This window comes from Megalobrama amblycephala, linkage group LG1, assembly GCF_018812025.1.
Source record: "Megalobrama amblycephala isolate DHTTF-2021 linkage group LG1, ASM1881202v1, whole genome shotgun sequence".
Lineage (NCBI taxonomy): Eukaryota > Metazoa > Chordata > Actinopteri > Cypriniformes > Xenocyprididae > Megalobrama > Megalobrama amblycephala.
Window position 1 is genome coordinate 26078863 of NC_063044.1, and position 63038 is coordinate 26141900.

The 63038-nt window shown below is 38.1% G+C and overlaps 3 protein-coding genes across 4 annotated transcripts in view; 1 reads left to right on the forward strand and 2 right to left on the reverse strand.

The window, feature by feature from the left end:
- LOC125249645 (SEC14-like protein 1) overlaps nt 1-330 on the reverse strand; it is a 1131-nt gene extending 801 nt beyond the window's left edge. Inside the window, exon 1 of the mRNA XM_048161977.1 lies at nt 1-330. This exon is cut by the window's left edge and continues 60 nt beyond it. Coding sequence (XP_048017934.1) covers nt 1-315 — 315 coding nt within the window. The 5' untranslated portion in view covers nt 316-330.
- A 5617-nt stretch (nt 331-5947) lies between these two features.
- Nucleotides 5948-23740, reverse strand: si:ch73-364h19.1. The gene is made up of 5 exons (XM_048186529.1): nt 22770-23740; nt 21100-21209; nt 12454-12552; nt 12029-12199; nt 5948-7075 (listed from the first exon to the last, which is right to left on the reverse strand). Exons 1-5 carry the CDS (start codon nt 22843-22845, stop codon nt 6896-6898), a joined length of 636 nt encoding a protein of 211 aa, XP_048042486.1. The 5' UTR covers nt 22846-23740; the 3' UTR covers nt 5948-6895.
- Nucleotides 23741-23820: 80 nt separating this feature from the next.
- On the forward strand, nt 23821-52252 carry xylt2 (xylosyltransferase II). Of its 2 annotated transcripts, none has more exons than XM_048186508.1 (11): nt 23821-24015; nt 35344-35866; nt 35964-36139; nt 39733-39935; nt 42838-42918; nt 44989-45205; nt 45603-45779; nt 46074-46330; nt 47082-47277; nt 47680-48013; nt 48334-52252. In XM_048186508.1, the coding sequence occupies exons 1-11, from the start codon at nt 23884-23886 to the stop codon at nt 48654-48656; spliced, it is 2619 nt and encodes an 872-aa protein (XP_048042465.1). In that variant the 5' UTR covers nt 23821-23883; the 3' UTR covers nt 48657-52252. The 2 variants fall into 2 exon arrangements, with proteins under 2 accessions (XP_048042465.1, XP_048042466.1); XM_048186509.1 differs by having other exon boundaries at nt 48337-52252.
- The last annotated feature ends 10786 nt before the right edge of the window (nt 52253-63038 follow it).

Here is a 63038-nt window from a genome sequence, read left to right on the forward strand (position 1 = left end):
CAGCATCCACGATCGCTCAATGAGCTGGACGTTGTTGCCGGCGGGGCAGGCGAGGTTGTGTGCGCTCAGACCGTCTCTTTTAGCTGGCTGAGGAGCTCTTCTGGAGTGGTAGATGTTGAAGATCACGTCGCCTATACACACGTCAAAGTCCCACGTGATGACGGACGATACGTCTGTAATCTCTATCAGCACCTGAAAATAAACAAAGGGATTTATCTTCAGTTCATAATGTGTAACATACAGCGCTGACCACCATTTTGAACTGAACTGAGAATCTGGGATCTGAATAGGTGCAGCAAACAGGATACAGAACATTTACATAAGGAGGCTATGTCATGTCGTGTTGCATGCTGGGGCGGCGCCACCATTCTGGGAGGATTGCCCTCTCCTAGTGTAAATATCGATTCCTGCCTGTTTATTGGCCCTACCTGGACAAACTAAATCTCAATGTCAAGTAACAGTATTTCGACAAATTAAAGACTAATGACATAGATTCATATGAGTTCTTGGAGATCCATATGAGTTCTCTGAAGGCTTGGGTTATCATCAGCTCCACTGGTGAAGTTTCCTCAGCTGATTGTACATGCATAGCAGGTGTTGCAGAGACATGCACTCATGCTGGACCCCTGCTATTTAAAGTAACTGTCCGGTGTAGGGAAATGAGGACTGTTACAGACAATACTGCATACTGGATCTTAGTGAGTAATGTGAACTAAGTACCTTCTGAGGTAGGCCACAAGATTATTATATTATACTTCTGCTGCTGTGACATGAAAATCACTAAGTTGTCTTCTGAATGCTGAGACAGGCCTGGTTTGAGGACTTGTGCCAGGAAGCTCACTACACCATCACTAACACATTCACATTTAACACAACTCTGCGTGGATCTTTATGAAACAGGTAGCAATTCTGCTATACTGAGTGTGCTGCCACACTATTGTGAGGAGTTCAAAAGATCTGTCACACATTTGAAATCCTTTCGCTGACTACATTACACCAGGTTTGATGGATGTGATTTTTCAACTTTGGATAAAAAAATAAATAAAAACGCTGATTTTTGTAGAACAACAGGCTAAACATATTGGAAAGACTACACGCACATGGCAGAAATCTTCATTTTGGTTTGCTGCTTGAGCAGAATCACTGCCTCTACTGCATGATGTTTATGCTACTGATGCCAGGTCACCAGCTCTAATAACTATCAAAAAGATTTGCTATCCAAAGGACAGTAAATTTATCACAGCTGATCCTACTTGGGGTACAACATAAGGTAATAAGGGCAGGTGGAGTGATGAAGTGTTGGAGGGTCTCATCCATGGCTCTACACCATTTTCAGGATGCTGCCGTGGGCTCCCCATCCTCAGTGCTCACATCAGTCTGTGGACATTTCATATCCTACAAATATGCACAAACTACAGTTGTGGTCAGAATCTTTAATTCATAAAATTAGCAAAAATCTAACCTTTCATTAAAGGAAAATAATTGAAAATGGGGGGAAAATCACATTATGAAATAAATGTTTTTCTTCAAAACACGTTGGCCACAATTATTGGCACCCCTTGAATTTTGTATTCGTAAAATATCTCTGAAGTATATTCCCATTCATATTTACATTTTTTTAGCACACCAGGGTGATAATGAACATGAAATTGTCTAGCCATGACTTCCTGTTCCACAGGAGTATAAACATGAGGAAACACAAAGGCCAAATTCCCATAATCATTCATCACAATGAGAAAAACCAAAGAATAAAGTTCTGATGTGCAGCAAAAGATTGTTGAGCTTCACAAAATAGAAAGTGGCTGTAAGAAAATTGTAGGAGCCCTTTTAATGCAATTCATGTTTTGTCCATTGGGTGTCACTCTAATGTGGCTGTATATTTAGAGCACGGGGTTACCGAGACAACAGGTGTGTTTGGTGGCTGGTAGGCAAACAGTTTTTGACCGTGCTAACCCATACATTGTTTTACTGCACAGATGATTGCTTACGTGTTGACATGGATTATGGATAAAGGGTTCTGTTTGCAAGGTATGAACTTTATGCTTATGAACGGTATAAGAACGAGAGTTCACAAGAAGCTGATTGCAAGCATTGTTTATTGACTGGAACAAAATAAAGACACAGTTTGCATTTTAACATCTGCGTGTTTGGACTTCATGTGAATGGAAGGCCATAATAAAAATAGCTAAAGCATTGAAAATCCCCATTTCCATTATCAAGGCAATAATTAAGAAGCTCCAATTAACTAAACATGTTACAAATCTGCCTGGAAGAGGACGTGTGTCTAAATCGTCATAATGTGTGGTAAGGAGGAACGTTTGAGTGGCCAAAGACTCTTCAAGGATCACAGCAGAGATTAGTTGAGACTTGAGTCTCAGAAAGCCTAAAAAAAATATCAAACAGCACCTACATCCCCACAAGTTGTTCGGGAGGGTTTCAAGAAAAATCCTCTGCTCTCATCCAGAAACAATCTCCAGCACATTCAGTTGTCAGACTCGACTGGAACTTCAAACGGGACCGGCTTCTATGGTCAGATGAAACTAAAAAACTTTTTGGCAGCAAACCCACCAGATGGGTTTGGTGCACACGTTGATAAAAAGTATCCCATGCACACGGTTAAATATACTGCTGGATCTTTAATTTTGTGGGCCTATTTTTCTGCTGGAGGTCCTGGACATCTTGTTCAGATACATGGCATCATGGATTCTATCAAATACTAACAGATAAAAAATAAAAGCCTGACTGCTTCTGCTAGAAATCCAATAATGGGCCGTGGTTGGATCTTCCATCAGGACAATGATCCAAAACAAACATCGAAACCAGCACAAAAATGTGTCACTGAGCACAAAATGAAGCTTCTGACATGGCCATCTCAGTCCTCTGACCTGAACCCTAAAGAAAATGAGTGGAGTGAACTGAAGAGAAGAAGCACCAACATGGATCTGGAATCTGAAGGATCTGGAGAGATTCTGCATGAAGGAACTTTATAGGTGAAGACCAGAGCTGTTATCTTGGCAAAAGGAGGTTGCAAAAAATATTTAATAAAAGGGTGCCAATAATTGTGACAAACATGTTTAGGAGAAAAAACATTTATTTCATAATGTGATTTTCCCCCCCACTTTCAATTCTTTTCCTTCAATGAAAGGTTAGATTTTTGCTAATTTTATGAATTAAAGATCAAAAGGATAAACAATGCAAAATTATTTTATAGTCATCTTGATCATATTTACCAAAGGTACCAATAATTCTGACCACAACTGTATACAAAAGTAGTATTTTTGTTTCAGGTATTTCAAGTATTTTTATTTTCTTTCCACAAATGCCATTGTCACCTTGCTGTGCAGTAAATGCAGAGAAATCAAGTATCAGAAAAGTGCTTTATTGCTTGAAATTACAATAATTAAAATAAACTACAACTTAAGATTTAAATAGATTTCTTATTCATTTCTATAGTATACTCACTCAAAGCCTTTGATGGCAGCATTCCTTCATCAGCCTCTCTCCACCGGATAAACGCACACGCACATGCTCAAGTTTCCTCTGAGATTAATGTGCTCAACAATACATTTACATGTTGAGGTAGTTGTTGATGTGTTAACTAGCGTTAACAGAAAAAATTTAACTGGTGCCACGTTTGTTCCGTAAGTAGAATAGGGAAGGCGTAGGACATACGGCGTAAGCTTTTTGAAGAATACGAAAGTGCGGTTTTGGTGGAAGCATGTGCAAGGCGATCATTTGTGTTTATAAAGCATATACATTTACATTTTTTTTTTTTTTAAAATGACCAATCGTTTCTCTAGATAAGACCCTTATTCCTCGTCTGGTATCGTTTAAAGCCCTTTGAAGCTGCACTGAAACTGTAATTTTGACCTTCAACCGTTTGGAGGCCATTGAAGTCCACTATAAGGAGAATAATCCTGGAATGTTTTCATCAAAAACCTTAATTTCTTTTCGACTGAAGAAAGAAAGTCATGGACATCTTGGATGACATGGAGGTGAGTAAATTCTCAGGAAAATTTTATTTGAAAGTGAACTAATCCTTTAATTAAAAAACATACAATTTTTTGGTCAAAAATGACCGATTTTGGACACAGCCAAGGACTAATTCACCCAAACCAAGCATATTTAATGTCAAGAAAACTAATTTCTTGCTAGAAATGAAATGACAGTTGGAAAAAATTGGGCAACATTTTTTAAACTGACTCTGAACTTCATCTTTCAGATGTCATTTTATCTTTTAATAAAATATTTTTGTGTTCAAAGAAAGCAATACAGGCCTACTTAAGTTTTAACATTTGAATTTCACTACAAGTACACATTAAATACAACTAAGTGCACTTCTTTTTCACATGAGGTTGCATGTCAATGTACAGTGAGTTACTTGTGTAATTTAAAGATAAATCATTAGTTCATCACTGAAATAAAGGACAACAAATTCACATTTGTTCTTGTGTTCAGTGTGCAATGACAGTGTCAAAATCAAGAAAGGTGAGGATATAATCAAGCACTTTCCACTTCTATTCCACTCTTTTTTTTAATGCAAAGAAAGCACACGTTGTGTTCAAATCCCCATAAAGAGCTCGTTCTGTGTGATTAACGTCACTCATTTGAAGGGCTGTTTTACAGGATCGGTGACCTGAGATCTAATAAAGCGTCTGAGAGTGTCTTCATCTGATTGACATGTGTCAGTCACTCTGTATTGTGTTTCTGCAGATGCAGGCCCCAGCTGTGCTGCCTAATGGACTGAAGACAGGCCTCTGTTGTGTCCCTCATTAGGACATCAGTGAAGACAATAGAGACACTATAGGAGCTGAAGAGTTACGCTTTAAACCGCTTTCAGGCATTCAGAGCTCATTTGGTCACAGGTAACTAAAGGAATAAGGGATCTTCTGTTGTTAGGCTTGGTAAAGTCGCTACTTCCTAAAATGACCACTAGAAGACACAATTTCACTAAAATGCTTCAGTGTGCAGCAGAAGACTATTGGTCTATAGGCAATACGCAAAATCATGATGTAAATACTTTACTGAAACACTTTTGATCAATTTAATGCATCCTTGTTAAAATAAAATATTTATTTCTTTCAAATGAAATCTTACTGCCACTAAACTTTTAAATTGTAGGCTACATTCAGTTTTATGGATATCTTTATCTCATGTGGGTTAATTATTATTAAGTGAATGTTGAAGCTTGGGCTGTTTAACACTCATAATGCATCATATTTTTGTTGTGTCAAGCTGCAAATTGTGCCTTTTAGCCATGACTATATTGTGTAGCATGAGCTCTCCAACCTCGTTTCTCAAATCTCGTGCTCTAAAGACAATATTTGCCACTTAGCTTTTGAAAGATGCAAATGTGTGTCGAGAGGAAAATGAGGTTGCTTGTGACCTAAACTTGTTACACGTGAAACAACTTGAGTTGAAGTCATCTGAAATTTGTTTGTGAATGCAAATGTGTGAACTCGTATGCTCTGAGTCTCCGTACTGTATTTATACAGTAAAGGGGGGAAAAAGATGATTTAGGGGTAGTTTACACGACACCATTTTCAACTAAAAGCGGAAAACTTTTTATGCGTTTTAGCCAATTACTTACATGCGTTTTGGGGTCCTGAAAACACAAACATTTGAAAACGGATTTCAAAGTGCAAGTTTTTAAAAGTTATACCATTATCGTCTCCATTTAAACTACAAAAACGTGAATCAGTCTAATAGGTGTGTAGTGTTTCTTTACAAAGTGACATTGCCACCTATGGGCCTGGTATGAATAATACAGCATTTTTAGTCATTTTCATGGATCCGTGTGAACGGTGATCTTTTTGACAACATTGTCTGTATGGAAAAAAAAACTTTATAGTACATCGTTGTCGTGTAAATGTACCCTAAGTTTGACCCAATCCTGAACATACAAAGAAACAGTTCTAAGTCTTTTAATACTTTTACAAACTATGCATTTCTCTGTATTTGCCATCTTTATTCACAGTGAAACAAAGAACATATTTATAAATGGTAAATCAAGAAGAGAGATTCTACAAACAGAATTTCAGCAAAGTGTCATTTAGTTGGGAACATATATTTACAAAGGAAAAAAAATGACACCAGTGTGGTTAAAAACTGAATTAAAACTAATTTCCATTCTCTCTGCCTAAAATAATGATACAATCTGTTCTACCTAAATAAGCTAATTTTTCAAAAAGAATATAACTCTCATACAAAAGCACATATGATGATGAAACAGTAATAAAAGAATAGCAAAAACAAGAAATCTTCCCTGTAATGTCCAAAACATGGCTTCAGATGTCCCTTTTTAAGCATTCATAAACGTTCAGTACAGTACAACAATTGCTACTTTGGTTTGAGATGAACCGGCCATCTCTGAGAAAAATTAAACAATGTGAAAATATGAAAATAGACTTTATTTACTTTCTATATAAATGTCCCTATAGTGTTATTGTGAACAATTCATTAAAGGATGTTATTCCAAAAGAAGCTTTTGTTTTTATAATAAAAATGAAATAACATTTTCATATATATATATCATGGAATTTGTGGGTTTGGAAAAGTCATGGAAATATCTACCGTCAATATAATTCTATATAGAAGGAATTTGATGCCGTTTTTAACAGAGCCAGAACTTAAATTCTTGCATATTCTTGTTCTCCTCTCCCTTTTTTCCCAGTAGTGATGCATTATCTTTCTCCTCCTGTAGCGTGCTAGTGCAAGTTATTGCATAGGTCAAGTCATATGGTATTTTGGTGTCTTTTGCAAGCACAGCGGATTCACGCACACGTCTGTTACAGTGCCGGGTGAGCGATCAGCTGTCAGGGCCTCGATGGCTCAACAGCTGTTCATTTCCCGGCGAGGATGATGGACTGCATTCTTCCCTTTGCGTGAGTGTGCTTTAATGGACAGTGTCATTGGGATCTTGTGAGTCTGTGATGTGAGGTAGAGCTTCATAAGCAGGTAAATCTGTGTCAGGCTCAGAGACCGTAACCGGACGCTCCTCGGGTGCCAGGATGTCAAAGGGGACGTCAATGGACTGGACGGACTGACGAATGCTTTCCTCATATGTGGGAGGAGGCTGTGGTAAAAACAGAGATAAAGCTTGACGTAAACCACATGTGTGACACACAAGATAAATGCCTGTGAAGCACTTCTTCAAAAGAGATTCTGCTTATCTCACACATTTTGTAGTGAGTAAAAAAGTACAAAACTTGGAAGGTGCTTCATGAATTACATTTAGGATTAAGAAATCAAAAAAACAAAAAACAGAAAAATTTCATAGACTTCAGGCACATTCACACTGAAGGATAACTATAATGATAAAGCTTTAATAATCATTCTAATTCTGCGAGAATAGGGAAGTACAAACAACAGCGATAACGATAATGGCAGAGTAACAAAATTGTTGGAATTTCTTTCAGAATTATTTTTACAGTTGATGAATGATAAAAACATTGACTGCCAATCAGAAACAATCCTGCTTTAAAGAGTCACACCAATGGATGATAACATTGGCCATGTCCCAAATGGCAGACTTCATGAGCACTTGCCTGCAGACATATCACCTTGTAGCCCAAGACTGGTTGCCCACTGAAGCTAAGCAGGCCTGAGCCTGGTTAGTACCTGGATGGGAGACCTCCTGGGAAAACTAGGTTGCTGCTGGAAGAGGTGTTAGTGAGGCCAGCAGGGGATGCTCACCCTGTGGTCTGTGTGGGTCCTAACACCCCAGTATAGGGATGGGGACACTATACTGTCAAAAAGCACCATACTTTGGATGAGACGTTAAACTGATGTCCTGACTCTCTGTGGTCATTAAAAATCTCAGGATGTCCTTCGAAAAGAGTAGGGGTGTAACCCCAACATCCTGGCAACATTTGCCCATTGGCCTCTATCCATCATGTCTCCTCTCCACCAATCAGCTGGTGTGTGGTGGGCGTTCTGGCGCAATATGGCTGCCGTTGCATCATCCAGGTGGATGGTTGAGGAGATTCCCCCTTCCATATGTAAAGCGCTTTGAGTGTCCAGAAAAGCGCTATATAAATGTAAGGAATTATTATTATTATTATTGCAGTCTTGTGGACTTACAATGACCGCCACGTGCGGGTGTCCTTAGGGTGCACCATCGATGCACACTTTTGCCAAGACCGCAAGCTTCACAGATTTCTACCTGACAATCAAAGGCCCTGTCCCAAATGACACCCCAAACATGAGTCCACACTAACGTGATGTAATGCCGCTTCGGCTCTCAGGAAGAAGTCTGCTGCAGAGCTCGCACCAGTGAAAGTGAAATGGGAAGGCTAAGTATGGTAACACATACTCTGAATTTGTCCTCTGCATTTAACCCATCCAAGTTAGTGCACACACATTAGGAGCAGTGAACACACACACACACTGCAAACCGTGGACACACACAGACCCGGAGTGGCGCCTGAGGAGTGATTGGGGGTTTGGTGCCTTGCTCAAGGGCACCTCAATCGTTATTGAGACTCAGGCGTTATTGCCCGTATTGAGACTTGAGTCCGCAATCTTCGGCCACTCTCTAACCATTAGGCCATGACGTGGTCTCCCCATCGGGAAAATCAAACCCCAGTCTTCCACGTGACAGGTGGAGATACTGTCCTCTATACTAACAAGGAGGGCTCAGCAAAAGTGAGCATCAAGTGTTCATATCTAGAAACCTAGAATGACAAATGGGACACCCTGTTTTCGTTGACTTCACAATCACAGACACACAGCGGCCACTGTAAGTCCACAAGACTGTAAGTGCATATGAAGTGTGCCATTTGGGACAGGGCATTACATCAAGAAAGTGTAGACTCGGAGGAAGATCACGAGGGCTTAGGGTTCCATTTGGGACAGAGCCATTCTGTTTATTCTAAGCTTGCACTTCAGTTACGTTCTGTGAACTCTATCTGTGTCTGAAAAATGAAAAACGCTGCCTCCGCAGGTGGCATAGAGAGGTACAAAGGCAACAAGTTTTTACTTCCAGAACCCGACTGTTGCACTCATATTGCTGCTGCTTAGCAGGTCAGTACATTCCCAAAAGATAAAGACCTTTGCACTATGCTAATTCATAATACTGTGCTCAAAATGTATTTAAACAAATTCAGCTGGCGATATTACTGCCATTTTATCTGTCTCTCCTTCACTATCTCTTTATTATGTTTAAGCTCCAAGCCTTCCCTTTAGCCTCCTAAAAACCGACAAAACTGTGGCCTTTAGATGGAGAACAAGCTCACTTAGCTCAGTAATATGGTTAATAGGTGAGAGACGCCCCTCATGAGTGAACGATCCACCCACTGAGTGAAGGATAGGACAGACGGACAATGAGCCGCTCTCTCTGCCAATGTTTACCTTTCAAGACAGGCCGCTTTATTACGTTTGATGTGCATTAATTCCCATTAGTGTGTGTACTCATGTGTTTCCTGGCACAAAGTCAACATCAAAGGGCCTTGAAATGCTGACAGCATGCATGCGTCATGGCAATAGTGCAGGTGAGGGTTACTGGGCCTGCCTGTGTGGCAGTGAATGGCCATTTCTCAGATATATGATCATGTTACGGAGAAAAAAAGTGAGGGTCATTCATATTGTAAACCTATTGTTTGTTTTCATTCAGTTAGACTGCACCTGCCATAGATAACCAGCTTATACTGCAAATAATACTGCCCAATTTTTAAAAGCCCAAATTTTCCATTTAGTCTAATTAATTAATTAATTTTCACAAGGGATCCACAAGGCTCAATAGTACAAGTAAAATATAAATTTGTGATTTTGTTGTCATGGCAACTCATTGTTTGATTGATTTGAACCACTGCTCCTTGTTTAGCTCTTTAGTTACTCGGTGTATATAAGCCCTCAGTTCGAGTCATTCTTGGTTTGTTCTCATTTATTTGTAGATGGTTGTGTTTCTCATCCATGTTTATTGTTTTGGTCTATTGTTAAATAAAGTAACTGATGCATATAGATCCTGCCTCAGCCACTCATTACTGCAACAGACTGTGACCATTTGAAAATATGCAGGATTTTTAAATTAATATATGATTATGGGCAAAAATCTGTTTGTTTCTATCCAGCCAAATTATAAAAATGTAACTTTTGCTTTTATTATCTTTAAATAGAAATGCTTTGCCTTTTACTTTGAGGACAGTAAAATAGCATGTCATGCCAACGGGTCATTTGTAGATGAATTTGATCAGTGTTGAGGAAAGTTACTTTTAAAAGTAATGCATTACAATATTGGGTTACTCCCTAAAAAGTAACTAATTGCATTACTTTTTTCACGGAAAGTAATGTGTTACGTTACTTTTGTGTTACTTTTTCTCAACTGGGCTGGGCTTGCTTGTTTGTTTGTTTTTAAATAACAAAAAATGTTCTTTTTTGCACTGTAAATGATTATTTATCATTATTTACAACTTTATTTTTCTTTTGATTTCCTGAAATTGACAATTTTTAAGTCATCTGAATTCTTTCATTGTTTTGAGTTTTATGAACTTGCTTCTTTTAATTTAGACAAACTTAAATTTAACTGAAACTGGGATTTCTATTTCCCAGCATGCTTGCATGGCACTTGAAAAGGAGAGTAAATGCTAAAGTTAACTGTTACTTAATGTTTTTTGTGTGTGTGTGTGTGTGTGTGCGCAAGATTAATGCTAAGTGGGAGATTTAGTATAGTGTTTAATGCTTTGCCATCCCAATTTTTGGAAGAGTTTCTGTTGTGTTTTTTTTTTTTTTTGGGTGACAAGTGGAGCATGAGCTTAGTTTGAGAACAGGTATATGTTAAATGTTTTATATTGCCATGCTAATTCAGCAATTGCTGTGCTATGCTAATGTTATCAAAGCATTCGCTAAATTAGATAGTTATAACAAGATACATTTCCTAAAATTAAAAAATATTAAATATACTAAATTACTAAAAATATTTAAGTTGAGATTACATGATAATTTTAAGTTAAATGTATGAATTAAAGGGGCACTCAGTGATATTTCAAATCCACTGTTGCTGAGTCCAACAACAAACGTGTAACCAATCAGCATTAGGGGGCATATGATGGTCGAGGAGAGAGAACGGGCAAGAGGGAGATTTGAAAATAAGAAGAAAAAAAAAAACTGCAGAATGAGAAATTGGACACAATACAAAAGAGCTCAAAAGAAAATCACTGACGACTGATTACTTAGTAAGGTTTATGACAGGGCAAGTGCTTTAGGACACACATTTATGTTAGAAAAGCTGTCCAGCGCTGGAGAGAGCTAAGAGGGAAGGCCTGAAAACTGCTTTGATCCCACTTCTCATGTGAGTAACACTGGGTTTTGATTGTCTGGAGCTGCTGTTCTGTTGGCGACTAACAACAAACACTTTGTATTTACTCTTGTGTACTGTATGTTAATTTTTTGTGCTTCCTTGTCGTAAGTTCATCAACTGCGCTTTTTTAGGAAGCATTTTGTTGCACATCAGCTGTGATAAACAGACATCCACTCGCATTGTGTGTGTAACAGTGGCCAGATAGTGGGAGTTCTGCGCATTGACAGCCATTAGAGAATGTAGTGTTTAGCGTCATTGATAGTGCATTCGCCTTGTTTGAAACTGACTCTGAACAGGGTGGTTAAGATTGGAGTGTGAGTTTTGGAGTCGGAGCAATGAAGAGAGGGGTGGGTTTGTTTGGGTTGATTTCAAATATCAACAATGTCCAACAGCGTAGTTCAAATACTACTTACTGCACCTTTAACTTACCTGAAATTTTTTTTAGTTTTGCCAACTTATTTGGGTTTACAATGTGTCGAATGTAAAGACCCTTTCACATTAAGAGTGAAATGAATAAGGCTTATTAAGTCATGCCTGTACAGTAGTTACAAATGGGAAGCAAAGTAACTTGCGCTACTTATTTGAAAAAGTAACAAGTATTTTGTTGTAAATTTAAAAAACGATACGCTACTTTACTAGTTACTTGAAAAAAGTAATCTGATTACTTAGCCCAGGTTACTTGTAATGCGTTACCCCAACACTGAGTATGATTACTATGGCTAAATGAGTCACCTCCGTCACAATAGATCCGCCAATGCCGAAGCGGTCGGCTATCATCATGTGGATCTGCCGTTGTCTGTCTTTCTTGCGCACACTCTCGTACGAGGGCAGACGAGGAAGAGGAGGCTCCAGTGAGGACAGGTAGTAGCTGCTGGGCACACCGATGAGGAACAAAGAGCCTGACTGACAGCCACAAGCAGAAACAAATATAAACAGATGATATGTGACCTATCAAATGAAGAACTAAAAGTAATGACGACAAACCTTCACCCTAATGTTGTTCCAAACCTGTATTCATTTCTGTCGTCTGTACAAGAGATTATATGCAAGAATAAATTAATATCTTTCCATTCAGGAAAAGTATTTTGGTGCTATTGGTCATACAGGTTTATAACAACATGAAGGTGAGATTGCTGAGTTGTCATTCTGTGTCTTACCTGTGCATTGACGTTATCATGACCCGTGTCGTGTGTTTGCTCAACATCAGATGAAGCAACTAGAGTCTGTCTGCTGTTGTAGTACTGAGGAGGAGCTTCCTGTTCAACCAAGAAATGAAAAACCTCTGTTAATATGACATTTCAGACATCATCAATGCTTATTCAGTCACCACCGTTCAAACGTTTGAATGAAAATAAGATCATTTACTTAATATAAAATACATTTTCTTGTAAATTTGGGTCAAAACATGATACAGACAATGTTCATGAGATTCACCCTTATGTATAAGAGGTATAAAATGGTCTTTATTTTGCAATAATAAATGGCTGACTGAACCAAAAAGTGCACTTTATAATAATGTCAAAATAAAAGTTTTTGCTTTAAAGTACATTTTAAATCATTTTTTAGTTATGTACTACATACTAAAGCAGGGTAACATACTAAAGTACTTGATTATAATTTGAACTGTAGAGTGTTATTCAACATGACATTTAAAGTTATATTTTAGTATATTTGTATTTTAAAGGCAAAATCACCACCATTCAAAAGTTATAATGTTTATGAAAGAAGTCTCTTCTGCTCAACAAAGCTGCATTTATTTGATCAAAAATACAGTAAAAACAGTAATATTGTGAAATATTATTAAAATAACTATTTTGTATGTAAATATATGGTAAAATGTCATTTATGAATTTTCAGCATAAGTCTTCAGTGTCACATGATCCTTCAGAAATCACTCTAATATGATGATTTGAAGCTCAAGAAACATTTCTGATTATTATCAATGTTGAAAACAGTTCATATTTTTAGCTTCATTATCTTTTCCAGAGCTCAACCACCAGGATAATTACAATGTTTTCATATTGATTGCAAGTCAAACCATCACCAATCTTGATTTAAAGTCTCACACCCCCGTCTTTGTCTTCCTCAATGTCTCTTCTCCTCCTCTTCCTACTTCTGCAATGTTCGAGCCAGACCTCTGGATGGTCGTAAATTACACCGCTAAAGAGAGGACCACCAAGCAACTTCCTCCACGGCTCCCTCCCCTCCCATCCATTGCTAGATTAGGCAGGCGGGCCCCGCGTGAGGCCGAGGAATTCCTCCAGCCCAGCCGGACACTCTGTGATTACCCCACACCTAAATAGAAGCCTTTGTGTCCCGGGACAATACAGTGTCTTACTGCGTCATCAGGGTGCTGAGTAACAAACCCCACACTGGTGTTTTAAAGGTCTGCCTTGTTTTGCGCCCTTGTTTCTGTGGCAGGTACTAAACGAGCGCACTCCGTTTTACAGGCCCATATGTCACCCGGACAAGTCAGTCATTAGGGCACTAGTTGGTCAAAACGTGCAGAGAAGAGTCTGAAATTAACCAGAGATTGAAGCTAAATACAATGGCAAGAGACAAAATGCCCCTTTTTAAAATTATATCTGTTATTTACATATGTGGGTGAATTCCACGTCAAAAATTTAAAGAAAAAAAATAAGAAATTATATTTTGGACAAAGAGAATGAAACCTATTTTAAGATATTGTTTTCTTTACAGTTACATGGGGTGATAAATTCGTACCATTAATGTGTATGGAAACTATAATTTGAATTATTCCATTACTGAGTTATTGCAGTTATTACATTATTGTTATTTCCTTAAATAACTGTAATACATTTTACAATACATTTTTAAAGGCAGAACAAGAAATTCTACCATAAATATTTTACCAATCAAATAATGTCAAAAATATGCTGGTTTCAATAGGCATCATGTAAAATATCATTTAAAATTATTAATTTTGGGTCAAAACATGATACAGATATGCTCTTGATGCGGTTCATGAGATTCACCCTTAAATAAGAAGTTTTTTTTTTTTTTTGACTGTACCAAAAAGTGCAATTTATAATAATGTCAAAAAAAAAAGGATTGCTTTAAAGTAAATTTTAAATCATGTTTTAATAATTATTTTGACATGTTGACTAAAGCAAGGTAACATACTAAAGTACTTGATTATAATTTGAATTGTAGTGTATTATTAAAGATTACATTCAAAATTAATATATTGGGTCAAAAAACACTCAAAAAATACTCAAAAAACACTCAAAAGTTCAGCTAATTGCATTTAATATAAATTTAAACTATAATACATAATAATATATTGTACATTAATATATAAATTTTATATTAATTTAATTGGAATTAACATACAATTACGTGTCTGAAAACATTACATTCAGTCCACAATCAAAAATATAATAATTATGTTTTTAAAAGTATGCTAAAGTGTACTTTCTTTTTCACAAAGGATGGTATTTTTAAAACTCAGTCTTGTATCTGATACAGATTTAATTTTAGGATAAACAGACATAATGTATGTGCTGAAGAATAAATGCTTTGTGTTTTTATATTGTTAGAAAAAAATTGCCATCTTTAAGGTAAAAAAATGCCCCTGTCAATCAATTCCAGTAGGCAAATAGCATCCCCTAATAGAAACCAAGGCCTAATCTGAGACACAGCTGATGTCTTGGACTCAAGGCAGGGCTCCTGACAGCTCTGACATCACTCACAGTGACGTATTTTGACCTTTCCCATCACCCCTCTCATTCGGGACTCCGAGAGACACGTTTAGTAAATGTGAGGTCAGAGGTCACCTTCCCTCGCTGGTTTTCACTCTCAACAGTCTCAGAGTCCCCCCAATAAGAGAGACGTTCTTTTGTTTGCTCCTCTGATTCAGGCAGTGTGAAAAAGCAAAAGCGTGTAAAATCAGTCCTGAAGTCGGGGGAGGACCTCTTCAGCGGTGTGCCTTTTTCAGTGCCTGACCTAAAGTAAAAGCTTTGTCTCCTGTGATCCCCCAACCAAAACACCGAACCTAACGATCAAATGGTGAAGTCACCTCAGTAAGAGGACATATATATGTCTCAAAATGAGTCAAGTTTCTATTGGAAAGATGATAAAAGGGTTTTACTTGCATTGGCCTGTTGTTTTGTAGAACTTCCAGCTGACAAATCCAGCATAAACCACAATGTAATAAGAAATGTTGACTTAAAAAAGTAATTTACCTGGTTGCCTTAAAATTTTGAGTTCATTGAAATTAAAAATTTGGGTTAAAACAATGAAGGCAAAACTCAAAATATTATGTTTTCCAAACCACATTAATTATTGAAGCTGATTTGACATAAGAAAAAATGTTTGATAGCAAATCTTGAAAATAATTTTTTTACAGTGCAGCATAAAACTTGAACCATCCAAGTCGAAAAGTTTAAGAAACGTGAAACAACACGCATTAGAGATTTACCATGTTAAATCAGATTTCTTCTTCTTCAGTGCAAGTATAGTTTTATTTCATCCATTTAATTATCCACAAGGTTAAAATCAAAACTGACTTGTCCAATCATTTCATCCGCTTAAACTCCGCCCCTTTCTTACAATCGAATGCAAACTTGCATTCAGCTGATCTGCCTTCATCCAATCAACATCCGGTGGACTAAATCAAGTCCTGTCCTTTTTTCTTTTTCAATTATCCATTTCACTCTGATGTACGTCACACTACAGAAGAAAAGAGCTGACGCTACTGTTTCATTGACTTTAAAGTGCACAAACAAAGCAAGGAGCATCTATAGACAGCAATTTATTAAAACTGACAACTCATAATATTCTCAATTTTCTTTAAAGAGGCCATATTATTCACATTTTCAGTCTTGATTTTGATTCCGGGCTCTACTAGAATACGTTTTCATGCTTGATTGTTCAAAAAACACATTATTTTTCACATATTTGACATTTTTGCAGTTCCTCTCTTCCCAGTCTGTCAGTAAAGGCCCATTCACACTAAGGACGATAACTATAAGATAATGATAATGATATAGTTCTAAAAATCATCTCGATATCAAAGAGTCCACACTAACAATAACCGCACAGAGAAACAATATCATTGGAATCACTTTCAGAATGATTTTATCCAGCTGATGAATGATAAAAACATTGACAGCCAATCAGAATCCATCCTGCTGTAACAACAGACAAGCATGCACGTGTTTGGGAAATGTCACGGCCCTTACCATAACTGCAAGTTATACTATTATACAGTTATACAACAAACTATTAACAAACTCAACCAGTTCCCACCCATTTATTTTGCATATGCCTTGGGTGGTAATTATTTAAAGGTGCCGTAGAACGTCTTTTTAAAAGATGTAATATAAGTCTAAGGTGTCCCCTGAATGTGTCTGTGAAGTTTCAGCTCAAAATACCCCATAGATTTTTTTTTATTAATTTTTTTAACTACCTATTTTGGGGCATCATTAACTATGAGCCGATTTAGGCTGCGGACCCTTTAAATGCTCACGCTCCCCACCCCCGGAGCTCGCCCTTGCCTTAAACAGTGCACAAAGTTCACACAGCTAACATAACCCTCAAAATGGATCTTTACAAAGTGTTCGTCATGCAGCATGTCTAATCGCGTAAGTATGGTATTTATTTGGATGTTTACATTTGATTCTGAATGAGTTTGATAGTGCTCCGTGGCTAAAGCTAACATTACACACTGTTGGAGAGATTTATAAATAATGAAGTTGTGTTTATGAATTATACAGACTGCAAGTGTTTAAAAATGAAAATAGCGACGGCTCTTGTCTCCGTGAATACAGTAAGAAACGATGGTAACTTTAACCACATTTAACAGTGCATTAGCAACATGCTAACAAAACATTTAGAAAGACAATTTACAAATATCACTAAAAATAACATGATATCATGGATCATGTCAGTTATTATCGCTCCATCTGCCATTTTTCGCTATTGTTCTTGCTTGCTTACCTAGTCTGATGATTCAGCTGTGCAGATCCAGACATTAATATTGGCTGCCCTTGTCTAATGCCTTGAACATGGGCTGGCATATGCAAATATTGGGGGCGTACATATTAATGATCCCGACTGTTACGTCACAGTCTGTGTTATGTTGAGATTCGCCTGTTTTTCTGAGGTCTTTTAAACAAATGAGATTTATATAAGAAGGAGGAAACAACGGTGTTTGAGACTCACTGTATGTCATTTCCATGTACTGAACTCTTGTTATTCAACTATGCCAAGGTAAATTCAATTTTCAATTCGATGGCACCTTTAAATGAGGAATATTGTGACATGTTTGTTACCAGAAGAAAACTCAAGACTACAATGGAGGCGTTTCAGGGAGTTCAGAAACAGTGTTACTGATATAGAGAATAACTTCCTTTGGAGCGACTTTGTAACTTTGAAGACCTTTTTCGTGCTCAAACAGCAACATTATACACTAAAGATAGCTGAACATGTAAAAAAGCAGAATAGGTCCTCTTTAAGCAAAACTGTTGACAGCTTTTTCTTGTTCACAGCCTTGAGAAGTTAAAACAATGCTGTGGTAAACCATTTGAGAAGTGACTGCTGTATATTGTGCAAACATGCAATGATACTTTAGGGCAGGGGTGAACAGAAGCCTTACACAGAAGCCCATTAAGCCTTCTCTGAGGTCATGTAAACACATTACGCCGTTCTCTTTTATCAATGTGGGGTCATAAATGACTGACAAAGATACATTTTTAGCCATTACCTCAATTTCACCTGCATATAAACACCAGCGTTCTTTCGGCTTATTGACATGCACATGTCTGTCATGCATGCATGACAGGAGAATGTGAGTCTCTACAAGTTTCCCGCTGACATTTTGGAAAACTATGGTTTTTAATGCTTTGTTAACACCACACCTCATATGATTGAAGTTGAGTGCTGCAGGGATGATGTATTTCTGTAGGCCAAAACCCAGTTTTTGCACTTCGGTTCTCGACCTGAAGTCAATGGGTTTTTGAATAGGTTTTTGGTGAAATGCCTGAAATAAGCTTAAGATATTTTCATGTCTTATTCTACGATATAAAATACTTCAGTAACATCCCTTTGAGGTTATTAAAGTGGTATATATAAAGTGTCATTAAAGGGTTAGTTCACCCAAAAATGAAAATTCTGTCATTTATTACTCACCCTCATGTTGATCTACACCCGCAAGACCTTTGTTCATCTTCAGAACACAAATTAAGATATTTTTGATGAAATCCGATGGCTCAGTGAGGCCTCCATAGATAGCAATGGTACTTCCTCTCTCAAGATCCATAAAGGTGCTAAAAACATATTTGGTTCAGTGGTTCTATCTTAATATTATAAAGCGGCAAGAAAATTTTTTATGCGCCCAAAAAAACAACAACAATATAATGACTTTTTAACAATATCTGTGATGGCCGATTTCAAAACACTGCTTCATGAAGCTTCGGAGCGTTATGAATTTTTTGAGTCAAATCAGTGATTCGGATCACATATCAAACCGCCAAACTGCTGAAATCACATAACTTTGGCGCTCTGAATCACTGATTTGATTCGTAAAGCTCCGAAGCTTCATGAAGCAGTGTTTTGAAATCGGCCATCACGGATATTGTTAAAAATCTTTTTTTTTTTTTTTTTTGGCGCACAAAAAATATTCGTCACTTTATAATATTAATATTGAACCACATATTTAAATATGTTTTTAGTACATTAATGGATCTTGAGAGAGGAAGTACCATTGCTGTCCATGCAGGCTTCACTGAGCCATCAGATTTTATCAAAAATATCTTAATTTGTGTTCTGAAGATGAACGAAAGTCTTACGGGTGTGGAAGGACATGAGGGTGAGTAATTAATGACAGAATTTGCATTTTTAACCCTTTAAGCGTCAAACTCATCTACTCACTAGTCGCTTTCACAGCCTCATTGTGTTTATAATCGCGTTCTTGCAAACTATTTTAACTTAAATATTCAAGCTTTACGATGGCATTGAAGTCATGTGACCATGGTGTAGTTCGTTTATAGCCTATGTTTACCTTCTTCCAATTATATTTAGGCTTCAAAGTTGTGTTTATTTGTGAGGATTATCATGATGGATAGAAGGTGCAAGAATCATAAACCTTTGTTGGTCACAGAGCTTATGTTCTGCATTAATCCAAAATCAGGGTGATGCTTAACTTACTGGTTGGCCTACAAAAATACATCATCACTTCATCAGGTGTGTTTGATCAGGATTGGATCCTAAATCCAGTACTGGGCACTGCTGATTTAATAGGTTTAAATATAGTGGTCGTGGTCAATATGTGTGTTCAAGTTGTGCCTCTTCCTCATTTAACCTGCACCTCACATCTATCTTCACCACAGTTGAACTTAGCAAGCATGTTTTTGCATTTCCTCTTTGTGTGGGGAAGAATGCGGAGGCAGTTTCCCTGTGTTACTAAGATAAGGTTAAAGTTCTCTCAGGGGGAACGATTAGGGCTGAAAGTGAACAGGAAAAGGAAATGCTGAGGATGAGGTGCATGACTTCAGGCTAAGTGACCAGAACACAGCAGATAAAGGTTGCACTCTCTCTGTCTAATCTAACATCTGCTCTCACGACCCACATCCTGAGGACTGGACATGTTAAAGGAGGAAAGCTCTGACATGACCTGAGGTCTCACAGGTAGTCTTCCTGCACTTGTAGAGCTCCGTCGAATTTTCAACACGTGTGTTTATTACATATTTTGCCTAAATCAATACAGTTTTGAACTTTCAAAGGCAGTTTGACACACTTTAACATGTTTTTTTAATCCTAGTAATCTCACATGTCTCCACTAGACAAGATCTCAAACTGAGCTCAAATTTGTCAGAGATTTCAATACAAATGAATCAAATTCTTCCAAGAGCAATTTAATGGAGCTCTACCAGCATTTATTGATGATTAACTTCTATTTTAATTAAAGTGTAGGAGGGCAGACATCTTCACCCTGAAGCTTTACTCCTCCACTCAGTCTAATATCTGATTACTGTGTAACTTTTCTAGGGCACTTGTAACCGTGATAGTCAAGGGAACGGTCACGCTGTGTTGTGCTCCTCACTAACAGAACGGCTTGTTTCGATGCTCCAGTGATCTGACTCACGTCAGCCTGAACAGTTTGTGCTCTTTGACTTGAGTTTTTGAGGCTTTCTTGCTTACGTTGCTTAGGTTTGTTTTGTTTAATATCGTAGCTGGTGCTAACAATACAAGCTCCCCGTGAGCTGAGTGTTTGCCAAAGCACATGCTGAAGCTCTTGAAAGTGTAGCACAGTTAGGAAAAAGATAATATGTAATCTCTGATTGTGTGTCAGTGTACTGAACGGTGGAGATGTTCTTCATTCCCAAAAATATCAAACTAGGTCAACTGTAGCTCTTTAATTACATTTGATACTTTCATTCACCTAAAATGTCCAGTATTATTTGGTAAATGGCAGGAAATCTGATTTCATGTCCCATTGGAAAGGTAAATGACATCTCATTAATATCTAATTTGTCCCTTATTGGAAGCAATGAGATGGAGATTTGGATGACTTGTGCTGAAGTCTTCTCCTTCTTATAGTCTTCTAATCTCACATGTCTCCTCAAATGTTTCAGAAGAAATCTCAACAATGTCTCAAACTGTGCTCGGAGAAAGTCAAGGATATAAATATGAACATTTCCCATTACATTGTTCCCAAACCTTATGAGCTACATTCATTTTGAAGCCTTGGTTTTTTAGGAGAAACACCTAAGTCACAGCTGATACTTAATGACTGAGAAGGTATAAAAAGTGTAACCTTTGATAAATGAGATCTTCCTCACCATGTCAGTATGAGATTCCTGATAAACCCTCATTTTGCAGCAGAGAGGAACCTTCCGGTACAGGATCAACAGCAGCACCACGATCATGAAGAAAAACACCAGACAACAGACTGAAAAAGACAACAGACACCATACACATCAGTCAGTCTGTCACCTGTACCTTTTCTGGTTCAACTCAGCCACTAAAATGGACACTTTTAGATCTGTAAAGATTAAAGACAGGCTCAATTTATGTGACTTAAAACATTTAAGCATAAAGCATGAGCATTTAGATCTGGACTTTACAATCTTGGCAAACATAATTTCTGCATAATCAAGTGTCTTTTTCATGGACTCATGTTAGAGTTATTATACGCTATTTACAAACTTTTATGTTTATATATATATATATATATATATATATATATATATATATATATATATATATATATATATACAGTCAAACCAAAAATTATTCAGACACCAGATATAATTTTTGATAAATGTTTACTAGTGGGTGCAGGACACTATAGTTCATGTATGTAAGTGAGGATAGCAAAATAAAGTAAACTGTGACATATTATACCCAAAAATTCTTCATACAATGGACTACCAGTAAAACTGATACAAATTTGGAACCAAAAATTATTCAGACACTTTGACCTGACCATGTTTCGCTTAAATGTTTTTCTTTAATTGCTAATGCGACCTTTTTACACCACAGACTGAACAAAATTAATCATTGCTTGGTAATTGGTTGACCTAAACTAGAGCAAATAAACTGTGATAATGTGTGAAATGTTGACGGTGTCAGAATAAATTTTGGTTTGACTGTATATATATATATATATATATATATATATATGCTAGATGCGATTCATCGTAATTAATCGATTTGACAGCACTAATATATACTCACTCTCTCTCTCTCTGTACATGTGCCAAATAAAGATGTTGTGAAGACCCTAGTAAAAAGTAGGCCTATTTGAAATTATTTTATGCTAAGTATATCACAAATACATTTTACATATTTATGTACTTAATAAAAATACCCTGCAATAGTACTTTTGGTATACTGAACTGGTATACTTAAAGTCTGCTAAAGTGGATCAACTTATTTTGTACTTAATGCACTCTAGTTATCCAACTAAAGATTTTTTTTATGATTGTGCTAAAGTGGAACTTTTACAGTATATTTTAGGTACACTTCAAATATCTTGCATTTTAAGACTGATGTTATACAAAGATCATACAATCCTCATTAATAGTGACATTAAAACACATTTTAGGCCTAATATTAAGAAATGTGCACTGTGCATTAAAGAAGTACTCCAAATAAAGTTTAATTATAATATTTATATTAGTAAGTCTCATACGATATGTCAGTAAATATGATGATAATGGATTTGTAGTATACTTAGCATCAAAAAAAAAAAAAAGTATTTTAAATAGATTTTGGTACAGGTTTTTCACTTGGAGAACAACATTTAAGATCTTGTACTGTCATTTATAGGGCTCAACCACTTTTACAATAGATAATACTACATTTAAACAAATAATTTAAACAACTAATAATAATAATAATAATAATAATGTAAGAAAAATGTTGCTACATTATCAGGCCAATTAATACATTTAACATTGAAGTCCTTGAAAAATATTTGAAGCGATGAAATGATGTTGTCACTTACATGCACCCACGACGATAGTCCTCTGGTCCGCTGAGAAGCTCATGGAGGGGACAGTTGGGGACACAGTGGTGGACATCTCTGAGAAATACACCTCTTCTAACCAGCGACCCGAGCAGTCTCATAGTAAGTCTGAAGAGTCCTCTTTCTTTCTCCCCTGCTTAATTTCAGAGAGTCTCCAGAACTTAAGCTGAGTGAACTGAACGTCAGTCACGACTCACATCCTGATCCTCACGGAGCAGCGGATACATTGTTGCCATCAATGAATGGACACAGAATCCTACTATGGCGAGGGACTGGCTCATGAATACTAACGAAGCTCGTGACTGGACGCTGCAGGAAGGTTGCTAAGCAACGGTTGCAATGACTAATTAATATTCATTAGCTTAGCCTTCTCCGTAGTAGGATTCGTTCATTTCAGGGTAAAAGGAGTATGTGAAATAGACAAAAATAAAGTTGTGAATTTGTTTATGTCCTATAAATACAGAAATGAACGTTCTCTTAAAAATACAACAAATAATAATATTAATAATTCACTCTATGCCATACTCTCTAACCGTATCGCTCAAATAAACAAGCTAAAACATTCCTTGAACATTGTTGGTTGTCTTGGAGATAAGCAGGACTTTGCGCTTTAATAGAGCGCCGCCTAACGTTAGCATGATGCTTCTGCATGTTTTTAAACTCTTAGTACTATTTGTGCGTTCATTAATTCATCTTTTTCATACGAATGTATTCATTATTCATTTTTATTTTTATTTTATTTAATATAACTACATGTTGATATCTGATTAGAAGAATGTTAGGAATAAGATTAGGCCTGCATTAAAATGTTTATTAAAAACTGTAAATATTTTTTATAAACAATCGTCGTGAATTTGTAAATCGTACACTTTGTTATTATATTTTCACACGAGTAGACAGCCACATAGTCATCTCCTCTCTGAACATGGATTCAGACTCAGTCTGATTCAGTTGAATCAGAATCATTTTGTTAAAAGACTCTGAGCCGCAACGCTTTCTCAACGGGCATTCACCGATTCACTGAGTCGACTCCCTCCAGCGCGTGACTCGCGGCTAACATGACTCGCTGCCATGTACGATTCACGGGGGAAAGATGGTTGCGAGCACCCGTGTGCAGAAGCTCCTTAGACGGTATAAACTCGCAATCGCGGCCGGTTTAACGATCCTGCTGATCCAGGGGCTGGTTGTATGGAGCCTGCGGAGTCTGGAGGAGGGAGAGGCTGAGGTAGGTGCTGTTTCATGCGGGTAAATCTGTCCTCCGTGCCTCAGTTACGCCGTTTGATCTGAAGGTTTATGATAGCATGCTAAGCTAGGCTAAAGCCGTCAGACCAGTCTCATTAGCTGAACTGTAACTCCAGTAATAGCGACGTCTACTGTAAACTAACACGTTTGTTGCGCTAACAGAAAAAACAGTAGTATATGAAACATATTTGCAGTTGTTATGATCAAGTGTTGTGTGTGCGGTCATTTAGAGCGGCTTGTTTTGACCGGCGTCGGGTTTTAAATGACTGGACTGGACTGACTTCACCCATAACAACTCTCTATGGCTGTGTAAAAACTTAGTGAGCTGTCTACGCAGGCAGCATTTTTGTCATCATAGTCGTAAAACCTAGAGGGCTACATACATAGACCGCATTTTTAGGGTTTATATTCCAGTAAGCTGCCTTCATACACACATGACTTTGGGGCATCACTGTATGAGAATCTAGCGACCCTCCTATATATTGAACTGCAATCTTTTTGGCCATCGCAGTTTGTAGGACTAGCAGAAATTGTCAGCATTTTTGAGCACCATAAGTCACTCACTAGACTTTGATTATGATGCCTAAAAATGCTGACTACGCTCTTAAAAATAAGGGTCCCAAAAGGGATGTTTCGCAGCATTGACAGAAGAATTTTTGGTTTCCTAAAGAACCTTTCAGTGAACCGTCCCTAAAAGAACCATTTTTCCCCTTAGTTTTGAAAATCTAAAGAACTTTTTTCCACAAAGAATCTATTGTGGAATGGAAAGATTCCATGGATGTTAAAAGGTTCTTAAAGGATTAGTTCACTTTCAAATTAAAATTTCCTGATAATTTACTCACCCCCATGTCATCCAAGATGTTCATGTCCTTCTTTCTTCAGTCAAAAAGAAATTAAGGTTTTTGATGAAAACATTCCAGGATTTTTCTCCATATAGTGGACTTCAATGGAGCCCAAACGGTTGAAGGTCAAAATTACAGTTTACAGCGATCCCGGACGAGAAATAAGGGTCTTATCTAGAGAAACCATCGCTCATTTTATATATAAGTTATCAAAAACCTTCATTTCTTTTCGACTGAAGAAAGAAAGACATGAACATCTTGGATGACATGGGAGTGAGTAAATTATCAGGAACACAGTGGCCAATCAGAGGTTTTTACGAATCCGCTATTGCTACAGAAGTCGGTACTTTAGACAACCCTACAAATGAGATTGTATGAATTCATACGAATTAGCTGCCAAATTGTAAAATAGATATGAATTGGCATGAGAGTGTGTTAACATCTGTCTCCACTTTTAAATGTGACGCCCACATCTTAAAATCCAATCAACAACCGATAGGGCCTACATAGAACCAACGTCCCATTTTTTTCTTTTTCAATAATCTGTTTCGCTCGAAATGTGGATGAAAACATCTCTTGCTACTCTTTCATCACAATGTGCTTTATTTCTGTTGCCTCACACAGGGTTAGTAAACTGCTGTCAATTAAATGAATCATGTGAGCATTTTGCGGCTCTCAGATGACTGCAGCTAATAATGTGGTGGTGTTTTAACATCCGAGGCGGATCAAACCCCAGCAGGGTTGATTCAGGAATGATAATCATTGTGCTTTTGATCTAAACACTTAAACGCAGGTTAGTCCAGGACGACTAATCCTGTAATAAGTGAACTGTAACTGTAAGTAAACCCAAAAGAAGCCTGAATAACTAATTAATAAATGATTAACTGTCTGCTGTTCAAGGGCCCAAGAGTAATACGTGAAGGCATGTGTGAAAGGTTACGAGTTGTAACGAGTATCAGGAATGTGCTGTCGTGTCTGGATTCCTGCTCCACCTGCACTTCTGTCTTCCTGCATTGAAAAGATTCCCTTAAATGATCAATGAATGTATCAAGAGTCTTGAGCAAAACTGAATGGTGTACAAGTTCTTCAGTAGTCTAATGTTTACTCAGTACATGAGTATTTTTCAGAAAAAACACTCTATCGTTCAAATGTTTGGGGTCTGTAAATGTTTCTCTTTGTGAGGTTTGGTTTGGAGTGGCTGAAATGCATCTTTACGCACAACTGCCAGCCTGCATGGAGAGCTTCTTGAGACTCCAGAGGCACCAGCAGCTTCAAATACCTGTTTGCTGCTCAACACTGGCTTTTTTATAGCTGCCCTTTTAATACAATTAATTTTTTTGACAGGAACTTTCATTAATAAGCCTTTATCTGACCGAGTTCTGCTGTGCTCTAAATCACTCACAAATCTTATGATAATTTGATAATCTCCATTCAGTTTCACACAATATTAGTTGTTTTCATGCCTTTTGCACAACATTGCACCATTTCATGCTTTTCAACTTCAGAAAGATCTTTCTTCCTCCCCATAATGCATGAGAACTGTGACTTGCTTAATAATGTGGAACAACCTCTAAGTAGGGTTTCCACAGATCTGGCAAATTATTTTGTCTGAGATTGATACCAGTTATCTAAAAAGACATGGATACATAAACAAACAAACATTTTCTTAGAAAAACTAAAATCTGAATGTTTATTCTACTGAAATCTTACTGATATGTCAATTGCATAATAATTTGGAACAAGGTGTATTCACAATTTTGAAAACAGTTGTGCTGCTTAACACCATGTCATAAACCAGATGCAATGTGAAAGATTATTAGTAAATACTTAATATTTGTTAAACATTAAGTGTCCTTTTCTTTTAAAATTTGTTACCATTTTTAACTCATTCTCCCAAGACTGTCTAGTTATTCTCACAAGTCCGCATCCATATTGTAAATAAATGTGGTTGAGATGATAGTAGACTGTATGAATGGAGTGCAGCCCCCCTGAGAAGCTCCCAAAGTTTCTGTCATGGGATGTTTCACATACTTTCCTGCAGCCTCTCTCCTAATTGGCCCTCATGGGAATGCAACCTACCATGTGTCTGTTTCACAATACTGCTTCCTGTAGTGGGCCTGGAGGTGCAGAACACACCTACTGCAGACATTACAGCCATACTGTTGCGGTACAAGTCCATATTCTCTGATTTGTTCAGGAACAATGCATGTTTGATTGATAAAGAAGCCTTTCCTTTCGGTGGCCAGTTTTGAATGTAACCTCTTAAGGTCTACAGCCCAGCAAGTATGATGTGCTATTCAGCCCCAAGGTGTCCTCATGACAGTGGTCATCCTTGTTTAAGTAGGGCCCTATGAAATCCGTTTTATTTTTTTCCAAATTCCGTTTTTTCCGTTTTAATTTTTCTGGATTCCGTTTTTTTCCATTTTAAGGTTTTTGGACTCGATTTTAATGGTTAAAAAAGAATGTCTAATTGAATTCTTAAAAACAACAAATTTATTCATAAAAAAATGTATTTTTTAATATATTTTGTTTTTTCAGAAATTCTAAATAGAATATTGCATATTTTAATTTTTCTGGCAATCAAATGAACGAATATCATTAATTGAATTTCTTTTAATCATGAAATTAAACTTTTTATCAAACAAAGTGCTGCACAATACTGTTAAAATTAAAACATGGAGCAAAAACTGAGATTGTTCCTTTAAAAAATAGTTTTAATAATTTATTATTATTATTATTATTAGTGTTAGTATTATTATTACATTGAAACATATCTAAATTTTACTGTACAGAAGTAATATGTTTCTGTCAAGTTAAATCAAACTTTTATTTTGACGGGTTGCCAAGTGCTTTGAGTCTCTGTGTTTATGGTATGACGATAGATTTTTTTCAAATAAAGCGTTAAAATGCTGATGAAGACAGACACACTATATCGTGATTTAACAACCTGCTTTTTAATATTGCGATTTAACGACCTGCTTTTTAATATTGCGATTTAACGACCTGCTTTTTAATATCGCGATTTAACGACCTGCTTTTTAATATCGCGATTTAACGACCTGCTTTTTATTCATTCATCAAAAATTTGACAAATTCTGTGACATTCCGCGTTATATAGTAAATTCTGTTTTTATTAATGGATTCCGCGATTCCGTCTGCGTTCTCTGCATCGCGGAAATCATAGGGCCCTATTTACGCAGGAATCAGCCTACAGAATATAAAGCTCACAACAGGATTTAAGCCCAAACTATATTTCAATATTTCAAACTTTTAGTGACACTGTACTTGGTACTACCGGTACTGCAAAAAGGCTGGTGATGTTACATTTAAAAAAAAAATAATAATAATAAAGTATTGACCAATACTAGTAGGTACTACATTTAATTGGAGACTTATTTTGGCAACAAAAAGTATGTTTTATATAGTATGAATGAATTTCAGACATACTAAATTCGCCATGTTGTTACTGTCACCTGACCTATCAGTGCCATTTGCGTTGCTTCACTGCCATTCATAAATCCTCTCCCTTTGCCTCATGGGATAGCTAAGTGTCAATCAGATGTTTTACTTCAGAATCAGTAGTAGGTCATTCAGGTACATATCGCCCACTATTTTTTCGAAATACTATGAATTCAGACACACTACTCTGTTGGTGTACTGTTTTTCGCATACTATATAGTAGAGTTGTCAAAAGTACCGACTTTGGTACCTAGTCGGTACTGAAATGTTTTGAGCGCTGTTGAGAGGATTCGTAAACACCTCTGATTGGCCATTGTGTTAAGGTGCTCATCGGATATGTCTGTGATTGACTATAGTGATCAACGCTGTAAAAACGTTGTAAATAATCATCAGTGAATCTCTTCACCGAGCGCTTACACAGATAGTCCGCTGATAGACGCCTGCTTTCAAACGCTCCCGCTTTCAAAACACTTACAAATTCAAATGCTTTCAAACGCTGTCATGCGTTGATCATTGTAGCCAATCTGATGAGCGCGTGAACACAATGGCCAATCAGAGTTGTTTACGAATCCACTCAACAGCGCTCAAAGTGTCACATTTTTAAAATTTCAGTATCGATAGGAACTGAAGTCAGTACTTTACAACTCTACTATATAGTATGATAGTTGGCATATTTGGACACAGCGACAGCTGGAAATATCTGGTTGAATGCGTAAATTATGCGCATCCTATGTTGATAATGAAATCTGTCATGTGCATTGTACGCCTAGTGTACATAAAAAAAAAGTAGAATTAGGTTTTGTAGGCACACTTGCCATGTTTCTCTAAACGGAGGTGCAAAATTACCAGTTTTTAAAATCAATGTTGGTGAATGTTACGTTTTTTTTTTTTGTTACTCTCTAAAAATGAGTGTTGCATTGCCATAAATCACCTAAATTGATCAATAATTTCAACTGTCGCTGAATAAAAAAGTCTTCTTGCCACTTTGTTTTTTTAAATTGCTGTTTGTGTGAACTTAATGACCATCAACATGCTGAAATCCATTCTGAATGACTCTATATTCAGCCATTATACAGCACCACCACTAAAAAGTAATGAGGAACAAGTTTACGCACTAGTCGACTAACTGATTGTTTGATGCCGAGTCAACCGTCCTAACTGATCCCTACAAAAGAAGCTGTCCTTTTCCAACCACAGTATCCACAGGCTTCTCTGACCTCTGTCTCTCTCTGTAGCGAGTCTCAGTGTGATGAAAGAGGCCATTGATTTGGCAGCCTTTGGTCTCTAAGACTGGAAGAATGAATTACTGCAGGTCATGTGATGTTGCTGTGACCTGTGCTGCTTAAAGGAAGTTAACGATTCTGCTTCTGATTCAGATTTCTCTTAAACAACTCTGTAAGGGCTCCTTTAATGACTCAATTAGTACTTTCGAGAAATATTTCTCATCATTTTCATTGCATTTATGGCCCTCAGCAGACTGCTGCCAAATGATGATGATCATTTCAGATCTCAGCAGAACAGGTATTACAATCAAAAATAAAGACTTTTATGAGTTTTCACAGAAATGCAATCCAACAAACGGCTTTTTCTGGGTATTAAATGTAAATGCTAAACAAATGAAAATGTGGTATTTCATTCATCGATAGATTTTTAAATAATATACTACTGACAAAACTCATATGTATAATTAACTATACGTCATACGAATAACTAGTCAACAACTACACTGATTTAACTATTACCCTCACAACAGTAATGGGTAGTATTTTTAGCGCCTGATTATAATTCCTGCAAAATCACGTTATGATTTATATTGTTTAAAATGCGTTATAATGACCATTAATGTCTTTTAAATTACACGCTGGTTTATATACTAGTTTATAACTTAAAGCTATAGGTTGTGGAATCAAGCATTTCTCGTTCTTACTGTTCTTTTAGTTATTTATTTCTCATGACACTGGCTCATAAGAATAATTTGTTTGAGAATCAGAGTACACTGATTGACAGGCAATCAGAATCCATCTTCCTTTAAAGAGCTCAAACATTTAAAGTGGCAGATGACAAATCTGCAGTGTGTACTCATAATAAACAGAGCATTATTGTCCATTGGTGTGGCGCTAATGTAGTTATCATTCTTGGTTTAAACAGGCCTTTAGTCTTGTGTTCTGTCCACAATGGCATTCGAATGCACATTTGAGAATCGTTTAACAGACCAAAATGTAATCATTTGCCATTTGCAAGCCATTTGCTTCTAGGCTCTGAATAAGATCCATTTCTTTCTTCCAACTATGCTATGCTTCATGTGTAGGTTGCACCCAGTGGGTTGTTTTTAAGGTTATGAAGTAAACTTTGGTGAGGCGGTGTGTGGACAGCTGTCATCTGACTGTCAGCTATGAGAGGAAGTTGTTTAATGTTGCCTTTTCTGCTGTAAGCCTTGTGCAATCTTCTGGGTGTAAAATACATAACACAAGCTCTCTATTCCAGCATGTTAGATTGTTGCTCAGCTTAAGCTATTAGCCCAATACTCTACAAAATAGGTAAAATGGTCAATCAAATCTGTCCGTCCGTCCGTTCACTTACTCAGCCCCATGTCATCCAAGATGTTTATGTCTTTCTTTCTTCAGTCGAAAAGAAATTAAGGTTTTTGATGAAAACATTCCAGGATTATTCTCCTTATAGTGGACTTCAGTTGGCCCCAAATGGTTGAAGGTCAAAATGACAGTTTCAGTTCAGCTTCAAAGGGCCTTAAACGATACCAGACGAGGAATAAGGGTCTTATCTAGTGAAACGATCGGTCATTTAAAAAAAAAAATGTAAATAAACAAATGATCGCCTTCCAAGTGGTTCTACCAAAACCGCATTTCTGTAATCTTCAAAAAGCTTACGCTGTGTGTCCTACGCCTTCGCTATTCTACTTACAGAACGAACGCGGCGCCAGTTCCGTTTTTTTCAGTAAGTAGAATAGGAAAGGCGTAGGACATACAGCATAAGCTTTTTGAAGAATACGGAAAGCAGAAGCACGTGCAAGGTGATCATTTGTGTTTATAAAGCATATACAATTGTATTTTTAAAAGAAAATGACCGATCGTTTCTCTAGATAAGACCATTATTCCTCGTCTGGTATCGTTTAAAGCCCTTTGAAGCTGTAATTTTGACCTTCAACCGTCTGGAGGGACCATTGAAGTCCACTATAAGGAGAATAATCCTGGGATGTTTTCATCAAAAACCGTAATTTCTTTTCAACTGAAGAAAGAAAGTCATGAACATCTTGGATGTCATGGGGGTGAGTTAATTATCAGGAAAATTTTATTTGAAAGTGGACTAATCCTTGAAGGATTTATTTCACTAAGCTGACTGCAGTGTATTCTGGGATCATGCATACAATGCTGCTGTCCTTGTGAAACAGCTTTCAGCTTTGGTAACAAGTCTAACTCATTATGTTTTGAAACAAAGCTGTCGGTTCACTTTGAAACCACTGAGCTTGAAAGTCCAAACCATTCCTGATAATGAGGCCCACTGGTGCTGTATCGCCTGACACTGGTCTAGGGATGCTGGCCCACAGTCCATTGTTTTTTTTGTGTGGACAGCAGATGTGTGGCATAGACCCAGGCTTGCTGTGTAATGACCCTGTTGCAGGAAATGGTGGGAATTGGTTATTATTTCTCTCTCTCCCGTTACATACTTCCAGCACCACATTGGCATTCCATACGGTGTTGTGGTTAGCTTTTTTTAACAAGCCATTCTTAACACTGGACGAGATGGTTTTAGTTTGTTTGTTTACATACATTCTTCTTTTTGAAACATTGGAAGCTAGTGGTCGACTGATTTTATTTTTTTGATGGCTGACATAAAGCTGATATATAACAGTTTTGTGAATATTTGCTAGATGTTATGTGTGTGCGCTGAAAAAAGAAAATTGTTTGTATATCCTATCTGTGTAAATGGGGAAAAAAAAAAAAAAATGGTGAACCACAACACTCTTGTAGCCAATCAGCAGTAGCAGGGCTACCTAATTTCTCAATGGTGCGACCAAAAAACCTGAGGTCGCACCGGTGCAACCAGCTGTTCGAGGGGAAAAAAAAAAAAAGTTTCCCTGTGGTTCAACAACAGACAGACATTAGGCCCATGGCATGGTCTAAACCAATCAGAGATAGTGAAGGGACCGTATTAACTGTCCCAATGTTAATCACTGCTGAATAGTGATGAATACTATCCATTACATGTGTAAGCAGTAATGAAGCACTTTAAGCACCAACACTTTTCCAGTAAGTTACCTTTCTTGTAGAATTGTGCTTCAAATAAAGAACTTTGTTGACCAGATTGTTAATCATTTACAAGTCAATATTGCCTATTTGGGCAGCGATTTAAGAAAGAAAGAAAGAAAGAAAGAAAGAAAGAACTTGTAAAACTGCGGTGTTAAATGCAATGTGGTCGAAAATTTGGGTGCACCTAACTTAGGTGCACCAGCACAAAAGAAAAAAAGTTAGGCGCACCAGTGCAACCAGGTCAAAAAGTTAGTCTAGAGCCCTGGCAGTAGGGGGCATATCTGCTCATTAAGGGGAGGAGGGGGAGTGAACAAGAGGGAGATTTGAAGAAAGACTGTAGAAAGAAAGATAGCTGAGATTTTACCAAAGAGGATAAGGTCAGAGGAATATCACTGGAAAAAGAAGGGTTATGATAAGGCAAGAGTTTAACGGATGCGAAAGTTGCTCTGTTTCTGCTTGATACTTAAACGTATCGTTTTGCTATGTTTAACAGAACCAAGAAATGTTGCTGTTGAATTACAGCCGATTCATCCATACGTGCGGCTTATGTGGCAGCTGTTAGTCATTGCCTGTGTTGCGAAGCATGTTCGTTATTTTGGGGGTGAAGCAATGAAGGGAGGGGTGTGTATGTCTGGGTGTCGAATTCAAATATCAACAGTGTTTCTCATAAATCACTTACTGCACCTTTAAGTCCAAAGTATATTTCGCTTGTCCTTCTTTGTCTTGCGGAAAGTGCACAATGTAACTTTTTTCATCCACTGTTGTCTATGTGCAACCCAGTTTTTCCTATCGTCGAGGACTTGTCACATTTACATTTAGATTTCAGTTGATATCCCTAATTGACTTGGTTGTTATGACTAGTCCACTATCTGAATAAAGTAGTCATCAAGCCTGTTTTAATTTTGAAGGCTGAGAGCTTAATTTAGCAAAGAAAAATCCACCAATGATGAGGCTAAATTTAGTTAATCTTACAGAAACTCTGTCAAAAGCTTCTTCATTTGGCTTTCAGCTCCATCAGTGCTGGGACAGACGCCCAGCACCACTGGGATTTAAGTGAAACAAAATCGGTGTATGGCGCTTGGGCTGTAGCAGTAAAAATCGCTCTTGCTCTGATCTTATTTTTACATTGTCATTGTCTCGTGTTAAACATTGCATATGTGTACAGTCATGTGTTCATATGGGATTGCTGAGGAAACATGTAGCATAATGAAATGGTTTGGGATTGTGTTTGTTCGGTCAGTGCAAATTGAGAGGGTGAGTTGTCTGGCGGCAGCTGTACTGATAAGGATTCTCTCATGCTGCTTTTAGGTTTTGTTCACACTGCACATGTTTAGGACTCATTGGTCTGCACTGTCATTCTGCAAGTAATGAAATCTGTTTGTTCAGTATGTGTACATCAGTTGCCATAGTAATGACATAAACATCAGCACACTGTCAAGAGCTTTTTTGCTATGTCTGAGAGTAGGGCTGGGCAGTAGTGCTGAAATATATCTTAGTAGAGCAGTCTTCTGTATTTGCTCTGAACGAGCAACCATGCAAACTATTGTAGCTAATAGTTTCAAAATGTTACCCTGTAGTCAATAATTTTATCCCTTAAAACTCATCTTTAATCGCAAAAATTACATATTTCAACATTTTTTCCTGTGAAAAAAAAATTCTTAATGCCTTAAAATAGCGAATGTAACTCTACACCCTTGCCTCATTTAATATACAAACATCTATGAATATGATAATTAGCCCCGCCTCCACTCACTCACATGAGCTCAGATGAGATCCACTCGTCAACTTACTGAGGTAAACGCTGCACAATGGTATCGCTTTTTACAACGGCAGACACATAACGGTAATTAATATGATTAGCGTTTTGCTTGGCTACATTATCTAACAGCTAATAATGTGTTGCCAATGTTACATAAACAATGTTCACAGTCAGACAGCTGTCTTCTAACAAACAATGTCCTTTGAACAACTCAGAACGTCAGTGGAGAAATACAGTTCATATAGTTATATATGTTATATATTACATATAGTTCATCATAACATTGTAATATACATCATACACCCGCCATATTGCTAAATCTACCTGATTTTTCATATCAACAGAAAAATATACCAGGATAACCTTCTTTTGAGACTCCCTTGCGCGGTGCATTAATGATATGCCAAAGTCCGCCGCCACGTGATTGGTTACAAAGTAGTTTGTGACGTCAGAAACACCAGCGATTTCAAACCGTGGGTTGCGCTGCAGATGGCTCAGTGAGGCCTCCATTGACAGCAGGACAAATCGCCCATCACTAGATATTGTTGAAAGGTCATTATTTTGTTTTGTTTTTATATAAAAACATGGTCTTGGCAGGTTTTGTGAGATTCAGCCTTGCACCCTTGTAGATGCTGTTTGTGCTGTAAGATAATGGCACTGCGTTGGCCGAGCTCTCACCCAAACCTCCTTCTGTGAGTCACTATCCTCATTATGAATCTCTGCTTCCTCTGATTCCCGCCACTAAATGTGGCTAAAAATAGTCACGACTAGAGACAGGGAAACAACAATCGAGAAACAAAGCAAACATGTTGTGCCTCTGGGCTCCCCAAAACGTCAGCAAGTTTGTTCTTGGAGAGTGAATCATCATCTGTTCTAAAAAAGATTTGCTCCATTGAGAATAAAGTTTGATCCCGTTTTCTCTTTTGTGCTGATGTGGAGGGATTCAGTATCACTTCTCTGATTTATTTACTCTGTTTCCTTCTCAGCGGAAGCACAGACGGTCGAAGTTGCCCGACCACAATGGGCAGGAGCAAAAGATGGACCCTGTGGCCTTTGACAGGCAAAACGCCCTGTCTGGGGCGAACCACGGCCAGTGGAGGCAGGGTCAGGATCGGCCCGCCGTGACCACCATCATCAGGAGGGGGTCAAGACGGAGAAGCAAGCCCTCACTGAAGGACAAGAGTCTTGGCAGGCTGGAAGATGGAGTGGCAGTTGAAAAAGTTGCCCATTATGATCCCTCGAGCAGCCGTAACTTCAGCGAGACTCGGGCAGGGGAAATGGCCAAAATACATCTAGTGGCACCAGGAGAGCCAGGCAGCGTCGAGGGTGCTCCTCAAGTCCCGAGCAGTGACTTTGTGCCCAAATGTGAGATCTCAGGCAAGGACGCCCTGTCTGCCCTCCACCGTGCAGGTTCGCGGCAGTGTAGACAGGAGATCGCCAACATCGTCTGCCAGCACCAAGCAGGACAACTCATGCCTCAGTCTCTGCCTCAGTTTTGCCCACAGCATGGTAACTGCACTCTTTCATCCATCATATCCACACCCAGTCATGTTTGAAAGTTACCTGACGCGTAGAGTTTGTTTGTTTTCTCCCTGTCCATCTTTAGTGATCTCCAGTGCTGTCCAGCATGCAGATTTTTCTGACACTGACCTCTCCAAGGTGGAGAACCCCGTCAGGGTGGTTTTTGTGCTGGTGGTTCATGGACGAGCAGTCCGACAGTTGAAACGTCTCCTCAAAGCCATCTATCACAAAGACCACTTTTATTACATCCATGTGGACAAGGTAAGTTAGAACCCAACAGGATTGAAATGGCATTGAAAGCAAAAATTTGGCACGAACCATAAACACAATATAAAAAAAATGGGTTTCGGTTTGAATCGAACATGGCGAAAATAACGATTTGTGGTTCATTGAGTAAAGCTGCAGTCACATTTACCATTGTTCAGCAAATTTCGATAGAAATCCACAAAATTAGGAATTTGAGGGTGAAGGGTTTTTTCCCACACACATTTTGCAATGTTTTGAAGTTGTTCACATGGTTTTGCTAATGTGAACAAATCAAGAACAACTGTAATTTGTGTAATTTCAAATCAATAACTTGTAAGCTCAAGTGGTTTGTGAGTCTTTTTGAAAGAGTCAATGAAAGGCTGACTTGTAAGAGTTGGTCTTGCCTTGGGCTTTATGTTGTTTTGTAGAACCAGTGAGTACAACGTAGTAGATATGTTGAATTTGTGGGGTGTTTAAATACACTTATTATGCGAGCAAATAGACATGCGAGCACACTAAACACTCCGGGAAGCATGTTGCGGTCAAAATTGAAACGGCAAAATCAATGTACTTTTGCTTTTCCTATTTGTGCAGACGCAATTTGTGACCATTCAAACACCGAATAAATATGTGTTTGCATTTTATTTATATATATATAATGTATATTATAATATATATATGTATAATAAATATATATATATATATATATAATATACAGTTGCATGAAAAAGTATGTGAACCCCTTGCAGAATCTGTGAAAATGAGAATTATTTTAATAAAATAAGAGGGATAATAAAAAATGCATGTTATTTTTTATTTAGTGCTGTCCTGAGTAAGATATTTTACATAAAAGATGTTTGCATGTAGTTCACAAGACAAAACAATAGCTGAATTTATTAAAATAACCCCATTCATAAGTATATGAACCATTGATTCTCAATACTGTGTGTGGTTACCTGATGATCCACGACTGTTTTTTTGTTTTGTGATGGTTGTTCATGAGTCTCTTGTTTGTCCTGAACAGTTAAACAGCCTAACATTCTTCAGAAAAATCCTTCAGCGCCTGCAGATTCTTCAGTTTTCCAGCATCTTTGCATAATTGAACCCTTTCCAGCAGTGACTGTATGATTTTGAGATTCATCTTTTCACACTGAGGACAACTGAGGGACTCAAACACAACTATTAAAAAAGGTTCAAACATTCACTGATGCTCCAGAAGGAAACACGATGCATTAAGAGCCGAGGGGTGAAAACTTTTGAATTCAAATATCAAGGTAAATTGTACTTAATTTTTCTGCCAGGAAACATGCAAGTATCTTCTTTTGGTTCTGAAGGGCAGTACTTAATGAAAAACAATGATATTTAAACAAAATAAGAAAAATTGTGACATCTTCATCCTGTTCAAAAGTTTTCACACCCCGACTTAATGCACCGTGTTTCCTTCTGGAGCATCAGTGAATGTTTGAACTTTTTTAATAGTTGTGTTTGAGTCCCTCAGTTGTCCTCAGTTACCCCCTTTCCACCAGCACGAACCGGGTGCTAGTTCAGAGCTAGTGCGAGTGCCAGTTCGGAGTTGGTTCAACTGACGAGCCTTCTAAGAACCGGTTTGCCTTTCCACAGGCTAGAGCCAGCACAGAGCCAGGTCTTACGTCATGTATACGTCTCATATTTCACAGCAAAGCTAGCGCTGCAGCGCCAAACACAAACACACCAGGCTTGTTTGAGATGCATCAGCTTCACGCATAGCGATCGGCGCATGACATCAAAGCTCCGCGAGAACGATCCAAAAGCGCAAGGAGTCGTATGCTCTACAAACGTTCCCGCGGATCCGCGGCACCCGCCGAATCGGTCCGCGCTGCTCCGAAGCATCTCGAACAAGCCTTCTATCAACAATCGTGGATCTTTCACTACTGTTGATGCTCATAGCTTTGCGAACCTACATCGGCGTCCAAACACGACTCGCCGTAATTTGTACATAGACGGAGATTACAATTGAGCTGCTATTAGCTCGATTAGCTCCTATTTCAAAAATGGCGGTTACAGGTGACTTGTTGGTCACGGTAACCCCGCCCCCAGCCCCTGACGCAAGCGGTTCTTACTTCTAGCCCAGCAACGTTTTGGTGCTACTTACGAACCACTTTTCCTGGTTCGGAGCTGGTGCTTTGTGTGTCGAAAGACAAAGAACTGATTTGAAACTAGGCTCTGGCTCCGAACCAGCACTCAAACGGCCTTGGTGGAAAAGGGGTAAGTGTGAAAACACAGATCTCAAAATCCTACAGTCACTGCTGGAAAGGGTTCAGATATGCAAAAATGCTTCAAAACTGATGAATCTGCAGGAGCTGGAGGAATTTTCTGAAGAACAGAGCTCAGTTTAACTGCTCAGGACATACAAAAGACTCATGAACAACCAATTCAAAAACATAAAAACAGTCGTAGATCATCAGGTAACCACACACAGTATTGAGAATCAAGGGTTCACATACTTGTGAATGGGGTTATTTTAATAAATTCAGCTATTGTTTTGTCTTGTGAACTAAATGCAAACATCTTTTATGTAAAATATCTTACTCAGGACAGCACTAAACAAAAAATAACATGCATTTTTTTATTATCCCTCTTATTTTATTAAAATAATTCTCATTTTCACAGATTCTGCAAGGGGTTCACATACTTTTTCATGCCTGTGTGTGTGTGTGTATGTATATATATATATATATATATATATATGTACTTTGTCAGAAAAGCAAGATCTCTTGAGTTTCTTTTACACTTTTTTTCCTATGCAGTTGTCTGTAAATTTAAACAATATTTTAACATTTTAAAATGATTGGAGCCTGTATGTTATTGTGAAGTAACACCAACTAAAGAGGTTGTGTAATCATTTATTTAAAAAATGTAACAATTAATACAATTAGTATTTCACACAAAGGCTTTTTAAAATTAGTATTGGCTGTGCTGGTCCACGATTTTTGATTTTGATTCATTACTAGTTTCACACCAACTGCAAAGGACAACAGAGTTCACACAATCCATAGTCCAAATTGCCTTTTCAAGCAGTCTCTGGTGGAATTCAGAAAGTCACTTTGACCCCCCCTAAAAACATCAAATGGACTTCTCCAAGCCAAAAGCTTTAGTGTCCTTAAAGACAACCCTGTGGGTTTGATTCTGGATTGAAACTTGAGTGTTAGAGATACTCAGTGGCCGTCAGCTCACATGCTGGAGAACAAAGATGTGTGTGTAGAGCTGGGGTTTGTCAGAACTTGTGGGTCTGTTACTGGAGGAACACTTCTCTCACACCTTGATATGATTTGGCATAACATCTGCTCTGTCTCTTCCTCTCTACATGCCTGTCTCGTTTGATTCTAGTGTTTCATTTGAAGTTATTTCAGGTTTTAGCTTCTTAAAAGTAAAGTTCTTCAGAGCTAAAGTAAATTCCTGACAAGAAACCATCCCTCTCCCGGCAGCAGAAGAGTTATGACAGCTAAAACTGCACTACTGCAGTAACATGCTTGAAATATTAAAGAAATTGTTCACCCAAAAATGTTCATCACATACTCATCTTCATGATCACTGACTCTCATTGAAGACTGTTATATTGTCCCTTACAGCGTTCAAACTACATGCATCGGGAAGTGCTGCAGATGGCGGAGCTCTACTCCAATGTGAGAGCCACGCCCTGGCGCATGGTCACCATCTGGGGTGGGGCCAGTCTGCTGAAGGCCTACCTGCGCAGCATGCATGACCTGCTGTCCATGTTGGACTGGAAGTGGGACTTCTTTATCAACCTCAGTGCCACCGACTTCCCCACCAGGTCAGCATTGCCTTAGATCAGGGGCTCTTGGAGATCTACTTTCCCGCAAAGTTCAGCTCCAATCCTGATCAAAGCAGCTAATTAAGATCTTCAGGAGCACTTAATAATTAGAGACAGGTGTTTGGATCAGAGTTGGATCTGAACTCTGCAGGTAAATAGATCTCCAGGAACAGGATTGGGCAGCCCTGCCTTAGGTCTTGACAACTCTCTGAGTGATTTCTAACCAGCATTTATTGGGTTGTGGATTATACAAATGCTTGATTTTGGCAAATGAGATCTGCTATGCAGCTGAGCAAATACAAGGATTTGTTCAGCTTAGTTAAAATAACATACACAATAAGGAAACATGCTGCTGCTAGGAAATTGCCCTAGCAGATCTATACAGGTGGAGCTGGGGAGGAGGAGGGTAAAACAAGAGTTTTCATATCACGTTACAGAACAATTGCCGGATAGGGATTGCTAATAAATGGATACGTGGATTAGGAAGTACATCTGATTGGCTACTTCAGTGGGTTTAGAATAACCAATCAGTGCTCGGATAGTTTCATGACTGAACTATGGATTTTCTTTAAAAGGGAAAAACCTACATGAACTAGTTGACCACATTTATCAACTAGACCAGGATTTCCCAAACATTTTTGTCAGCCGAACCCCTTGGATGTAAAATTTAAAGTTAAGATTTCAATAATTTAACGACGCATTCAGATGTTCATGGTTCTCTGATGATGGTTTATGGTCCCATGACATGCAAGTAAACCGATAAAATATTTAATCTTTTTTATTTATTTTTTTGTAATTTTTTTTTTTTTTTTTTTGTATTACATTATTAGTCAAAAAAAAAATTAGTTTTAACTTCAATTATAAGAAGTGAAAACTGAATATATTACTGTTGTCATTTAGAATTGCACTACAAGTTATACAACTCATATTTATGTCTTAAAGGGATAATTCACCCAAAAATGAAAATTCTGTCATCATTTACTCCCCCCTTAAGATGTTCCAAACCTGTATAAATTTCTTCGTTCTGCTGAACACAAAGGAAGATATTTGGAAGAATATTTGTAACCAAGCAGATCTCGACCCCATTGACTACCATAGTAGGAAAAAAAAAACTATGGTAGTCAATGGGGGGGCGAGATCTGCTTGGTTATAAACATTTTTCCAAATATCTCCCGTTGTGTTCAGCAGAACAAAGAAATTCATACTGGTTTGGAACATCTTGAGGGGGAGTAAATAATTACAGAAATTAAATTTTTGGGTCAACTATCCCTTTAAATTCTTCCTTTTGAAAAGTTCAAAACCTCAAGCTGTAAACATTTAAAATCCTCAAGCTTTTACTTGGGCGGAATACTGCTGAAGTGCTGTAAACTTCTGTCCACAAAAATGTCTGGAATTATGCGAATGTGTAAAGAGAAAACTAGCACACATTGTGCATATTAAAGGATTAGTTCACTTTCAAATGAAAATTAGCCCAAGCTCAAGCTCCCAAAAGCCATCCTAGGTGTATATGACTCTATTCTTTCTGATGAAAACAATTGGAGAAACATTAATAAATGTCCTGATGCATCCAAGCTTTATAATTGCAGTGAATGGGGGTTACTAGTATGAGCTGAAAAAAGTGTCTCCATCCACATCCATCCATCATAAATATGTACTCCACACGGCTCCAGGGGGTTAATAAAGACCTTCTGAAGTGAAACGATGCGTTTGTGAAGTAAAATATCAAGCTTCCGCCAGAACGCCTTCCATATTCAAGTTACGAAGAAAGTATAAACTGGCGTCGCATCAGTTAGATTTTTTACGCAAGTTGAATAGGGAAAGCGTAGTACATAGCGTAAACTTTGTGAACTGCAAGAGTTTTACATTTTCTTCGTAACTTGAATACAGAAGGCGATCTGGTGGAAGCTCGATATTTGACTTCATAACTTGTTTAAATATGGATTTTTTAAAATATATATATATATATATATATATATATATATATATATATATATATATATACAAACGCATCGTTTCGCTTCAGAAGGTCTTTATTAACTCCCCGGAGCCGTGTGGAGCACACATTTATTATGATGGATGGATGTGAATGGAGATACTTTCAGTATCTCTAGTGACCCCCATTCAATGCCATTATAAAGCTCAGATGCGTCAGGATATTTATTAATATTTCTCAGATTGCGTTCATCAGAAAGAAGAGAGTCATATACACCCTAGGATGGATTTTGGGTAAGTAAAGCTTGGGCTAATTTTCATTTGAAAGGGAACTAATCCTTTAAACTCACTGCACATACAGAGATGGAGTTTCATGAGAATCAGCATTTGATGTGAATGAAGTCGCTCTGAGATCACTGCATCATGAGCTGAACACAGTGCTGCACTTCACTCTGAAACATGCTGTGCAACAGATTACATACTTATTTAAATTGCACCACAGTTACAGTTTTATTTTGATTAACTGTGCAGCCATATATTTATTTGTTACAATTTTGCATTCAGAGATAGATTGATGATTCTGATTTTAAGAGATGTGTATCGAGGAGCCTTCTCGTGAGTTTGTGTCTGAGCCGCTCTCATTGTGTGCCAGAGTGATGATGCTGGCAAATTCCTCTCTTTCTCTGCAATCTGTTTCGGGAGGATTTCTGTAACACATCAGAGCCTTACAATTTCACAATCCCTCCAGCTGTTGATGCTTTTTTTTTTTTTAAGTGAGCTAAATAAGCCAAATCTGTGTTGCGTTGCTTGATGTACATGTAGACGTTGATACTGAGTAAATCCTGTCAGCAGCAGCTAATTCCTTCCAGCTGAAGACTTCACCCACGCCACCTTGCAGTCAGTGCTGGGCTTCTGACATAATCCCTCATTTTTATCTCTTTTCTCCTCTCTCACTATCGGTCTAAAACAGGACCAACGATGAGCTTGTGGCTTTTCTCTCCCAGAACCGTGACAAGAACTTCCTGAAGTCTCATGGCAGAGAGAACGCAAGGTAAACTCATTTTAGATTCAACTCTGAGGTTACTCCCTCCAGGTAGTTTTAATACTGTCCATATCTAGCGAGGCTCTAAAATGCACCACAGATGATGTATGTTTGTGGGCGGGGATTATGTGAATCAAAATTTTTGCGATTAGAGTTATGAATTCATTCATTGACAAGGAGTTTAAATTGCTTCAATGAGTCAAACTTACTACCAACTCTTGCACTGATTAAGAAATGTTTCTTGTGCAGCAAATCAGCATATTATTAATAAGATTTCTGAAGGATCATGTTGAAATTTGGGATGCACCAAAATTTTGGCTAAAATTTTTTTTTTTTTGGCTGAAATTGACCAGTGACATTTTCGGTGGTCCATTTTTACTGTTTAGCATCTATTTCATGTGAATAAGCTACAACAGTTAAACACATCAGCTGTGTGGAGTCTAGGGTTGGGTTGACAATGTTGATTTCTCAATTTTACTTGATACTGATTGATACTTGTGCATATGTATGTAAAGATTATGTGTATTTAAAATTATATGTAAGAATTTTGCAGTAAAATATCCAAAAACCACTAGGCCAGTTTATATATTTTGTTCACTTGAGTACTTACAATATCCCAAATGTTTCTAACTATTTGTAAATCGTGATAAATTTGCAATTTTGACCAAGGCTCCGGGACGTTTGAGGAGTCGCCTCTCAATTGCGTCATACCTGCGTTACCCTCGGTTTCCGGTTTTATTTTGTAGAAACCATGGAAACACCAAAGACACTTTAAAATATTACATGTTTTAATAGACAAGGGAACAACTGTTTTGATATATTTATAGACAGAAAACTAATTATTGTTATATAGCTCAACATGTTTAGTCTTATTGTTTAAATCTAATTTTTTTTTTTTTTTTTTGCGAGTACCATGCTTTTTTGAAAAAACTGTTTTTTTTATGCTATGTTAAGTAGCTAACATTGCATAATCAGATGCAGCTTTATTTTTAGTAACAGTAATACAGAATTTTCTCCATCATACAATGCGTTTTAAGATGAATTGCATGTCATTTAATAAGCCATCCAGTATTTAATATGATATTCTAAAATCGATCTATCTTACTGCAAGTGTCTCACAGCAGCCGCCAAGCGAACGCACAGGGTAACGTTATAACATCATTTTCAACACACTCAAATGTATCTAATATGATAAACAGAGCTGCGTTACCTGTTACCTCGCGGCGCCAGTGACTGTGGCACAATAAAAGTTCTGCTGCTCGTGAGGCGTGTGTTGTGCAATCGCTCCAGCGGCCTCGTTCAGCTCCCACAACACTCGGTCCTGCTCCGCTTCAAACTACAGTAATGTTAATAATCGCATCCATGAACATGATTTCTTCACGAGTCCTATCCCGATTATTTTGCATCATCCGTTGAGATGAAGACCACATGTCCCAAGATTCCGTGTTCAAACTTGGCATCATCAAGCTACGCCTTTGTTTTGAATAGACCTCTAGTGACCTCTAGCAGACAGTATTCTTACATACTGCACCTTTAAATCTCAAGATCGATTTTTTTTTTTTTTTTTTTTTTTTTTGTCTGTGCTGTTTTCTGTTGGTGTTGTCTGTTACTTTTCATATAAAATAAAGTCTCAACTTTCAAATTTTGTGAACTTTAAAACTTACAAAATCTGAAACCTTTCTATGCTTAAAAGAATAATAATTTTTAGAGTACTTGCTGATCCTTTACACATCCTTTATTCTACAAGGGTCCTCTGTGACATTAATTTCCTGTTTGTTGCTTTGTTTGTTGATCTTATGACACTGACTTGGATTTGGAGGTCAGAATAGAAGCAGCAATCATATATCCTGAGAAATGGTAATAAAAGTCTGCGCCAGACTACTTTATAAAGTTTTTATCTTTTATTCAAGAGTTTTAGACTTTTAATGAGACTTCTGTTGTCATTCATTATGATTTCAGGATATTTATATCGTCTTGACACTTTTGACATGCCTTACTCACATAAATAATACAGCCTAACTAGCCGTGACAGTGTTTATCATGACATCAGTCAACATCCTGCTCTCTCCTGTCATGCAGGTTCATTAAGAAGCAGGGTTTGGACCGCCTGTTCCACGAATGTGACAACCACATGTGGCGTCTGGGCGAGCGCAGCATCCCTGAGGGGCTGGAGGTGTCAGGAGGCTCAGACTGGTTCTCCCTCACGCGGAAGTTTGTGGAGTATGTGGTAAACTCACAGGACGAGCTGGTGACGGGGCTCAAGCAGTTTTACACCTACGCTCTTCTGCCTGCTGAGGTACTGCCTTTGGACACATTTACAACTTCTGGTCGTACTGACACAGTGGCAGGGGGGAAATATCAAATTTACCTTTTTTCAGTACATAGTAAAAAGAAATTCTTATGCATAAAGAAAATGAAGACACATTTTATGCACATTGTCATGAAAATAAGTAATTTACATTACCAAAAACAGGCTTTATTTATTCACAAAATGGTGATATGACCCCATCATATCCTGCACATCTGGGCACTGTTATTGTTGTGTATTAAATCTGAAACATAAATTCATAAGTATGTTGATGTGATGCTCCATGTTAATTAATTTTATTTAATTGGCACAGCTGTGAGCAGTAAACATTAAGCGCTGTGTCCCTGAGGGTATATTATATGATTCCTCTCTGTCTGGTTTTCAGTCTTTCTTTCACACAGTGCTGGGAAACAGCCACATGTGTGATACTTTGGTAGACAATAACCTGCGTGTGACCAACTGGAACCGGAAGTTGGGCTGCAAGTGCCAATATAAGCACATAGTGGACTGGTGTGGCTGTTCACCAAATGACTTCAAACCCTCAGACCTCATCAGAATACAGGTACGTGAACTGTTAAGTCATCCCTTCAGATATATTAAGTCAGGAGCCACCCAATTATTAAAGGATCACACTGGGTCTTGTTCACTAAGCGAATGTACGCGCAAACTTATGTGTGAAAAGTCTAAATTTATTGTTAGAACAAATTTAAGAACAAATTCATTTGTGTGTGCTCATTTTTTGTGAGAAGTTACGAATAGTCCACAGTTATTAGTGAATGAACCCAGTGTCTTTCTTATCAATTTGTCCTTTGGCACCATTTTGCACCACCTCAACCCCTCTTTTCTCCCACAACAGCAACTAACACGGCCTACGTTCTTCGCCCGTAAGTTTGAATCCACTGTGAATCAGGAGGCTATTGACATCCTGGACAATCATCTATATGGGCAGTACCCACCTGGCACGGTGGCACTAAAAGCATACTGGGAGAGCCTGTTCGAGCAGGCTGATGGGGTCTCATCCCTCAATGATGTGGCCCTCACGGCATACTCCTCCTTCTTTAGACTGGGACTCCATAGGCAGGAGACCACTCAAAGCAGTTCTGAGGCCTGCAGGTGACAGTCCAGTCCAATTCAGTCCGTCCATTCCAGTCCAATCCAGTCAAATCCAGTCCAGTCATCCAATCCATTTACCCCATCCAATCCGTCCAATGAAATCCATTCTATCCCAGTCCATCCATCTCAATACAATCCAACCCATCCATCCATTCAATGTTATCCAATCTATCCCAATACATCCACCCCAATGTAATCCAATACATGCCAGCCCACCCATCCATCCCAATGTAATCCAATCCAATCCATCCCATCCCAATCCTTCAATCTATCCATCCATCCATCCATCCTAATGTAATCCAAGTCATCCCAATGTAATCCAATACATCCCATCCATTCAGTTCATCCCAATCCATCCATCCCAATCCATCCATCCATCCCAATGTAATCCAAGCCATCCCATCCATCCATCCATCCATCCATCCCAATGTAATTCAATCTATCCCAATCCATCCATCACAATGTAATCCAATACATGCCAGCTCATCCATCCACCCATCCCAATGTAATCCAAGCCGTCCCATCCATTCAGATCATCCCAATCCATCCATCCATTCAGTCCATCCCAATGTAATCCAATCCCATCCATCTATCCCAATGTAATCCAATCCCATCCATCCATGTAATCCAAATCCATCCATCCATCCAAATGTAATCCAGTCCATCCCATCCATTCAATCCATCCCACTCCATCCATTCAATCCATTCCCATCCATCGATCCAATAGTAATTTATTGTTTTTTACCCACAGGTTTGAACCCATTGGCTACCCTGTCTCGGTGCACCTGTATTTTTATGATGACCGATTCCAGGGTTACCTGGTCAGGCAGGAGGTGCAGAATGTGGTGACCAGATCCCGTGAGATGCTGGAGGTGTGGGCTGTTCCTCAAGCAACACTGCAGCTGGAACACAACCTTCATGAGTTTGAGCGCCTCAAACACCTTGAGGTGAGAGGAACAGGGATACGCACAGGATTTGTCACACTTCAAAGTCGGAAATGTAACGGAATGTAACAGAAGCAGCAACAGATCATTTTGTAGCAAAACAGATTATCGAAGAAAAAAAAATGTTGATTGGATGGAGGCAGATCTGAATGTGAGCTTGTGGTCAGTTGTAAGAAAGGGGCAGGTTTAAGTGGATGAAATGATTGGAGATGTCCTGCTTATGTCACCAGAAAGAAGTCTGTTGTTTAATGAAAAATTCTTATGACATTTTGATTAAAAATTCCATTTCAGGCTAACTTTGCCAAAGTCAATGTGAGAGACTGTTCGCAACTCATTCTGTAGCATTCTTTAACTTATTCTGTAGTTCTTATTTTTCAGTTTTTCATTCATGCTGTTTTGTACTAGGTCGGAACTGAGTGGGACCCAAAGGAGCGAATCTTCCGTAACTTTGGTAGTGTGATGGGACCTCTAGACGAGCCAGTGGCAGTTCAGAAGTGGGCTCGTGGGCCCAACCTGACAGCCACTATAGTGTGGATTGATCCAGCGCACATAGTAGCAGCCTCCTATGACATCAGCATAGACGTTGAGGCAGAGTTCACGCAATACAAGCCACCCCTTCAGCGCCCCCTCAGGCCTGGAGTTTGGACGGTGCGTGTGCTGCGGTTATGGGAGCGTGTAGCAGAAGCACGCTTTCTGGTCATGCCTCTGGCCTTCAAGGGACGCGAGCCCTTGCGCACAGGTGAGAGAGACATTTATGTGAAGTATTATTACCATTTAAAACATCTGTTTTACTGTACTCTACTTGGATCAAATATTTTGAACCTACTTGCTAACAAAGAGTGTTGTTGGTTCCTGTAATTATATATGAAATTGTTGAATAGATACATAAATATTAGGGGTGTAACAGTACATGTTTACATATATCTCGAGTATGATCAAGGTTATTGCTTTCTGTTTTATTCTCAAATATATATATTCAGTCTACTGACCTTTATCTGTCTCTCTATGTACTTCCCTTCCCTTCCATATCCCTTACCCTACCTTATACTTCCCCTTCAGAAGACCATGGCTGGGTACATGCAGGTCCTCCAGGTAATGTGTACTTGGAGCAAAGCTTCCAGCAGCTTGCCCATGTGTTGAAGCTGCCGCCCAGCGAGCCTGCCCTGCAGGAGGCCCAGAAGAAGACCTCCCTGGTGGGTAAGCCACTGGAGGCCTGGGTGGACAACTCCGTGGGTGCTTTCTGGGTCACTGGAGATATTTGTTCTGAGCAGACCTCTTCCTGTCCCTCCATTGGACTCTGCACCAAGACCTCTTGGAGCTCCTTGTCTCCTGACCCCAAATCAGAACTGGGGCCAGTCAAAAGTAACGGTCGCATTAGGTAGCCTTATAAGCTCAAAAGTGGAGCAGAGTGGCGAAGGCCCTGAAGAACAGTCCACAAGAGTGATGTTTACGAGTCGTGGTCTTTGAGACCATCCCATTACTAGTTGAGGCACCTTCTGTTGAGGGCAACTGGTTGAGGGTGAATCTACGAAAGAAAACGTTTAAATTTGCACAAGAAGACTGCCAGATGTAGACATGTATGAGTCTTGCTTTTATAAATCAATGTTCAGATGTCACCTAAATACGTTGTTACAAGGTTCGGAGTCTTATTAGCACATAGTTTACGGTGTGGGTTTATGATACAAAGACCCAAATCTCAACAATTTTACAATTTTTTTTTTTTTGTTACAAGAAAAAAAAAACTGTGCACATTATTTTCCTCTTTAAAACAGTGGCCAAAATTCATATTTGAAGCTGTTGGAGGTAAGTTGCTGGAATCCTCTGGCTGTATCGCTATGCTTATTTTGAAGCATTAATATCCAAACTTCAGAAGCAGATTGAAGAAGTGCACTTTACTGTAAGGCGGAGCTCCCTTCTGATTGGCTAAATCTCAGCAGAGGAGGCGGAGCTTGTAGAATCCAACGGATCGATGCATTTGCTCACTTAACGTGTTCCAGATGCTGCTCGGAGATGCAGCATTGCATGAAATCATCGTATACAGCAACAAAACAAACACTAACGAAAGCTGTCTGTCAGGAAACAAGAATCTGAGTTTTGTAATACTGTGACTTTGTCTTCGTGTTGAATGTCCTTTGAGTTGAAAAACACCTCATCTGGAGGACTTGCTTCGTCTATTACTGCAAAGTTTGCTCAGCGGCACACAGAAGTACGAGGATGTGGATATAATTATTTGAGACTGCCTGAACTGACCCTGCTGAAGATCAGTCTGTGATCTGTCACTCACTGGTCTTGTTACAGTATTTCACTCTTAATTCTGGTCTTCCACCAGTTTGGTTCTTAACTACGAATACATTTTCACTTTATTTCTTGAACTGCAATTGGTGTAGAACGGCACAAGAGCTTGAGACTTAAGTTACACTAGCTGCGGTTTTGTACCCAGAAAATTTACATTTACCCTTATGTCAATCTGTATGACTTTCTCCTGTGGAACATAAACAAAGACCTTACAAATAATGTTCACATTGTTGAATGAGCAAAAAATGACTATTCAAGTCTTGAGGAAACAGAAAGTTATTTGCTGAAAATCTCCCCTTCCTCAATATCTACAAAATTGCATTTGCACTTCCATAAACTGAGTTTTTTTGTTTGTTTTTTTTTGTTTTTTTTTTCACACACCACCCGTTTCCATTTTAATGTTTTCAAAATTTGCATTAAAATGGTTGGATGGAAACGCAGCAGTCAATGTCAAACCTGGTGCAATACATCTTGATGTGCTAAGTGATGTGAACCTACACAAATGCAAGATTTAATTTCAGTTATGATGGAGAAGATCTTCAGTTAAATAGGTTATCTCACCCTAAAATGAAAATTCTGTCAATTTTACTCACCTTCATGTCATTTCAAACCCATAAGACCTTCATTCATCTTTGAAACACAAATGGCAATTTTTAAAGAAGACCTATTATGCCCTTTATTTCGTTTTTGGGCTCTACTAGAATAGGTTTTCATGCTTAAATGTTCAAAAAACACTATTTTTCTGATATTCGACATTGTTGCAGTTCCTCTCTTCCCAGTCTGTAAGTAACACTCTGGAGTGCGTTTCCCAAAAGCATCATTAGCCAGCTAACATAGTTCAAAGATTTGGTGTTTCCCGAAACCATAGTTCAAATGAACATTCACAAACTTGTGTGGTTGGAACGACCGCTCTCGAGCTGTGGTTAGAAGCATAGTTTCTTGGTTTTTATGACATGTGGACTTAATAAATCCTCATCTTGAGCAATATATATACAAGTGTCATTTACATGTTTTAGTTTGTCAAGAGATTTTAAGAACCGTTTTTGAAGAGTGCGCATGGGCGTACATGCTCTGGTACGTAAGAACGAGCCTATGATTGAAACTGGAAATAAAGCAAAGTAACTGAGGAAAATGAGTAATTTATAGCAAAAAATCTAGTATTAATTCAATCTCAAACTGATTCATTTAAAGAAGTTATTTCTCACCACCTGCGTGACGTCATTTACCAACGTGGTTGAACGACAGATTTTGCGACAATATGGTTTCGGGAAACAGTCATGACTGTTCAATGATGCATCGTACTATGGTAGCGAAGCAGCGAGTTATGTCGTTGTACGGGAAACACACCCCTCCTTCTGAAAAGCACAATATGCTCTGATTGGTCGGCTGGATCAGTGTGTTGTGATTGGTCAACTGCTTCGGGCATGTTTCTGAAATGTCCCGCCCCTTACCATAGCCGTGAGTTTCAACAAACTATTAACAAACTCAACTAGGCCCCGCCCTTTTATTTTGCATATGAATTTGGCGGGCATTATTTAAATGAGGAATACTGTGACGTGTTGGTTCCCAGAAGAAAACTCAAGACTACAATGGAGGCGTTTCAGAGAGTTCAGAAACAGTGTTATTGATATAGAGAATAACTCCCGCTGAAGTGACTTTGTAACTTTGAAGACCTTTTTCATGCTTTTTCAAATTTTGGATGAATGGACTTTTTAATGGAGGTTTCATTAAAAATATCTTCATCTGTGTTTCAAAGATGAATACAAGTCATTGGAACAAAACGAAGCCTGAATTTTCATTTTTGGATGAACCATCACTTTAAATTTCAGTCTCACACAAAGCTATGACTTCTGAAGATTTGAAAAACACAAGTCATATGAACTGTATGGGGTCTTTGTCTTTTTTGGAGCCTGACAGCACCAGGATGTAAAACATCAGCTTCCTTATTGCATTCCACAGAAGAAAGTCTTTCGGTTTGGATCATGAGGCTGAGTAAATGATGGCAGAATGAACATTTTGGGAGATCTATCCCTTTAATTAAATACGGATGGGATTGGAAAAGATCCATTTCCATTTATGTGTGTCATATCTGGTTGTCACTTTTTTAACCACACATTTGTCCATTTCTTGTTATGTGTGCTATTTTGCTTGCTCGCCTTCCAATGAAGACACATCACTAAGAAACATAAGTTAAAACAAATGTGTCTTGGGCGACATGCTGCTTTTATTTGACAAATATCATGCTTCGTTGATGGTGGATTTTAGGTGCCCTGTGTTTCAAAGGGGTTTTTTCAGGTTTTGATTTACTGATCAGAAAACTCTTTTCTTTGTTGTTAGGTTCAAAGTGTCCTTTTTCTCTTCATGTACATGCTTCGTGTGAAGCTTTTGTGGTATCAAAAGAAACAGTGAATGAGGATGTAAAGAATGAATGAATGCTATTTTTGTATTTAAAGTCATATTTTAGCCTGTCAGTGAGAGTTTGAGAGTTTGCTGCTTCAGTTTTTGTTTTACCTTCATCATCATCATCATCATCATCATCATCAGTCTCACTGGGTCTCTGTGAGGCGCAAAAACCAGTCCTAAACTGAAAGTTCGGGACACATTGAACCAGAGCCTTATTTTAGGGCTGATGGGCAGCATCAGATGACACATGATGGCACAATAAAGATGTGAAATCAAGTCAGTCATGTCTTGTTTATTTGTTGTCTGGCAATGTTTCAATGAAATTCAAGTTTATGTAACCTGCATTTCCATTGTTAATAATCAAATTATACTCAATAAGTCTAAGTGTCTGCAGAGCAGAGCATGTACAGCACAAGCATATTCATTTTTAATAGCTTCCTTGTTCATAAGGTTCTAAACAGCAGGAATGACCCAGAACGTTTTGTCACAGTGAGCACAGTTGTGTACACCGCAATAGTCATGAACATGTCCTGTGCTGCACGCCACAGGAAGCACTGCTGTTAAATATTTATCAGCCTTAACTTCATCAGGTTATAAGAATCTCTGGCATGAGTCACACAACAGAGACAGGACAAGATCAGAGAAGCTGTGTCATCGCTGAGACAGGAAAATGACTGTCAAAAATCTGCTGTTGAGAAGCTCCTCACACATGGAGTTGATGATGGAGAACACCTCAGACCTGGAGACGGTGGAGCAAGGAGAGCCCGCTTCTGACAGCGCATACGGCTCCTCTCCAGTGGACACGGACACAGAGGAGGGACAGACACTCTCCACCAGCACACTCACCCTCACATACAATGAGGAGCTCATGCATAAGGTGACCACTACCATCCTCTTATCTATCTATCTATCTATCTATACATATATCTATTTCTGTCTCTATCTATCTATCGATACATATATCTATATCTGTTTCACTAAATATGATTGCATCCTTATTTAGGTGATTTAAATGTGCATATGCTGCCCCTCGAAGCAGCTAATCTCTGAGTTTCTAAACATCATTGACTCTTTTAACCTTTTGCATTGGGTTTATTATCCCACACACATTCATGGACACATGTTGGATCAAATTCTGTCATATGGGTTATCTGTAGTTGTTGATTCTGCTATTTCTGATCATTTCCTTGGCTTTATATTTCACTTGGTTCAAGCACCATACATGAAGTAGATTTTATTAGTTCTATAATGAGGTTAATCCTCTTTTATCATTAGAATCTCCACTTCCTGATCTTGATGTGGAACACTTTTCTGTTTTAAATACCATTTGGGCAGACATTTTAAATCAAATCTTTTAAGCCTAATCGGAGCCATGGATTGATCATAGTATACGCTCCCTTAGACAGTCATGCAGGAAAGCAGAAAGGAAGTGGAAAAAAGATAAATTACAGGTTTCGTACGAGAACTTAAAGGACTGCCTATTGATATATCAGAATGCTGTTAAGAAAGCTAAGGCTTCCTATTTTACTAAATCGATTGAGAAACATCACCACACCCCAAAAGCACTTTTTTTTGTTATTAACTCCATTTTAAATCCTCCTATAAACTCTCTTCATTGCTCGTCCTTGGCAATCTGTGAGGATTTTGTTAGCTACTTTGGCAATAAATTTCAAATTTCAAATTTCATGTCATTGTTCAGGAAATACTGACAGAGATGAGTTCACCTTCCCTCTGTACTTTTTCAATTATGTCTCTTTGCATTTTATAAAGGAAGAAATGTTTAAACTTAAACCATCCTTTTGTTCGTATGACACTTTACATCCTCGTTATCTGAGACAACTATTTGATACTGTCGGCCCTGGGTTGGTGTCGTTATTTAATAAATCCTTACTTGAAGGAGCTATACCCTCGAGTTTGAAAATTACCTCAATTACACCTGTACTATCTTATCAAACTTTTGTCCGATATCCATTGTGCCTTTTATTTCCAAGATATTCCTCCAGAACTTCCTAAATGAAGTTTCAGTCAGGGTTTAAATCTCTGCATAGCACAGAAACCGCTCTTATAAGAGCTCTCAATAATGATATTTACATGGCCACTGATTCGGGAGATTCCGTCATTTTAGTAATGTTAGACCTGTCATCCGCCTTTGATACTGTCGACCATACGATTCTCGTTTCTCGGTTGGAGTCTTGTGTTGGTCTAGGGGCACAGTTTTAAGCTGGTTTAAATCTTTTTTTAACAAATAGATGTTTCTCTGTAAAATGGGACACTTCCTCCCTTTGAAATTTATCCTGTGGTGTACCTCTGTTTTAGCTTCTATTCTCTTTTCTCTCTATCTTCTGCCTTTGGGGTCCATTTTTAGAAAACACAATGTCTCATTTCACTGCTATGCTGACGACATGCAGATCTATATGCCTTTGTCTAGGAAAAATAAGAGTGCTCTAGACAGTTTGACAGCATGTCTTGATGAGGTAAAAGCTTGGCTTGTCAAGAATTTCCTATTTCTGAACTCAGACAAAACAGAAGTCAGAAGTATTTGACCCCTCAGAATCCAGGCCAAGACAGGATCTTGACCTTGGATCCCTTGATCAATTTATCTCTCCCCAAGTACGGAACTTAGGTGTGATGTTAGATAGCTCCCTTAAATTTGATAAGCAAATTAGTGTGGTCATTGGATCTAGTTTTTTCTATCTTTTTTCTTTATCGAAAATTAAATCTTGTCTCCCCAAGCGTTCTTTGGAGACTGCTATCCATGCCTTCATTACCTCGCGCCTGGACTATTCTCTTTATTTTGGTATATCTAAATCCCAAATGGCATGCTTAGAGGTTGTTCAAAATGCTTCGGCGAGATTCCTGAAGGGAAAGAGGAAATTTGATCAAGCTACCCCCCTTCTGAGATCCCTTCATTGGCTCCCGATAAATTCCAGAATTGAGTTTAAAATTTTATTACTGGTGTATAAATCATTAAATGATTTAGCTCCTCCTTATTTGTCTGATCTACTCCATTTATATTGTCTCACTAGAAGTCTTAGATCTGAAAAAAAACTCCTTCTTCAGATACCCAGAGCATATCCGAGCTTTTGAAATTGTGGAATAATTACATTGTGGAACAAGCTTCCACTTTATATTAGATCGGCTTCCTCTCTGTCTGAGTTCAAGTCAAGTCTCAAAACGTTTTTATTTTTTGTTGCTTTTAGGTTATAAATGATTTTGTTTTCTCTTTTGTTTAAAACTGTGTTTAATATTATTGGTGTTATTAATCTCTCTTAGCTCTATTTCTATGTGTACAGCACTTTGGTCGGCCTGCGGCCGTTTTTAAATGTGCTTTATAAATAAACTGAACTGAACTGAACTACTGTAGCTCTGATGACTGAGTGGACCCCAAACCTCACTGCCATACAGCGCTATGAGCTGAATCACACCATCAAAGATTTTATACCATATTGGAATTGGTAATTCAATACTTTGGAATTTTTTTTCTTGACTGCGTATAGAGCTATATCTTTGAGAGCATGGGGTTTTGTGGGATTGTTCATCTGTCATTCACACTGAGATCACAAACCAGGCCTACTACTTATACCTTTAGAAATATTACAATTAGAACCTAAAACAGGTTTTACAGCCTATTGTGACAGACCTTTTAAAGTTACTTCACTTTTTATTCTCTGGTTCTCTCTATATAGAAACCAATAAACTGGCCTAAAGAACCTATAATGACAATAATAACATCAGTAATGTTTTAGATCTCCAAAGAATCATATTATTCAACACAAGAACCAAATTCAGGTTTAGTAAGTTTCCTTACTACAAACCCGATTCCAAAAAAGTTGGGACACTGTACAAATTGTGAATTTTTTTTTTTTTTTAAATGCAATGATGTGGAAGTTTCAAATTTCAATATTTTATTCAGAATACAACATAGATGACATATCAAATGTTTAAACTGAGAAAATGTATCATTTTAAGGGAAAAAATAAGTTAAAATTTCATGGCATCAACACATCTCAAAAAAGTTGGGACAAGGCCATGTTTACCACTGTGTGGCATCCCCTCTTCTTTTTATAAGTCTAAACGTACTGAGGAGACAAGTTGCTCAAGTTTAGGAATAGGAATGTTGTCCCATTCTTGTCTAATACAGGCTTCTAGTTGCTCAACTGTCTTAGGTCTTCTTTGTCGCATCTTCCTCTTTATGATGCACCAAATGTTTTCTATGGGTGAAAGATCTGTAGTGCAGGCTGGCCATTTCAGTACCCGGATCCTTCTTCTACGCAGCCATGATGTTGTAATTGATGTAAGTATGTGGTCTGGCATTGTCATGTTGGAAAATGCAAGGTCTTCCCTGAAAGAGACGGCATCTGGATGGGAGCATATGTTGTTCTAGAACTTGGATATACCTTTCAGCATTGATGGTGCCTTTCCAGATGTGTAAGCTGCCCACGCCACACGCACTCATGCAACCCCATACCATCAGAGATTCAGGCTTCTGAACTGAGCACTGATAACAACTTGGGTTGTCCTTGTCCTCTTTAGTCTGGATGACATGGTGTCCCAGTTTTCCAAAAAGAACTTCAAATTTTGATTCGTCTGACCACAGAACAGTTTTCCACTTTGCCACAGTCCATTTTAAATGAGCCTTGGCCCAGAGAAAACGCCTGCGCTTCTGGATCATGTTTAGATATGGCTTCTTTTTTGACCTATAGAGTTTTAGCCGGCAACGGCGAATGGCACGGTGGATTGTGTTCATGACAATGTTTTCTGGAAGTATTCCTGAGCCCATGTCGTGATTTCCATTACAGTAGCATTCCTGTATGTGATGCAGTGCCGTCTAAGGGCCTGAAGATCACGGGCATCCAGTATGGTTTTCCGGCCTTGACCCTTACGCACAGAGATTGTTCCAGATTTTCTGAATTTTTGGATGATATTATGCACTGTAGATGATGATAACTTCAAACTCTTTGCGATTTTTCTCTGAGAAACTCCTTTCTGATATTGCTCCACTATTTTTCGCCGCAGCATTGGGGGAATTGGTGATCCTCTGCCCATCTTGACTTCTGAGAGACACTGCCACTCTGAGAGGCTCTTTTTATACCCAATCATGTTGCCAATTGACCTAATAAGTTGCAAACTGGTCCTCCAGCTGTTCCTTATATGTACATTTAACTTTTCCGGCCTCTTATTGCTACCTGTCCCAACTTTTTTGGAATGTGTAGCTCTCATGAAATCCAAAATGAGCCAATATTTGGCATGACATTTCAAAATGTCTCACTTTCAACATTTGATATGTTATCTATATTCTATTGTGAATAAATATAAGTTTATGAGATTTATAAATTATTGCATTCCTTTTTTATTCACAATTTGTACAGTGTCCCAACTTTTTTGGAATCAGGTTTGTATACCTAGAGTGATGCAAACAACCAGTGAAGAACCATTTTAATAATGTACACCTCATATGGGCTATTGTTTCTAAACTTGCAGTGTACTGTAAATCAGTGTGGAATAGTGTTTACTACATGGCTAACTACACATTTTGCAGATGATTTGGTAATTTTTCAGCATATACATGAATGTGGTGAGGAAGGATGACAGGAAATTAGTTTATTAAAGAAACATGAGATGTGAAACACATGAGTTCCTCAGAGTGAGGGTGTCTGTTGTTGCTTTTTATTATTGAAATGCTATGGCAAAACTTTCACTAAATCTAAACTTACACTACATTTTTACTAAACTGTCAAGTAAATTGTGACACTCGGTCAGAACTGCTTAGAAAATGTTTTTGTGTAGTTATGAGATTCTTTTAGATGATATTCACAATATAGCAGTCATCATGTGCCATTCTTCATATATTACAATGTTTTAGAAACAAATATATTAGTTAACTATTGCTGTTTATTCTTCTGTAATCTCATGAAACCAGTTAAAAACATGTACTGGTCATTTATACCTCAACATAAAAAGGATTTATTAATTATTAGAAATTATATTTTGCATAAATATAAATGACATTTATGAACATTTTCCTAATATGCAAAAATAAAATAAATGTGCTTTTGAAAGTCAGTTACACTCATATTTCAAGCTTTTAGGCTGTGTCACATTGTAATAATGAAAGATATCAATAATATCTACTGTGCTTCGGCTGCTGAAATGCAAGTGTTGCCATGGTAATGGCATTCCATGTCCCCGTCACGTGCCTCATGTGGTTGGTTCCGTTGTGTTCTTCCTTAATCAAGCATTTCAAAGCTGAATGAGTAATGAGGGATTTAAGGAATATCAAACATGGATGAGATTTGTATGAAATAATAATAGTTTGAAATCCTGTGGGCTCTGTGTTCGACACGATTCATCTCCTGAAATCATCCCACAGGTATTTGTTTGTTTAGCCATGTAAAACAATGCTGTGTGACTCAATTTGTTTTGTTGTTTCATAAAACTTCCTATATTCATGTCACCATCTAAACAATCATCAAATATCTCTATTCAACACAGAAGGAGTCACCGAATGTAATATTGTACCAGATTAAACCTGCGGCATGATGTACTCACTACAGGGATTGGAGGAGGGCAGCATAGTGAGACTCTAGATTATACTGAGCGGAGTACAACCACCCATCTGCCCTCCAGCTGATAAATGTTGTCGAACGAGCCGCATGTGCTTTTGCAGCCTCTGGCGGGATGTGATAACCATGGCAACCAGTACTGGATGACGCCCACGTTCTCAGTCCCTACAGAGATGTGGCACACTGCCCTGTGCGACATGACATGGCTCTTTTAAAGGGGGGCAAGTTTATGAGGGGGTGATTTCATAACAGTGCATTCTGAACTCTGTTCAAAGCTAATGAGGTGCGTTACTTTTTCACACAGTAATTTCAGTAAATGACCATAAAATTATTAGAATGACTTTACTGGTAAATAAACAAATGTGTTGTTCACATCAGCAACAAAATGCCGGTAAATTCTGTGATTCAGTGGGGCTGCAGGTGGACTATACACTTTGGTAGGTTGAATTTTATATATAATATATACATTTTTCAAATGAAGTCTTTTAAAAAGCATCTGAAATAATAAACTAAGTGCAATGTAGTGTTGTCAAAAATATCAATTTTTCGATACATATGAATACTGAAATATCTGAAATACTTCCAATACTCATTTTTTGCAGAACAGATACATGATACCAGCTGCTTTTTCTCGCTCTCTCATCTCTCTGACAGCGAGTTGACACACAAACCCGCCTCACCCTCACTCACTTGCTTCATTTGCTCTGGATAAATATTGTTGGTGTTACAGGGCTTGAATTTTGGTATGGGATTGCGTGTATTGTGCATAATTTTACTCATTCCTGCAGATTTTGTGTTCATACCCGAAATGAGCGCACATAAAATGCGCTTATTGTGCATAAACAATCAGATACACACAAAATAGCATAAAAATGCCAATCCTCTTGAGTATACACAATCAGTTGAGAAAGAAAATGCATTGTTTAATGGATCTGTGCAGTCAGGTCTAAAGTGACAGCAGCCTAATATAGTTTTTCCCCATGGTATCGATGTCAAAATTGTAGCCAGTGAAAATGCTGAGTGGTTAGTAACTTTGGAAAATCACTAGCCACAGTGGCTGGTGAGCAAAAAAGTTAATGTCAAGCCCTGGAGGTCAGTAATCAGAAATGGCTTTTAAACGCTGCACCATTTTCTTCATTCACACACATGAGGATGGAGAAGTGCTTTAGTTTCACTATCTGTTCAATTTGACAACATTTTTTGACATCTTAGCGACGAGCGTAAGGGGATGATCAAACAGAACGCATATTTGCTCTTAAAAAAACAAGACCTGCATAATAGTATCTAACTGCAGAGCCGCAGCACTGGTGGATGGAAAAGAAGGCTTGGGTCTCGAGCGTAACACGCTGAAAAAGCAGCGAGATGTGGCGCAACAGTCAAAGATGTCCATCTAGTGCAGTGGTTCTCAACCTTTTTTGGGCCAGCGGCCCCCTACCCATTATCTCAGTCCCTTCATGTTAATTTTTCCTACTGGAAAGCAAGAATAAGAAAAAGCATATCATGTTATATTGTGTCTAAATGCTGGATGCTCTAAGTTGTTTGTTTTTTTTTCCACTGGAAGTTCAGCAGCTGCGCTACAGAAAGCTGACAGAAACACTGAAGCTAATAGTCATTGTTATGGAAATGATACACCATCATTTCTAGTCCTGTTGGTATAAACTGGCAGGTTACTGTCTACAAAATAAGCGAATGGCGCGTCATGTTGCATCAAAAGCACATACCTATTATAATCAGTGATTCTGTCTACACTGGACGTGTGCCAAGTTGCCTACAGTAAACGGATGACAAATTCATTTAGAATGTTCGCTTTGATGTGTTCAATGACGCACCGATGTAGACAGTGTGTTGTAGACCATTTTCTTTTACAAGTAGTTACAAGTTTCAAGCGCCTTAAACAAACGCCCCCCAAGAACATGTGGGCGTTTCTAGGTAGTTTGTAGGGTGTTGGGCACTGTAGATGCTATGATGTACTGGCTGGTTGCCAGGGTGTTGTTATGCAGATGTTATTTTGTTCTGAAATTTTCTAGAGCATTTCTATGTGGTTGCTAGAGCATTCTTGGTGTTTTTAGGGCATATCTAGATGGCTAGGGTTTTCTTGGTGGTTGCTAGAACATTGCTACCTAGTTGCTAAGCTGAGTAGATTTTGTTTTTATGTGGTTGCTGGGGTATTGTGGTTGGTTTCCAAGGAACTTGCTATAATGTACAGTGTTTGTTTTTATGCTGTGTCTAGATGTTTGGGTTGTTGCTAGGGCGTCTCTAAGTGGTTGCAAGTGCTTAATTGTTCTGGGTTGTTGAAGTGATTGCTAACTAGCCCAAGTCAAAAGAGCCCACCCCCAGCTCTCACAATCTATGATATACTTGTCTGTGAATATGGCATGGGTCCTTTTTAAAAGTCTATGTTTCTTTTCACCTATTTTATAATCATCCAGCCCTGATTTCATGAGTTAAACCTCAAATATGAGCAACAGGCCTGTAATAGTGATGCTTGCCTTTGAAAACACCAGCATTAACAAACACCCTGACTGATCTGTTGATGAGAAAACTGTGAGAGTGTGCAGAACTGCTTTCTGTCCCCCTAACTAATTCTTGTTGACGCCACAGATGTCAACATGAAAGTGACTAATGTTTACCACACTAGCTAAGATCTTCTCTCCAGTCCTAAAGCTGAGACTCGTTTATGCTTCACATTTTAGCTGCATGTCAGAAATCACGCTACGTAGATGTGAGAATGCAGCAAAAGGGAAATGAAGACTTGATTTTTTGATGCTTGATTTTGTTTGTTAATGGTATACATGTACTTTGCACTGTATTTTTAGCAGAAGGTTGTGTAAAAGTATCTGAAACCTTTTGCTTATTTCGCTGCATCTTATGTTAAAAAGTTTTCCATTATATTTTCATATCTAAGCACAGAAATAATGTAATATTAATATGACAACAAAAATGCAATAGCCCCAAACAGAATTTAGACAAGCATTAAGGCCAGTTCACACTGTCCATTGAATAGGGTGAACACACTGATCCAGCAAACCCTACAACCATGTTTGTTGGAGTTTGTTGTAGCAGTGTGAACTGGCCATAGTGTATGTTTACATGACAATAATGTACTAAAAACGGACAAGTTTTTCCTTTGCATAGAGAGGACAATGTTGTCAAAATGATCCCCGTCACACGGATCCGCGAAAATGAGTAAAATGCTGTATTATTCATGCCAGGCCAGTAGGTGGCGATGTGACTTTGTAAAGAAACACTAGGTGCCAATAGTACACATAATACATATGCGCATGATGTCACCGTTTTCACAAATTCACATTTTTTGTATTTTACACAGAGACAATAGCGGTATTATTTTCAAAAACTTGCACGACAATGGCGTTTTAGGGGCCTGAAAACGTGTTTCAAAGTGCACGTTTTTGAAAACGATACCATTATCATCATCAACTACAAAAATGCAAATTTGTGAAATGGTGACATCATTCAAATGTGTATTACATGTTCAGTCTATAGGCGCGTAGTGTTTCTTTACTAAGTCACTTCGCCACCTACTGGCCTGGCATGAATAATACAGCAATTTTACTCATTTTCATGGATCCGTGTGATGGGGATTGTTTTGTCAACATTGTCTTTTTTTAGTACATCGCTGTGGGACCTGCACTCAAATGCTGCAGGATTCTTTTCACTAACTTCAATTTTCTTCATTTTTGCTCATTGTCTAGTGTTTTGGTGATTTTAGTGTATGTTTGTATGAACTCAGTTCTCCTCAAGTTCACACAGGTGTCCTAGCAGAGGAACCACAGGGGTAGAGAATCACATTAACTATAATCCACTACCGTTTGACAACCACAAAATACTTTTAACTTCATTTTGACCATCCATCTGTTCATGTCCGTCTGTTGCAGACTATACTAGTTGGAGACAGTGGAGTGGGGAAGACGTCTCTGTTAGTGCAGTTTGACCAGGGTAAATTCATCCCTGGATCCTTCTCTGCTACTGTGGGCATTGGTTTCACGGTGAGTCTCTCTGCAGAAGGTCACAATATATATCAAAATATATATCATAATACTTTAATCATAGAATTCATGGAATTTATTTTAGGAACAATCTTAAAAATAATAAGATTTTTAAATTGATTGATTAATTATTATTATTATTATTTTGGTGAGATGCCATAGAAGAGTTATTTGGGGTTCCTCAAATAATTAACCTTTCAGTGAGCAGTTATTAAAAGAACTACTTATTTATTAGTGTAAAGAACATTTTAATATTCTGAAGAACCTTTTTCCACTATATAAAAAAAAAAAAACCTTTTGTGGAATGAAAAGGTTCCATGGATGTTCAAGGTTCTTAATGGAACCACAGATGCCAGTAAAGAACCTGTAATAGATTTAGTTCTTTGACTGTGTTTGAGTAAGCTAAACTGTTAAACAGACTTTTTTTTAGATCACACAAACAGCAGGGGCAAATATAATAACAGAACTTGGGAAAGTAAGAAAGGAGCAGGGCACC

What these genes read in the sequence shown, in the direction of transcription:
- xylt2 (XM_048186508.1), top strand. Translation starts at nt 23,884, where the DNA reads ATGGTTGCGAGCACCCGTGTGCAGAAGCTCCTTAGACGGTATAAACTC. An exon ending in GCCACCGACTTCCCCACCAG is followed by an intron (nt 39,936 to 42,837) that starts GTCAGCATTGCC and finishes GGTCTAAAACAG; the next exon opens with GACCAACGATGAGCTTGTGG. An exon ending in CATGGCAGAGAGAACGCAAG is followed by an intron (nt 42,919 to 44,988) that starts GTAAACTCATTT and finishes CCTGTCATGCAG; the next exon opens with GTTCATTAAGAAGCAGGGTT.
- si:ch73-364h19.1 (XM_048186529.1), bottom strand. Translation starts at nt 22,845, where the DNA reads ATGTCCACCACTGTGTCCCCAACTGTCCCCTCCATGAGCTTCTCAGCG. An exon ending in GACTATCGTCGTGGGTGCAT is followed by an intron (nt 21,210 to 22,769) that starts GTAAGTGACAAC and finishes TGTCTTTTTCAG; the next exon opens with TCTGTTGTCTGGTGTTTTTC. An exon ending in GCGGATCTATTGTGACGGAG is followed by an intron (nt 7,076 to 12,028) that starts GTGACTCATTTA and finishes TTTTTACCACAG; the next exon opens with CCTCCTCCCACATATGAGGA.